The following is a 72,089-nucleotide window of genomic DNA, read 5'->3' on the forward strand; positions in this document are numbered from 1 at the left end:
AAAATTTTGTATATTATCATTAAAGCTATATTTAAGTTATACCTAGTTTCTAAGATTAATTTCTGTTCAGTTTGGTGAAATGGATCTGATATATATTAATTTTAGCAATTTTTCCATTGACTTTAGAAAGAAAATCTTGGTTAATTAAATTTTTAAATGAAATACTTTGTATATACTTAAATATATTAAATCTGAGAAAGAAATTCAACAAATATTTTGTATCTATCTTTTAACAAATGCATTACTACATTGGATGAATTTTACACAATTTCAAATATTTGTCTTTTTTCCATCTTGAATATATACATTGCTTGAGCGGGCCCAGTAACGTCTCCATTGGAGACTTTGTTGTTACTGTGTTTGGCATATCGAATACTCTCGGTAGCTTGCTGGGCTCTCCGAGAGGGGCGGAGGAATCGAACTTGGGTCGGCCATGTTGGCCACTTGTAAGGCGAACGCCCTACCCGCTGTGCTATATATACATGTACTTGAATATATTCATGTATATATACATGTATACATGAATATATACATGTATACATATATACTACCTTTCATTTTAAGCCAAATATGTGCTAACCAACTAAGAGTCACCCAAAGGGAGAGATTACTAAATTCAAAATGATTTACTATTTCTATTGGCATTCTAATAAATGGAAAAGGGACAAAATCAACATATGATTCAATGCATGTCAAATACAGAAAAATACAATTGATGAAGTACATTTAAAAACTTTTTCAATTAGTAAGTTCAATTACTAATTTCCACAGGCAAATAGGAAGATACAAGAATAGTGTAGAATAGAATTAGATTTTCATTAGTGGCCAATATCAAATTTTAATGATCCATTTCAAAGTAGTGTATAAGTTATAATGTATTTCTACTTAAATAGAAAATAATTTTACTCTTTGCTAATAAAAATACACTTGTTGATTTTACTTGATAATAGGGAAGGTCTGGGGTTCTTTTTTAAGTTAATTAGCTAGACTTGCATCAAGGAATACACTGTGTGTTTCTTCCACCTTATATAATTTAATCAAGTGATAAGTAGAACATTGACTTTGTAACAAAATAGCTACAAAGTCATTTTTCTATAAATTTAAAAGTAAGAGAATGGATTCTACATATATAAGGGTACTGTGTTTACGTACATCAGTTCTCAGCTTGTGAAATATTTATTAATCTTACAGAACATCAGGATTTTCAGTTAATTAACACAAAGTATTTGAAAAAAAAAAGTGTGTTTAGCAGTCATTAGTTAGGAAACGTTAGCTTGGAAGTACTTAATTTTTTTTAATTAAGGAAAAAGGGAAAGCAATATTCTGCTTCCCAAATTTCCTTTGAAATAAGCTATTAATTTGAAATATTAAAAATGTGTTTAATAAATGAAGAATAAGAGTTCATAAAGTTAATTTATTGGAAATAAGTCTGCCTTTCATCAAAGTTCAGTGTTAGAGCATTTAATTAAGTATGTAAAACATTTGAAAAGACCATTTAAATAGCATGCATTTGTAGTAATATTAAAACATCATTATATTCTCAGACTTATAGTAAAGCAGTTTTTCTTCCTGAAATTCATGTCAAATTTAATCTGCAGTGTTGCCTTGTGTGTTATAATATCATAATGCCTGTGGCAATTGGGCTCTTGCATAACAATGCCTTTTTTATTTCAGCACCTTATTTCACTTTTTTCCTATAGCTCGCCACACTTTTTTTTTAAATACATATACGGAAGATGCTCTGAGGACAGAGAGGTGTTTTATGACATTTGTGAGGTGATCTGAGATTATCAATGTTGTTTGAGTGAATGGAGACGTATTAAGACTTTCTTGGGCCATCTTCAAAACATTAAAAGTTGTATTTTATAAGCAGTCATTATCATAGTGAATATAACATCCAATATTTATTATTGCATTTATATAATAAATTATCATACAGTCTGTATGATTGTATTCTCAGTTTAATCATCATACTTTCTTTTTATTTAAATATAAGTATTTGCAGTCACCCTTGTAAGTACTTGGGTCCTTGACACTACAGTCTGTGTCTAGAGTAAGCCCATCAGTCTTGATTGAAGACTCTCCCGTAACTGTAGCTGCTTTTAGCATCTCAACACATCTATTTTCATATGATCCAGAGCCCCAGTATCTGTAAGACAATTCTATAATGTTGAATTATAGAATTCAATGTTAAATCTTTCCTATAATGCAAAATCTTTCCTATAACGTTGTTCAAAGGTCCTTAGTCATTTGGAAGTCTGTGACATATAAAACTCAGTTGTAAGCTTGGCATCTGTAGTAGCCCATTTGACCCCCATAACAAACTATTTTAAAGAAATAGCTTAAGCAAGCAACTGAGAGTATCTCACCCTCCCGGCAAAGCCTGGCAAGCTACCCATGACATATTCTATATGCCAAACACAGTAACAGCAAGCCTCACAATAGAGACGTTACTAGGCCCGCTTGAGCAAATCGATGAACAATGGGAGGACAGTGCTACAGTGCTACAGCTTAAGCAATGTAATTTTATTTCTCATGGGTTTAGAGACTGGACATTCCAAGACTGTTTGAGCACTGTCTTTTTGACTTGTAGAGAACTTACTTATACTATGTCCTCAGATTGTGTACACACAAAGACACAGATACATATACACATACACATAATAAGATCTCCTTTTCTTCCTCTTCTTATAAGACAAACACTAAATCTCTCTTGAGGGTCTTTATGACCTCATCTAACTAATTTCAACTCAAAAGTGCCATCTCTAATAACATTACTTAGGGATCAAGGAATAAACATGTGAATTTTGGGTGGTCACCCATGGTCCATAACAGATGATCTGAACTGTCTGCATAACATTTTTTTGCGTTATGCAAGAGATATTTCCATGATATTTTAAACATTATTTAGGTCAATAAGCAGTGTAGTGAACTGGAATAGAAATGAATTTTGATATTAACTCTTAACCCAAGTAAATTTATTTAAGCTCATTCCATGCTCTTTGACTTGGAGTAGTCATTACTATCCCTAATTCCTGGTATGTCCTTAATGAACATAGGATTAGCATCTTAGAGTGTCTTTCATGTTGTTTGTGTCCAAAAATTGGATATTGTTATAATGTGTATAAGTACACTAATTTTAAAATAATAATCAACATGCTTCAGAATCAAAGTTGAACTAAAAATGATTCTCTATCACTACTAGTAGAGTGCTTTCTTTCAGTCCCTAGTATTTTATCATCTTCTTTATAGCAATGGGACAATACCACTTTTAATTCATTGTATGAATTGGGGGCTTCATTTGGTATTGATCTGGAACAATTTCTAACTCTGTGCTCAGCAGTAACCCCTTTCCATGATTTAGAGAACATATGTTGTGTCAGGGATTAAACTGAGTCAACCACATACAAGGCAAGTCCTTTACCTCCTGCACCATCTTGTTACGTCTCAATATTTTGAATAAGCTAATTGTGAAGTTGTCATAATAGCTGTGAACACTTTGGGATTATCAACTCTCATGTTATTGATATGAAATTTGTCTAATGTTGCTATTACAATACAGGTGTAAAAAAGATTATCTGATGAAGTTTTTACTCATCACTTCTAGCATATTTTCCAAAATTCAAGTAAATATACCACTAGAAAGTAGTTTTGATAAAAAATAGTTTTGATGAAAAGATATTAACGATAATTCAGCAATAAGTTGGATAATGAAAAATTTTTTTATCTTTTTTTTTTATTAGTGAAACACCATGAGGTACAGTTATAGACTTATAAATTTTTGTGCTTGGGTTTCAGTTATACAATGATCAAGTACCCATCCCTCCACCAGTGCCCATCCCCCCCCACCACGGGTTCCAGCATCCCTCCCACCCCCATCCCCCCATCCCACCCTGCCGCTGTGGCAGGGCATTCCCTCTTGTTCTCTCTCTCTTCTTTTGGGTACTGTGTTTTGCAAGAGAGGCACTGAGTGGCAATCATGTTTGGTCTATAGACTATTTTTAGCATGTCTCTCCCACCCTGGGAGGGTCCTGACAGCACCCTTTATTTGGTGCTCTCTTCTCTATCTGAGCTTCCTTTTCACCTAGCACATGTGGCTGGCCTTCAAGTCATGGAGCAAAATTCCTGGTACTAATCTCAGCCATTCCTGGGTGTTAGTCTCCCGTTTTGTTGCTTTATGTTCCCCAGATGAATGCAATCTTTCTGTGTCTATCCCGCTCTTTCTGACTCATTTCGCTTAACATAATACTTTCCATGTAGTACCACTTGTAGCACAGCGGGTAGGGCGTCTGCCTTGCACGCAGCCAACATGGCCGACCCGAGTTCGATTCCTCCGCCCCTCTCGGAGAGCCCGGCAAGCTACCGAGAGTATTCGATATGCCAGACACAGTAACAACAAAGTCTCCAACGGAGACGTTACTGGGCCCGCTCGAGCAAATCGACGATCAACGGGAGGGCCTTTACTTTACTTTACATCTTTTCTAACAGCTACGTAGTACTCCATTGTGTAAATGTACCAAAGTTTCTTTAACCAGTCATCTGTTCTCGGGCACTCAGGATTTTTCCAGATTCTGGCTATTGTAAAGAGTGCTGCAACGAACAAACAATTGCAGATGTCACTTCGACTATACCTTTTTGCCTCTCTGGGATATATTCCCAGGAGTGGTATAGCTGGGTCAAATGGGAGATCAAATTCTAATTTTTTGAGAATTATCCATACTGTTTTCCAAAAGGGTTGGACCAACCGGCATTCCCACCAGCAGTGAAGAAGGGTCCCTTTCTCGCGACATCCGCGCCAGCACCTGTTGCTTTTTTTCTTGTGGATGTGGGCCAGTCTCTGTGTTGTGAAATGATATCTCATTGTTGTTTTGATCTGCATCTCTCTGATGATTAGTGATGTAGAGCATTTTCTCATGTGCCTTTTAGCCATTCGGATTTCTTCTTTGCGAAAGTTTCTGTTCATTTCCTCGCCCCATTTTTTTATGGGGTTGGGTGATTTCTTCTTGTGTAGTTTAACCAGTACCTTGTATATCCTTATATCAACCCCTTGTCGGATGTGTATTTGGTGAATATTCTTTCCCATTCTGTAGGCTGTCTTTGTATTTTGGTCACTGTTTCTTTTGAGGTGCAGAAGCTTCTTAGTTTAAGATAGTCCCAGGATAATGAAAAATTTTTAACATTGAAAATTTTTTATAATAATAAGCTGCATGTCTTTAATTAAATAACAAATAAATCCAAACTAAATCAAATTTTGACCCCTCAAGGTGTCTAAGAACATGGAAAGTCACTAATACTGCAAATCTGTTTCTCCTTCCACACAGAGCATAATCAAAGAATAACTATTTCATGTGATAAATATAATATTAATATGACTTAAGTGTTGTTGCTAATTGTATTATCAATACTTTGTTTTTTTTTTAGTTATCCTAGCATTAATAAGTTCTGATAACCCACTACCATTGGACCAGCCATAGTACAGCATATCAGCACAGCGATAGCACAGCAGTAGGGCATTTGCCTTGCGCACAGCCTGCCCCGCGAGCCGGATTCGATTCCTCTGCCCCTCTCGGAGAGCCCTGCAAGCTACTGAGAGTATCTCGCCCACACGGCAAAGCTTGGCAAGCTACCCGTGAAGTATTCGATATGCCAAACACAGTAACAACAAGTCTCAAAATGGAGGCGTTACTGGGCCCGCTCAAGCTAATTGATGAACAATGGGAGGACAGTGTTTGTTTGCAGTGTTACCAATGCAAGCAATGGTATTTTCTGTGTATTTCTAGGGAGATTTAAAGGATAGAAAAAATTATTGTAGTCGAGGATGAATCACCAGGTAGCATACAAGTGAACTTGACCCTAGCAAAGGAGGACTTTAGATATGAAGTTTTCCTTAGACAGGAAGCAGAAAAGAAAACCATATAGACCAGACTGACATACCATTCCATTTGAGAATGGAAGGTAATAAGATAAGATAAGATAAATTTTGATGTCATTCAGAAGGTGAAAGGGGTTTCTGGAAATAGCCAAAGAGGAACTCAGTCTTATAATAAGGGGTGAATTCTTTCAACAAGTTAATAAATCTGAAAGTGGATTATTTTACATTGTCCCTTTCTTCTACAGAAATCTTAGAAATTTTTTAACATTTCAGTCTTATATGAGCAGAGAACCTAATTGATTCAATAAAGGATTGTGATTTATGTATCTGATTAGCTAATAAATGCCAGTTGTTTAAGCTATCAATTTTGTGACAGTATTTGTCAGTCACCAAGAGAAAACTAAAGTAGAATTAAATTATTCAAGTCTGATTCACATAATGTAGTTATAATGGAGTGTAACTTAAAAAGCGTGATAGAACCTTTAGTTTTTTAATACTACTGGATGATAGTAAATAACTTAGAAAAGTTGTTTTAAGATTTTTATTTTATTAAAGCTATACATATTATTACCAAATCGGTGATTAGTTTTCCTCCACATGTCTTAGGAAAATAAGTATACACCTTTTATTATCAAAGGCATGTTAAAGGCTAGGATGTAGCTCAATGTTAGAGCACATGCTTTGCATGTATGGTACCCTAGGTTTGTTGGAAAACACACACACACACTACTAGTGTTTATGTTTATGTATCAAAAATGAAACAAACCTGAGTAATTTTCTTTAATTGGTAAGCTTTGGAAATTCTGGTTTTAGCCATAATGTCTACACATAGTGACAGATGATATATAATGGGGAGTAATGAGAGAAAAAGAAACTATTTAAAGAAATGCAGCGTCCTGAAAGAGATAGCTGAAAATAAAAAAAAAAAACATGTCTTTTGTTTTGAAGAGATATATTTCCAATTGCCTTATTTTTAACCTAAATTATCATTTCATAGATTAAAGGTAAAGGTAAAGGTAAAGGCCCTCCCGTTGATCGTCGATTTGCTCGAGCGGGCCCAGTAACGTCTCCATTGGAGACTTTGTTGTTACTGTGTCTGGCATATCGAATACTCTCGGTAGCTTGCCGGGCTCTCCAAGAGGGGCGGAGGAATTGAACTCGGGTCTGCCATGTTGGCCGCCTGTAAGGCGAACGCCCTACCCGCTATGCTATCACTGCACAGCGGGTAGGGCATTTACCTTGCACGCAGCCAACATGGCCGACCCGAGTTTGATTCCTCCGCCTCTCTCGGAGAGCCCGGCAAGCTACCGAGAGTATTCGATATGCCAGACACAGTAACAACAAAGTCTCCAATGGAGATGTTACTGGGCCCACTCGAGCAAATCATTTCATAGATTAATAATAAAATAAATAGAAAACTGCACACTTTCACAAGGATGATGTGAGTGTAAGTGGGAATAATATCTTTGTGAAATGGTTAAGTTACATTTATTGTATCACTGTAGCACTGTCCTCCCATTGTTCATTGATTTCCTTGAGCGGGAACCAGTAATGTCACCATTGTGAAACTTGTTGTTACTGTTTTTGGTATATTGAATATGCCATGGGGAGCCTGCCAGGCTCTGCTATATGGGCAGGATACTCTCAATAGCTTGCTGGGCTCTCTGAGAGGGATGGAGGAATCAAAAATAGGTCGGCCGCATGCAAGGCAAACACCCTACCTGCTGTGCTATTGCTCCATCCCAACTTCACTATAAATACAAAAAAATAAAATAAATATCCATAAAATTATCTGATTGTGGTTTTTGGAATCAGTCAAATTGTATGTGCTGACTAGTAAGTACTTTCAGTTAAAAGATGTTCTCATAGGCATTTTGAATGTTGAATCATAAGGTTATTATATTACAGACATAATTTGCTGTGAGCTTCAGATTATCTTTATACTTAATAATCTATATTACTAGGCACAAATATATACTTAACAGTTACATGCATGTACATGGAGAGCATGCGCTTTTATATATAAAAGCATAAATAATTTATGTGCAACTATGTTATTGAAAATGTCATAAAATATGCAAGAAATCATTGACCAGTTACTTCTAACGAGTGTAAATGTGAGGCATCGAGAAAATTTAGACAATGAAAATCAAATTTTTTTTTGTGCTTTCATGTTTGATCATGTACCTGTAATATGATCATAGACTTAATAGAGGCTTATTAATTATAGGATTCCTTAAGTTTTCTATTGTGGTTATCATATTATCTGTATTTTCCATATATATATATTTTTTTTTTTTCACAGTATTGGAATCCTGCTGGCACTGTTCCCCAGTCTCCTGGTCAGTGCCATCCCTAGAGCAGTCCTCTGGGGATACTCCTTGAGGCAAGAAAGCTTTAGAGAAGGGGCTCCAGAGATGGAGAAGGACAGCACTTTAAGGGGTGCCATCTCCCCATAATTTGTAATTGCTATAGTTCAATTATCAGAATTTCCTGAATTATTGTTCCTCCATTGTTAGGATCAGCTCAGGGGTGAGACTTGGAGTGATTTTTTTTCTCCCTCAACTAGAGTTTATGTTAATTAAATGATTTATTCCCCTTGCAACCATTGTTTCCACCCTTTGCAGGGCCCCTGAGTCACTCCCAATTCCCCATTGAACTTCTCCTTTGTACCTTTCCTGTCTGATAGTAGAGATAAGAGCCAGGAGGATCTCTCCATGGCTTGGAAGCTGGCTTCACTTGCTGGGGGAAAAGGAGGCTGGGATACAAAGGGACCACCAACTAAATAATGCTTGGAGAAGCTCACTCAGGATGGGAGATGTGTGCTGAAAGTAAACTATGGATCAAATATCATGGGCACTTACTAGCTGTATTGCAAACCATTAACACCCAAATGGAGAGAGAGAGAAAGTGAAAGGGAATTGCTTGCCACACGGAGGGCAGAGGGTGCAATGAGGTGGCGGGAGGGAAGGGTACTGGGAACATTGGTGGATTGGTGGAAGAGAATAGACACTAGTGGAGAAATAGGTACTTGATCATTGTATAACTGAAACATAATCACCAAAGTTTGCAAGTCTGTAACTGGATATCTCACAGTCAGTCATTTAAAAAAAAAAGTTTATTGCATTTTTTCTTTTTTCTTTTTGGGTCAAACCCGGTGATGTTCAGCGGTGACTCCTGTTTTTACATTCAGGAATTATTCCTGGCGGTGCTCTGGGGACCATATGGGATGCTGGGAATCGAACGTGGGTTGGCTGCTTGCAGGCAAAAACCCTACCCACTATACTATCCCTCCAGCACCAAAAGTTTTATTGCATTGTTGTTTGCCATTCTATTCCTTACCCCTCACCCTGCACCTACCTAGCACAGTTTATCTTTCCCTATATTAGCTTTATTTGCTCTCAATAAAGTGGTCATTGGCCATCAGCCTGTCAACTTATTCTTCCATCCATCTGCCAGGGGAATGACTTGCAGTCCCAAACTCACCCAAAGGACAGGGCCACTGTAGATCAATGACAATACAGAAATATTCCAAGAGCCAATCAGTCAAACAAAGAATAAATGTGAGTTGTAAGGGCTTTAAGATGATAAAGTAATTAATATTTTAAAAAATGTGGTTTAGTATGTGATTGTTGAGTATGATTATTTGCATGCTGTAAATGATGAAAATCATTGGTCATTATAATTTTTGAATATTTTAATTTTTATTAGAATTTCAATAAATTTGGAAACACATGTTTAGTAAAAAAGATTTAGTTAATATAGGTAAATATTTTCAAAACTATTCATTTGAATTATTTATTTTATATTCAGTTTGAAGTTGTATAGTCTATGAACCCCTAAACTTCCTAGCTACATAAAATATATGGATGTGAAAATTTTTCGATTACTTCTTTTTTTCTGTACATATTTTGACTTATTTCTAACACACTTTATGTTATATAAGTTGCCACTTCTTAAAATTTGTAGTCACGTTTTGCATGATTATGTCATTCAGAACACAATTTGACACTATGCTGGGTTTTGTTTTTGAAAGCAGCAACAAGATTTATCTTGCTATGGTAACCAGCATTAGGTTTAGCAATATTTAAAATCAGACAAGACTTCCAATAGGCAAACGTGGTAGGCACATGTATGCTTGAGGAGTTTTACTAAGATTAATAGGATTTCCATCCAGTCGAATGTCCTCTAGAGCCTTGCGAATATAGGTCAAATTTTTTACATTGCAGAATGTATCTTCATGCATCTCCAGGATGTTGTTGTTCTAAACGAGGTGAAAACAAAAGATAGTAAAGACATGTCTTAGTATGGCTTTAGATTGTATGTTTTCATTCTCATCCAAAATTGCATGCTAAGTTATTATTGAACAAACATTTTATTATACACCAAACAATTTCTAGTCAATAGGAAAAAATTAATAGAATCTACATGTTCTTATTCTTCTAGAATTCATGTCTCAGCAGTGAAAAGATAAGACAAGAAGTTTAAAGAAAAAACTTTTTTTTTCAAAAATAATTAGTACTATGAAGAAAGGATTGATGACAGAAAATGCAATCTTGACAGTAAAAAGTCTCCTTGAAGAAGAATAGCAACAACACATGAACTTGTAAGGAGTCAAAGTAGAATAGCCCAAAAATAGACTGTCAGTCTCAAATTCTGAGTGATTAGTATTTTCAAGAATGTAATACAAGTCGAAACTGGTCAACTGGTCAAGGATAGGACTCAGTGGTAAAGTGGTAAAATGGATGTGGATGTCTTACTTGTGAGACCCTCAATTGAAGGGTTTTTGCACATAAATATTTGCATGCACACACATAATAATAGTAAAGTAAAGTAAAGTAAAGGCCCTCCCGTTGATCATCGATTTGCTCGAGCGGGCCCAGTAACGTCTCCATTGGAGACTTTGTTGTTACTGTGTCTGGCATATCGAATACTCTCGGTAGCTTGCCGGGCTCTCCGAGAGGGGCGGAGGAATCGAACTCGGGTTGGCCATGTTGGCTGCGTGCAAGGCGAACGCCCTACCGCTGTGCTATACAAAAATCACACACATGTAATCAACATCGTAGAAGTGAGTAAAGGTAGAAAGTGAGCCTATGGTAGAAAGACACACAAGGTTCAAAACTAGATTTTAAAGAATTTATTGACTATATCTTATAAATAATAAAATTCACCCATTTTAGGTATACCCTTCAGTAGTTTTTTAAATGGACTTTGAGTTATGCTGTTCCCAAAGTTTAAGTGTTTTTAATATTGAAAAACATTATAGTTATTTATTGCAATTATTTTCATTTCCCTGCCTGTAAACTCTTAGAAACTCCTATTCTACTTACATTTTTATAGTACTGAGTATTCCAGACAGTTTATAGAAATGACACTATATATCAGCTTTTGTGAATCCCATTCAGGGTCTTCTACTTAAAATTATAATTTCAAGATTCCTATGTACTGTATCAATTCTTTCATAGTGCTTAATGATTATCCATAGTAGGATATGGTTTGTTTTGTTTGTGCTTTCAGTAGTTAATGGGAACTTGAGTTGTTTCTACTTTTAGGTCCTCAATAATCATAATAATTCTCATAGAAAATTTATTTTCAAATCTCTTGGGAATACCATATACCTAGAGGTTGAATTGATGAGTCATATAGTAACTACATTTAATGTTTTTCATAATTATAAAGCTATTTTCCAAAGCACCTGAACAATTGTATACTGATACCAGAAATTTTTGAAGCTTTTAGTTTGTTCTACATTCTAACCAACATTTTAAATTATCAGTCTTCTTTATTTTCGCCATCCAAGCTCTTTTACTTTGTTATTTGTATTTAAAAGTACACTGATTTTTGTGTACCGAATTTGTAGCCTGTCACTGTATGGTGTTTGAGTTCTTCCTGGCATGGATCCCTGACCAGCTAAGTTGCTGGCCTGGTGCAGGAAGGCCAAGGCTGAGTTCCAGCCTTGACAGGGGTGAGATGTTCCCAGGGGAACTGGCATTCCCCTGAAGATTAGCATAGCTTGATGGCCCTACAACTGCCAGCAGCCTGGGCTTGAGGCAGGGGGAGCCAACACCTGTGGTAACTTAGGAGCTTACTGTTCTTCCTCTGCAGTAGCTCGTAGAAACCTCGTGACACTCCATTCCATCTAGCCCATGTATGGATGGAGTTCACCTTCCTCTTCCTGTCTCATGTTCCTCACATCATGCATTCCTTTCTGCCCCCACATAACCATTGTTCTCCCCAGTAAACTTTGTCTTATGACCATCAGTCTGTGACCCGTATGGATGGTATCTCCCAGTGTATCCATTGTGTGCCTATCTTTGAACCATCAGCCCCTAGATCATATAAAAGTCTCATGTTCCCAGATCTCATACTGCACCGACAGCTACAATATGGTAAAAGCTTTTGTTGGTTTTTTTTAAAGTACAATACCATGTCAGAAAATATAATTTGATTTCTCCCTTTCCAATCTAGATCACTATAATATCTCATGTAATTGCAGAGGCAAGTATTTCCAATATTATAGTGAATAATCATGGTGAGTGTACATCAAACTAACAAATTAATGAAAGAATTAAAGTGTTATTTTCATTGTGTTTTTTTAATTTCCATTGTGAAGAATATAAATAATACTTTGTTTTTTTATATTCTATCACATCGCTGAACTATTTTATTAATTAAAAGAGTTTTGTGGGATTCTTATGATTTTATTTATAAGAGATTTATAGATCATTCTGGGGAGTATTTTCATCTGAATAGCACTGTCTGTGCACTGTCTTTCCATTGTTCATCGATTTGCTCGAGCAGGCCCAATAACGTCTCCATTGTGAGATTTATTGTTACTGTGTTTGGCATATCAAATACGTCACGGGTAGCTTGCCAGGTTTTGCCATGTGGGCTAGATACTCTCAGTCTCTTGCCAGGCTCTCCGAGAGGGGCGGAAGAATCAAACCTGGGCCGACTGGGTGGGCCACGTGCAAGGCAAACACCTACCACTGTGCTATCGCTCCAGCTCTTCATCTGAATACAGTCCAAATTATGAAAATGGAAGTATCTTTCTGTTTTAATTTTTCTTTTCCCTAATTTTATAGAAGTATAATTGTCAAATAAAGTGGCTTACATTTAAGTCATATATTGTTTTACATGTATATATCCTGTGATGCTATTATAAAATAATAAGCTAATTACCTTTTTATAAGCGATAGCACAGCGGTAGGGCGTTTGCCTTGCACGCAGCCAACATGGCCGACCCGAGTTCGATTCCTCTGCCCCTCTCGGAGAGCCCTGCAAGCTACCGAGAGTATCTCGCCCGCACGGCAGAGCCTGGCAAGCTACCCATGACGTATTCGATATGCCAAACACAGTAACAACAAGTCTCATGATGGAGACGTTACTGGGCCCGCTCGAGCAAATCAATGAACAACGGGAGGACTGTTTTTCTTATCGCACAACTTTTTCTTATTGCATAACTTTTATCTGTGTCTGACAAGAGGAGTTAAGATCTACCCTCAAATATTTTAACACATATAATATTATTAACTGTTGTCACAATGTTGTATATTAATTTTTCTGATCTTATATATCTTAACTAAACCATCGAATTGTCATTCCACATCTCAAACTCCAACAACAAACATTTTATACTCTGATTCTGTAAGTTCAACTTTTCTTAGGTTACTGATAAAAAATTATATTGTATTTATAAATGATTATGTTGTAATAATAGAGTATATTTTTTTCTGTGTCTCATTTCACTTAGTATGAAATTCTTTAGGTTTATCTCATGTTGTCATAAATGGCAAAACTCCCTTCTTCAGTATTGAGTAATATTCTACTGTAATATATGATACTTTTTACCACTTCTTATCGAGTACTCTTATTCCTTTGTGACTCTGATTTTATTTTCTCTGGATATATACTTAGAAGTAGGATAGATAGACCATGTGACAATTCTCTTTTTACATATTTTAACTATGTCCCTATTGTTTTTCATAATGATAATACTAATTTTATACCCTCTAACAGTTTACAAATACTCCCTTTATATTCCTATTGTAGACAAATGTTGCAGTAGGTATAAGTTAATATCTTAGCATTGCCCTAATTATTTGTGGTTTGGACTACATGTGCCTGTTTGAAATTTTAATATTATTTAATCTTTAATATTTTAATTTTAATATCCTAATGATTTGGACTACATATGCCTGTTTGAAATTTTAGTATTTTAAGAAATATCTATTCAAGTGTTTTGCCCATTTAAAAATTGGGTTACTTACATTCAAGTGGTACCACATGTAAAGTATCATGCTAAGTGAAATGAGTCAGAAAGAGAGGGATAGACATAAAAAGATTGCATTCATCTGGGGGACATAAAGTAAGAAAATAGAAGATTAATACCCAAAAATAGCCGAGATCAGTACCAGGAAGATTACTCCATGGCTTAGAGGCCAGCCGGGCACTCTAGGGGAAAGGGCAGCTCAGATAGAGAAGGGAGCACCAAATAAAGGGTGTTTGGAGGATCCTCCCAGGAGGGGAGATACATGTTGAAAGTAGACTATGGACTGAACATGATTGCCAGTCAATGCCTCTATTGCAGACCACAACACCCAAAAGTAGAGAGAGAACAAAAGGGAATGCCCTGCCACAGAGGCAGGGTGGGATGGGGGGGTGGGTGTGGGAGGGATACTGGGATCCATGATGGTGGAAAATGGGCACTGGTAGAGGGATGAGTACTTGATCATTGTATAATCGAAACCCAAGCACAAAAATTTATAAATCTACAACTGTACCTCATGGTGTTTCACTAATAAAAATTAAAAAAAATGGGTTACTTGATTTTTATCTACTTCCTTTAGATTTGAGTTTTGTAGACTCTCAGACATTCACTCTTCCAGATATTTATTTGCAAATGTTCTTCAGTTTGCTTTTCTATTATTTTTTTCACTATGCAGTTTTACATAGTTTTACTTCCATCCACAATATGTTGCAACTTGTACTGTACAAATCATTTGCATCTTTTGTCGCAATTATTTACTTGTTATTTTTGCAATGATTTAAATGGTTTTAGAAATTTTAAATTTAATTTTCCATATTTGTTTTGTATATATTTGCAAATAACACATATTAATTTTGAAAATTAGCACATGCTGAACTTATTAACTCAAATAATTTTCATAGGATTCCTTAGATTTTACTGTATAAGATATTATTTCACCTAAATGTGGGAATGTTACTCTTCATTTCCCTTTAAGGTACCATTTAATTAATTACTTAATGATTTCCTAATTGCCCTAATTGGAACTGCCAAATGCAATAATGACAAGATGTGGTGAGATGTGAGCCAAACATTCCTTGCTTCTGATATTAAGGAGAAAGATTTCTGTCATTTTCTATTTTCTATATATATGTTGTAGCTGAAAGGGTTTTATTTTTAATAAATTTTCTTTAATGGTTTGAAGAAGTTTCCATCCATTTCTAGCATTTTTAGTTATTTTTTTAACCCATCCTTCAAAAATCTTGCTGTAATTTGTCCAAAGCTATCTTCTGCTTGTAATGAATAGCCCATTTATAAATTATCATGTAATTTAAAAAATATATTATTTGGATGGACCAAGTCTGCTTGTGCTCAAGGTCCATTTTAGCTCTATGCCTAGGGACTACTCTTACAGTATTTATGTGACAAAACGTAGTGCTAGTGTTGAAACTGACATTAGCTGTATGCAAGACAGTCATGCCCCTGTATTATTTGAAGCCATTATTCTATTAATATGATAGAATTTCATTGGCTGACTTTTAAATATTAAACCATTTTGTGTTTCTAGGATAAAACCCACTAATTCCAAAGTAATTCTTTTAAATTGCTAATAGTTTCAATTTTCTTGTGTTTTGTTAAAGATATCTGCATTAATACATTAGAGACAATTGTTATTCTTCTCAGATGGTATCTCTGTATGGTTTTTTTTTTTTTGGAAATGGAGAGAATGTGCCAGTACTATTTGACAATGTCTCCTTTTGAAATTTGTTTGGTTGTTCAAGAACTAAATTAAACTGTTCTTGAAATATGCGATAAAATTGACTGTTAAATCAATTTGGGATTGGATTTTTACCCCTGATCATCGACAGCCTGGGTGTGCAGTCATAACCATTCAGTGTGCAGGCTCTGAGATGGTGCTGGGGCACAGGTCCAACAGTGCAGAGAGCCAGTGTACTCAGGGACCACTACAGCTTTGCCCTGCAATACCCAGATGGTCATGAGATGCCAGGGAATGGACTCAATGTCTTGTGTTTGCAAACTATGCACTCTAGTCCATTGAGCTCTCCTGTTTGCCCTTTCTTTCATTTTTGATTTTAATAATCTTTCCCCATTTTTTTCTTGCTAACAATTTTTCATTTTGCTAATGTTTAATTATTTATGTATATGGTGGGGAGTTGAGGATCAATCATATGCAGTAATTCTCAGGGCTTGTCTGGCTTAAGGGACCAAATGGGGCGTCAGGAATTGATTCAAGTCAATTGCCTGCAAAGCAAATGCCCTACCTGCTGTACTATTACAGTTGCCTGCAAAGCAAATGCCCAACCCGCTGTTCTGGAGCCCAGTAGGTGATTTGTTTGTTTGTTTGTTTGTTTGTGGGAAACACCCGACAATGCCTGGGGCTTCCTTCTATAGATCTGTGCTCAGGAATCATTCCTGGCAGGCTCCTGTGATCTTATAAGATGCCAGGGATCAAACCTTGGCCAGCTTCATGCAAGGCAACCACCCACCTGCTATCCTGTCGCTCAAGCCCCTCAGTTTGCTAATATTTAAAACACCTGATTTTGTTTCATTTTGTTCATTATGGTTTTATTTAGTTTTGTTTTGTTTTGAGAGCCTATTTGGCAGAACTCAGGGTTCACTCCTGACTTTGTGCTGTGGGCTCTTTTCTGGCAGTGTGTGGGTTACCATGTGCAGTTCTGAGGACTGAACAGGACTCCTATATGCAAAACATGTACTCATATCATTGAACGTCTCTCTCCATCCCAAAATGTGCTTTCACTTTTTCCTTCAATGTCAAAAAGTAGCTTAGTGGAAATTAAAGTAAGGCAAGTTTTCAATCACATTTTTTTTAAATCTTGCATTTTCTTAATCCTGAGTAATTTGAAGGCTGTCATCTTTCAGTACATGGGGACCTCTAGGAGAATAAACTTAATACAATACATAAAGCCTAAACTCAAAATCTAAAATAGATCACTTAACCCCTGAAAGTTTGAAATGAAATCATATGTCCTTTACCCCATTTTTTCTTACTTCTCTAACACCTGTTTTTTTCAGGTAGAACTTTCAAATTTTTTCAAATTGTATTGGAAAATCTTGCTGTTTGTAGCAAAAAAAAATGACATTGATGACTAAAGACTGAAGACATGTGAGTAGTTAGTGACTACTCAAAGAATGAAAATAAGTACATTTTAAGAAACAAACCAATGTAAATAGGGTGATAAATACACATATGTTTTATACTCAGACTAAGAAATAAACGAGAAGTTAGAAAAAGTCATATTGTGTTAATGTGACATAGCAAACAGCCCCCTACTTTCTCTTGCTTGCAGTTTCCCCCTACTAAAGCTCTTCAGCAAATCTCCCTACAAACCCTACCTGCAGGTGAAGGGCTCGTAGGTTTTCTGGGAGTGGCAGAGGAATGTGATCCAAGTTGTTATCGGTGAGGTAAAGATGATGGAGATCGTACATGTCCTACAAGCATTCCAGATGTAAAGAGTTAGTAGACATGGTGATTCAGTGTTATATTTTTCATTTTCTGTCCATGTGGCTATTTGTAAGCTATCTTATATTTGTAATCTATCTCTGCGCCAGGCTGTGGGGTGGGTGAGAGCCCTCCCCACCCCAAGAGACCCAGCCCCAGCAGTCGACCTCCGCTACCCAACTGCCGCCACACTCCAGGCTGCTTTCCAGAGCGACACATCATAAGACACTTCCTACCCATTTTCCACAATTACTACACCATATCTGATGGAGTTCAGACAATAGGCAACAAATCATAGAGGAAAAAATATATAAATATATGAATATTTGCCTCTCGGAGAGCCCGGCAATCTACCTAGAGTGTCCAGCTTGCACGGGCAGAGACTGGCAAGCTCCCCAGGGTGTATTTGATATGCCAAATACAGTTATGACAACAGGTCTCATTCCCCTGACTCTGAAAGAGCCTCTAATTGTTGGGAAAAGACGAGTAAGAAGAGGCTGTTAGAATCTCAGGGCTGGGAGGCTCCAGATGTTACTGGAGCCTGCTCAAGTAATTCAACAATCAACGGGATGGCAGTAATACAGTGATTCAGTGATCTTATATATATAGACTTCCCAAACTCTAGGTAGAATCTTTTGTTGTCTGCTCTAACTTTTATTTAAAAAAATTAATATAAAGGGAATTGCTTCCCATGAAAGATATTCTTTAGAGGTGTAAGAAGTTGGTGAGCAAATCAGAATTGTTTCGTGTTACAGTATAGAGAAATAATCACTTCTTTCCAATGAAAGACCAAGCTCTGTCTCCGGAAACCAGGAAAAGAATAGTCTAGCAACTCAGAAAACATTCATAGAGATGCACAGAGATCCTGTGATCAAACATGACAGAGCAAACTGATTTAGCATTCCTTTGAGTGTCAACAATGGTGCAGAAGTGAACTCTTGACTCTTACCCAGGAGACTCACAGAAGTGACCTGACTTCTTGGCCCACCCCAAGGTAGTGTCAGCAGAAGGTCAGAGGAGAGATCAGACTCCCATCATTGCCTAATGTCAGTGGATCCGTTTTCTCTCTGGGAGTGACATGGGGTCTCTTCAACTAGTATTTTACATGTATTTGTTCCAGCATATGTTACAAGGAATTGCAAAAATGCAGTAAGAATGTATAAGAAATCTGGTGGCGAATGCTCATAGACTTGCGTTATTATTCTAGCAGGTTATTTGAGCCTCATCTCAATTCCTTCATAGAGAAAGTAACATTCCTATGATTAAATGAATCAATCCTCCTACAAAGTAATTTAGAAACCACCCACAACCCGCACAAGAAGTTATTCCTTTTAACCACGTAGAATATTCTCCTTGAGTGGAGTTATTAGGAAATAAATGTTCTCTTATATCATTTCCAGTGACACTTATGTATTTAGATGATTTAGGCAGCTGCTTTGGGGAATTTCCCCACTTTCTGTTATGGGAACTGAGCAGTTACAGAACAAAATACTGCCACCCCCCAAAAAAAATCCATGGTAAATCGTTTTGCAAGGCTTATATTAGGTGCTAAAAGTTTCATCAAATTGAATCCCTTTATAGAAATAAAAAGACTAGTCACTGACAGCAAATGGAATGGGAAGATTAAAGTCTTTCATATCCAAACTTAAAACTTACTTTAAAAGCTTCTTGTTTGATTCCTTTCCTCCCGAGCCTATTGTTGCTGATATCAATGAATGTCAAAGTGGTTGGCAATTCTGGGAGCTGTCTTATTTTGTTGTCACGCAAGACAAGCTCTTGAAGCTGGGGCAGCCTTCTGAATGCATCCTCATCAATCTCAGATATTAAATTCGATGTCAAATCAATTCGTCTTAAATCATCTAGAAGAAAAAATGGAGAAAGCAGGTCAATCGCATGTAATATTTTTGATCACATAGAAATATGATCATGATTGGTCTCACATGCAAAAAAAACTTAATTATGAATTGAGCCATTAGCAGGTGCATAAATGATTATTTCTAAATTATAAAACATTATTGTTTCTACTGAATACTATTCATATTTGTAAAAAAGACCAAACTTTAGTGATAGACTTGAGATGTTATCTGTAAAATTATTGTTGTTTTCCTTATACTCCAAACATTTTATAGATTTTACCAATCAAGACATCTTCCTTTGTGATATTATACTGTACTTTTCCAAGACACAAACTTCCACTAGCGTTAAAATATAAAGTCATTGGGCTTAGGAAAGTGCTCAACAGACTGAACAAATACTTTGTGTATATAGTTTTTCACACAAAGCATGGTCCAGTTTCTGGTACTCCAGGGTCCCAGGCACTGTGGTAGTGACCCCCAAGCATAGATCCAGGAGTAACATTGAGTATCAGAAGTGTCTCTCAAAATCAAAATTATACAAAAACTTTATACAGAATTTTTCATAGAATTAATTTCACTATGGAAACTACTACCAAAATTACGTATAGCAATAATTATTTATTAAAATCTAACTTGGCAATAATTATTTAGAATTAGATTAGCATTTGTCAATCAAGAAGAACTATTTGATGGAATCCAATTTAAACAAATAAAATATTTAGTAAGTTTATGGCCATGACATTTTTTCAATCAATATCATAATATCTAATGTTGAAAAAGCATGCAAAATAAAATTGCTTCAATGATATATTATTGGAATATATTTTTAAAAATTCAACAAATATGTAGTGTCTATGAACCTTTAATTGTTTATTATATCATGACCAAATTCTTGAATACTTTAATATGGGGAAAATTAATTTATGAGACAAATCTACTTGTATTCACTTTTCCCTTCTCAGTCCCAACATTTTACACTAAAACAGTTAAAGAAAAGGAGACAAATGCAGCCCTCCATACTTAGGTTTGCAAAGTCATTTTTGTTGATCTTCTTGATTCTGTTAAAGCGAGAATAGAAATACGCGGTGCTCCTGGGCAGTGGAGGGATCGCATCAAGTTCATGGTCATCACAGTATATGGTGGTACTTATACACGTACACAGAAGACAGGTTGGAAAGTCTGAAAGGTAGAGGAAAATAAGGCATAAATAACAAAAGCAAGTCTTAAGAAATGATTTAGTGTGTTTTAAAGAACATTGGAACCTCACTGAGCCCATCTGGTATATTTTATGTTTTCCCAATACAGCTCATGAAAATGGATATTTATGGCAACTACCCAAATAAACTGTCCTATCAATTAGCATATAATTTATCATTTAAAAAAGGTTAATTACTGAGTGGTTGCAACATGGCTGTGCTTTCCTACCTACTAGAAATTTTAAGTGTTCTATTTTCAAACATAAATATTATAATTGTGATTATGTTTATATCATTTTAATTAAGGATTATTCAGCTGTTTGGAAAAATGAAGTTATGAAATTTGCTTATAAATGGATGGACATGAAGAGTATCATGGTGAGTGAAATGAGTCAGAAGACATAGAATGATTGCACTCATTTGTGGGATAAAAAAACAACAACATAATATGAGACCAATACCCACTGACAGCAGAAACAAGGGACAGGAGGACTGGTCCACAGTAGGAACCCTGCCTCAAGGGCTGAAAAAAAGGCAATTGTGATACAGAAGGGACTGCTATGACAAATATAGTTGGAAATGATCACTCTGGATAAGAACTGCATTCTGAATACAGATACAGGAACAAATATGATAACCTCTAAGTATCCGTATTGCAAACCGTAATGCCCCAAAAGGGGGGGGGGGAGAGAGAGAGAGAGAGAGAGAGAGAGAGAGAGAGAGAGAGAGAGAGAGAGAGAAACAGTGACAGAGACAGACAGAAAGAAGGAGAGTGCCTGCCATAGATAGGGAGAGGCTGGGGGAGAGTGGCAGGGAATCTGGGGACACTGGTAATGGGAAATGTACACTGGTGGAGGGATGGGTGTTGGAATACTAATGACTGAAATCCATCATGATAAGCTTTGTAACTCTGTATCTCACGGTGACTCAAAAAATTAAAATAAAAAATTAAAATGGAGTATTATAGATAATGCCTTATTAGTTTTTGGTTCAATATTAATTACCTCACTAAAATAAATTCTGACTCAAGAAAAAGGATAATAATCATTAACAGTAATTAATGTTAATTTATTAAACATTAATTTACTAAAACATTTCACATATACAGTATGCTAGCAACTGAAATAGTAATAAGCAATGAGTAATGTTTTGTGATCTGCTATATGAGATCAGTGTCAATGACACAAATAAATGAAATGACTGTGATGGTAAGTTTCATGACATGTCATATGAGCAATATTCCCATTAACTACAGGATTTTGAACCAGTCTGAGATTCACAGTTTTCTGAGAAGAAAATATAGAATTGGCTTTTCAGAGGGTAGGGTAAAATATGCTAACAGAGGAGGATATACCAAGGACATGCCATGTCCGTTCTCTTTGAAAAGGCAGAAAGACATCAATCTGGTTATAACAGAGTGAGCTTCAGAATGTGTTGTACAGGTCTTACTGGAAAGTTCTAGATGGAATCACAGGTTTGGCCTCTTATGTTTATATGCCAAAACAAACAAAGCAGAAATTGAACCATAGAGATGATAGTACAGCAGGTAAGGTGCTTTCCTTGTTTGTGGCCAACCTAGTTCAAACCCTGGCATCCCACCTGATCCCCTGAGCACCTCCAGGAGTGATTCCTGAATGCAGAGCCAGAAGTAACTCCTGAGCATTGCCAAATGATACCCCCAAACACCAAACAAACAAAAAAGCAGGAGTCATCTGTGATTAGGAAGACACTTTGCCGTTTGAAGGTGACTGAAAAGGGAAGGATGAGGTAAGTCGGATAAAAGTAATTTACCTGGCTATCTTATAATAATTGGACAAAAGGGTGGTGAGCACAACCATGAGCAGTGGCCACAAACCGCAAATAAATAAATGAAAAGACTAAAGTTCCATGAAAAAGTAGTGATGTCTTGGATAATGATAGAATAGGCAAAAAAAAAAGTTTTTATGAAAGTTAAATTATCTTTTAATTTACTAAAGTATTTATCTCTGTCCAACACACATACACACACACAGAGGCACATATTTCATACAAATCTTACTCCTCCTACACTTTTTGCTCATGGACAAAGACTTTTTTAAAAACACAATAATCAGAAAGAAAGGAGGTAAACAGGATGAAACAAGTTTCTGGAGTCCAAGTGGAGAGAGAATTTAAGGAAAAGGCAACAGGAAACAATCTGAGGGTGTTGAGAGTTCATGTAATTTAAGGACTGAAAAATCAACAACGAATAAAACCTCTTGGCTTAGCCATGCCATCCCGAGACCAGGTTATAATCAATTATAGAGTGAGTTTTAGGAGAGGAAAATTCTAAGCAAGCATCAACAATGCTATGAGATGTGTAATAGTGAAGGAGAAAAGAAAGATTGTTATCACGATAGAAGATAAATGTGTGGTTTGTAAAATGAGAGATGATTACTAAAGTGGGAGAGAGGTAAAGAAAAGAATACCAAAAAAAATGTCAAGTGCTCGCTTTGGCAGCACATATACTAAAATTGGAATGATACAGAGAAGATTAGCATGGCCCCTGCGCAAGGACGACACGCAAATTCGTGAAGCATTCCATATTTTTTAGATTACATGAAGTCATGAAATTTATATACAAGTGGTACTACATGAAAAGTATCATGCTAAGCGAAATGAGTCAGAAAGAGAGGGACATACATAGAAAGATTGCATTCATCTGGGGGAATATAAAGTAACAAATTGGGAGACTAACACCCAAGAATAGCCGAGATAAGTACCAGGAGGTTCACTCCATGGCTTGGAGGCCAGCCACACATGCTGGGGGAGAAGGCAGTTCAGATAGAGAGGAGAACACCAAGTAAAGGGTGTTGGGAGGATCCTCCCAGGATGAGAGACGCATGCTGAAAGTAGACTATTGACCGAACATGATTGCCACTCAATGCCTCTTCTGCAAACCACAGCACCCAAAAGGAGAGAGAGAACAAAAGGGAATGCCCTGCCACAGTGGTGGGGTGGAATGGGGGTTGGGTGGGAAGGATACTAGGAGCACTGGAGGTGGGGATTGAGCACTGGTGGAGGGATAGGTACTCAATCATTGTATAACTGAAACCCAAGCACAAAAATTTGTAAGTTTACAACTGTATCTTATGGTGTTTCACTAAAAGAAGTTATAAATAAACAAAAAATTAAAAAAGAAAATGTCAAATATAAGCACCCTGCTTCTTTCAGGGCTCACTCCTAAATCTGTGCTCCTGGATCACACCTGGTGGGCTCCGGGGACTAGAAGGGTTCCTGGGGATCCAAATGGGGGTCAGCAGTGTGTGAGGCAAATATTCTATTTGCTGTGAAAAATGCTCTGTCCTTCGGATTACTTTAGAGACAAAAATTGTGTCATATACTCTTAGTATTAGTAAGAACATAGTTAAAATATTATTTTTAAACTAACATTTTTTAAACCATAATATTGACTGAAGGTTATTAAAATATAGACATTATGAATTTCTGTTTTTCTTGGCTGAATTGAAAAGGTTCCTGGAACTGGTGATGTTACTAGATAAGTCAACCTTTGATGGATATGAATTTACTTAAAAGTAAGTAATGTTCTAGGGCTATTTAATTTCCTTATCTTGAGGGCTTCCTACTGGGTACTTTATATTTCCTTTCCATTGAATGTTGTCTTCCCAATTCTCTTTGCAGAATGCTCACATTAACCAGTGGAAAGAATATGAGATATTCATCAAGATTTAATGGTCTTGGGTGGGAGAGAGCACTGTAGGTAAGGTGCTTGCCTTGCACACCTTAAGTGGGATTTAATCTTCACACCGCATGTGCACCCCTGGGCATCTCCAGAAGTGACACTTCAGTGCAGAGACAGGAGCAAACCTTGAGCACCAAAGGGTGTGATTCAATCCCCACTACCTCAAAAGTGTAGTGATCACTGGATTCCAACACCACTACTTATAATGTTGGAAAGTTTTGTTGTATTGTTGTAGCTTCAGATTTTATCTTAATAAAATGGAGATAAGAGAATAATTCATAGCATTGAAGTAACTAATGAATTGATGTCCAGAAAACCTCGTTAGCCACTTTAAAATAAAATACTTTGGAAAAGATCCCTTCTTACATTACTTATTTCTAATCAATTAAAAGCTCCAATACGCTCTTTGATATCATCCTGTTGTGGTAACTTTGTATCCCTAATATGTTAAACTATTTACACTCCCATAAACCAATTCTTTCCTTATAAAAAACAAATTTCCAAAAACTCATGGAAATAGGAGCTCGTGGAGGGGAAAATGTAGAGGTGTTCAGTTTTCTAAGATTTTTAGTGATGCTAGTTGACTTAGTTTTAGTTATCTGTAGTACAACAGAGGCCTGTAGCTAAAAATATTCCATTACACACAAATTGTGAAATTAGAAACCAGAAGATACTCTTCCCTCAATAATAGTACAATGATCATAGTGAATATTTTTATGTTCACGGTGGACCAGGCACTTAATCCTTCAATGACTCACTTAATTCTTACAATGAGTTTACTCATTTACTTAATCCTCACAATGACTTCGTTTGATGATCACTGTCACTGTCACTGTCCTCCCGTTGTTCATCGATTTGCTCAAGCGGACCCAGTAACGTCTCCATCATGAGACTTGTTACTGTGTTTGGCATATTGAATACATCACTTGTATTCAATATGCCAGGCTTTGCCGTGCGGGCGAGATACTCTCGGTAGCTTGCCGGGCTCTCCAAGAGGGGCAGAAGAATCGAACTCAGGTCGGCCATGTTGGCTGCATGCAAGGCAAACGCCCTACCCGCTGAGCTATCCCTCCAGCCCCGTTTGATGATATATACTGTTTATTACCATATTTATATGAGAAAATAAAAGCAAAATATGTTGAATGCCTTGTTCGATATGGCTACCAAGCAAGTACCAAAGCCAACAAATAAATGATTTCCCTCATTTTCTCTCTCAGTATGATCTGAATTTGCTCATATTAGCTGCTATTGACACAATAACGTCTCTAAATATCTGTGAGGGGTTGGAGAGATAGTACAGGAGTTAATGCGTTTGCCTTGCAAAGTTCCGCCTGTGGTGGTTCAAATCCTTAGCATCAGGTATTGTAACCCGAGCTCTGCTAGGAGTTGCTCCTGAGTGGAGAGTCTGGACTAGGCCCTGAGCACCTCTGGGTGGGTTGTGCCCTCCACCCCAACACATATACATAGTCTGTGAGAATAGTCATTTTAAGGTAAGTTTTGTAGCTCCAAAATTAAGGGCAAAGACATCACTATCATAATCATGATCTTGCAACCTTGAGTTGCTCTGGGCAGATAACTCACAGATTCTGATCCTGCCAAAAGAGCATCCTTTGTTCTAGAAATACACTTGGCGGCACAAATTTGAGCAATAATGATAGACAATTTTTTTCCCATTCCAAATCTGAAACTAATGGATCATTCCCATCAAGCCAAAGCTGAATTATCCCAAAGAGCTTCATATTTGAATACAAAATACAGTTATATCTTCTATTTTGCCCTGGTCTCTCCTAAAATTTGCTATTTCCTAAAATCCCTGAGTTTGGAAGTTTGGGGGAGTCACCACGTCAGATTTTATCATAAATTCAGCTTTGATGGACCCGACCTTCGCTCGTGTGTGGGCCGAGAACCCCAGTGAATTCAGGTTCTTGGGGTGAAGAGCCATCGATCAGCCTCGGGGTGGACTCCTCCTCCTCATCTTCTGCCTCCTCTGACTGTGGGGGCGGGGTGAGAAGCGCTCTGTTCCCAGAAGGCATCACCGTAGCTATTTCAATCTGAAAAAGAAGCGGAAATTGATTCGACAGTCCAGCACCTGGTGGGGCTGTGATACGGATTTATAAGGTATATTTTTCGGCCACCAGAGGGCACCCGTGCTCTGAAGTTCAACACCGGCCTAGCTTGCCTGAAAGGGCAGCGTATTCTGGATGGAATTAACCTGTTGCTGTTTCCAGTTGTTCCCAAAGCCTTCGTAATCGTTTCCAGTGCCTTTTAAATATCATTTTTCTCATTTAAATACCATATTTTAAAATTTTCAATGTTCAAAAAACTGGCTGTTTCCTAAAGACTAGGATTTATTATTGCGAAAGATTAGAATTAGTTCTAAGATGTACTGAGTAAAATCCAAAAGGTCCTGGAGCGGTGAGAAACGTGTCAATTCCAATCCTTTTAATCTGGATTCAATGTTGGTCTTTATTTTAAAACAATTTATACTTCCTCCAATAAAGCATAATTATTTAAATAATGAATATTATGAAAAGTTTCTACTAAAATAAATTATGTAAATCCTCAAAACTATGTACTTTTGTTATGGCAGCATGACATTACTCATTTATTTTCAATTTATTTATTGCTCATTTATTTAATTTGAATATTTGACTAAAATCATTATGACTTGAGTCGGATAGAATTTAAATATTGTTTTTTTATAAGCCTTCTTTTGAAGTAAAATCGTTTTATTTAAAGACGAAACTTAGAGAAATGTTAGGGGAGGGAGACATTTTTGGGGGGTGAGAGAGGGACAAAAGAACAGGGAAAGAGGGAGAGAGAAGAAAAAGGGAGAATTAAGTCTTCACACGAGAACATAGGCTGAACAAGGTTTTGACAGTTAAGGAATAGTCCCTAAGCACCACTGGGTGTTTGCCAAATCCCGTACTAAATAACTGATAAACAATGTTTCTTCAAATTTTGTACTTTAAATTATGCTTGCTATTTTTCTTTAGCAGCTACCTTTTTTTGCAATTTTTATATATTTTATTTTCATACAGTAGTTCACAATAGTTCATTACAGACAATATTCAAACGCCAATCCTACCACGGAGCACTTTCCCAACATCGTAAAAGGAAAGTGTGTGAAGGTTGTTGTATTTCATTCCGGAGCCATTTAAGCCCTTGTATAAGACATTACAAACATGTTTGATAAACCCAATCAAATGCTGTGTGCTACTCTTGGTAAGTAAGTGGGCTAGAGTATAAGAGGTCACATGGCCGCAAATGCTTTCTTCCCAGAGCTTTAGTTTATAGTCTCTGGGTCTTGGCCATTGGTGAGATTACATGGCATTTGGGGGTAATTTGTGGGTGTGACTGCCAAGCTACTGGAAAACTGGGGACCTGGGGGGAGGAGGCCCAGTCCCGTTCAAGTGGGCTTGGAGATCTCAGTCACAGGTCCCACACCTAGCAGCTACTTCTAAGAATGCTTTGCATGAATGAGCTCACACACACGTGAGCAACCAAGCACGCGCACGCGTGCACGCACACACACACACACACACACACGGGAATGTCTTATGAGACTCTTCATTCTCAACTCCCTTCCCTGATTTTATTGTTGATTTCTTTTGTACATAGCAAGTATATACTTTCCTCATGATGCAGCGACCTGGAACAGGAATTATGATCCAGATATTCGATAGGATTTGCTCTTCCAGCCTGCGTTCTACCTTGAACACATAATCTCATTTGCTTGTCTGGATTATTTTGCTGGCTTTTTTTCCTCTTTAGAGAAACTTGGTCTCTCTTGAACAAATATTTCCTCTCTTTCTTTTCTTTCACATCTAAATAAGTTTTATTCAAGAAAACCTATTTTGCTTCAGTAAAGTTTTTTTTTTTTAAAGCACGCTTGGTTTGACAAAATGCAGGTCCCTGTCTCCAGAGAACATGTTTGTCCTGACATTCTCAGAAATCCAGATTCTCTTATGAATTTCCTGTTATGAACTTTTGTCCTTTGTACCCTCTTTTTTTGATCAAAAGATAAACTACCCCACACACTTGACTTTCTAAATTTTAATGCCAAAATGATATAAGAGTTATTGCTTTTATGTGTCAGATATGTCCACATCAGGACATATAATTTGCATAATTATAAATATAATTTAAATTAACAATGAAATTTTGATTTTGGGCCACCTGTGCATGGCTGTGGCCTACTCCTAGTTCTGTACTTAGGGCATAACTCTTCTGGGGGCCCCAAATGACCATCTGCTGTGTCTGTGATGGTATCGTTCACATGCAAAGCTGAGGCCTAAACTCCTTTACTTTCTCTTCGGCTCGAATTTTACTAAGTTTTATTATTTTGGAGGACTTTTATAGCAGTGCTTGAGACTCTATAGGTTGTCCTTGGATGGAGCAAGAAGTTCGGGAAGTAGCTTAGGGCCTCATAGAAAAAAGTCTTGAGTTCTGCCACTTGAACTCCCCACAGCCCAATCATAACTTTTTAAAGATATGATATAAGGTAATTTTTGTTGATTTTAATTCATCACTTCAAAGAAAAAAAATATTTCTCTCCCTGGCTCCTATCATAGTAAGAGTGAATTAACACGTACTACTGATAAAATATAAGGTATCTGACATGTTCTTTAAATGCATTTATAAATTGTCAAACAACATCCACTAGGGTTTTACCTACCCTGTTTATCTCCTCACCTAGTTTTTATATTTTATCAATTTAAAAATGGCAATAATTTATAAAGTTCAGGGGAAAAATGTATTATAATGGGAAACACTTTTAGTTCCTAAAATATCAACATGCATATTTGATATAGCAACCAAGAGGAAGCATCTTGTCATTTGCTCCTTATGTTCATACAGTCCTTAGAGAGCCCCTGCAATAGCTTCTAATAACTCTCTCTAGCCCATCTCTTTTCCATTTTCCAAGGGGGCCACAAAAACCTCCCAAATAGGACCAAGCAGAAGATTACACAATAAAATTATTTTTTGTTCTGTTTTGAGCAAGGGTCACCTCTGGAGACACATGGCCTGATGGTGCCAAGTCTAATGATTGGGTACTCAGACCTGAACATTCCTCAACTGTTTGGTACTGGAAGCCAGCAGGATTGGTGTGGTGATGCTGAAGGATGTGTGTGTGTGTGTGTGTGTGTGTGTGTGTGTGTGTGTGTGTGTGTGTGTGTGTAGGTGGGCAGATCAATGCCAGGATTCCAACACAAGACCTTGAAAACGTAAGGCATGAACTTCTCTTCCTTGAGTTATCTCCCTGACTCACAAAACAGCTTAACTTGAAAAAAAATAATTAGTGCTTGGTACTGGAGAGAGTATGACAGGTAAGATAATTTTCTTGCAGGCAGCCACTTCAGCTGACTCTATTTGATACCTGGTACCTCTTCTGGTCCCCTGAGCACAGAGCTAACAATAGTCCCTAATAATAGCCAGGTCTGCCCTGAACACCTCCTAAATGATTTTTTGATTTAAAAAAATTAAGTACAATATTGTTTTATACTTATAGCACTAAACTCCAAGCTCAGTCACAGGGTGCCGGGATACTGCCAGCATTATCCTAGGTCCTTTTCCTCCCTAGTTAAGTGAGTCAGAAAGAAAATGACAAATACCAGATGATCTCACTCATGTCCTGTAGAGAGAAACAAAGCAAGGGATTAGTCAATCCCCAGTGGAAACAAATCCAGAGAAAATGTCTTGAACTGTGATCTGAAGATACTGTTTCTTTCTTGTGGTATAAACATTTAGAATGCACTCTTTTGACAGTATTCAATATATGATATAATATGATTTATATTCACCATGCTGTACATTAACTGCCTAAACTTCTTCATCTAATAATTTAAAGATTTTGCTCTGATAGATTTCTCAATAATATTCTCCACTTTCCGTTCCAGCAACAAATATAATCAATGTGTGAATGCCAACTTTCATACATTTATGACCTGAAATTTAGTCAAAAGCAAATCATACTGTACATCAGGAGCCATCCATGAGTACATTGTGAATAAATTTCTTCTTTAAATAGACATACGGTTTCCATCTGAAGAGTCAGAATGAGGCAGAGCAGAAGGAATGGATTTTCAGAGAGCAAAAGTAGGCTTCAGGAAGAGAGGAAATGAAGACAGATGTTTCATGGAACAGAGGCAGTCTAAAGGGAGAAATGCATTCCACACACATTGCCTTGAATCTCCAGCTTTGTAGGAAAAAAATGTTTGCACATACTTTTTATAGATAATTGCTTTTGCGCTGATTTGATGGGAGCTGTAAGATTTCACTTGTCTTCCAACATAATGCGGCAAAGCAGCTTTTCTGTTTAACAAAAACTTTTGTTCAAGTGTGCTTGCTAATAAAACACAAAAAAATGACCAACTTTTGAAATAAAGAGCAAGAAATGGTTTTAAGTTCAGTAAAGTTATAGAACTGAAACCTCACAGTAATGTATCTGGAGAGCCTTTTGTACCACAGATGCAGTTATTCTCAGTATTGAATGGGAGTGATTTAGTGTTCCATTATTTTTCTATTCGTTATTAAAACAATTTTTATGCAGTGACATAAAGTTATGAAACAATGAATGCAATGGAAGGAGACCATGAAAACGCATGAACCTGACCCTTTCTCTAGACTTCCATGCTTATACTGAAGATATAAATTGGGCAGAAATAGAAATGGCCAGGCCCAGCTCAGCATGAGCCCCTTAATTCCTCCAAAAGAGCTCAAATTGCTCTCATCCCACTGCTGTTTCCTGCAACATGATATAGGTGAGATGGGTACCAATTTGTCCCTGCATCCTGGAAGATGTGTCTAGGCCAAAATGTGTCCTGTCCAACTCTATGCCTACAGAGGATCAACTAATGTTCCCATCACAATACTTTTTCTCCTGAACCTGATATAAATGAGCAACATTGTCCTTCCACTTGGCCTCACCTCACTTCTCTCTCAAACCTAAGTCCTGCAGAAAAATAGGGTCACCCTTCTGGTTTTCCAAAAGGAGAGAGCCTTTATTCAGAACTCATGGAAAAAAATTGGGACTTCTGTGCAGTGAACCCCACACTCTAGAGAGGATCATCTGCTCCCAATACTGCTAGTAATAATTCAATTCTATTTCTAATCACCTATTCCCACGAACAGTCACAAAAGTAGCCACAGTAGGAAGAAATCAGAAACCACTAAGTTATAATCAGATGTGAGGCAGGGCCAGTGATAGTGTAAGTCACGTTGGGACCCTCATATGCAACTCCACACAGAAACAACATGAATTTGGATAGCTTTGGTGGGGAAGGAAGAAAACAACTCTCACGTGAATTTCTCAGAATGGTTTCTGGTGGTGGTGAGGGGGGGGCATGGTTGGTGAATCAGAAAGACCACACACACAGCAACAGACTCAATGGGGTAATGACATAGAACCTTACTAAGTTTAGTGAGTGAAGTTAGTAGCCTGGAAGACTTCACCAGTCCTAACCAGCTCTAGAACTTCCCAGATAATGATGTTAGAAGCAAACCTGTTGAGGATATTTAATAAACTCAAGAAAAAATACAAGAAAGAAATAAAGTACAAGAAAGCATTAAGTTGGAAATGAAAAAACAAATAAAAAACTACAATCAAAAGTGACAGAAATTGGTAGGTGAAATTTTTAAAACTCAGTGGAAGGCCTTTGCAGTAACTGACAAAATCAATGAGCTGCAAGATCAGATCCAGTAAACCTCTAGAGGAAAAAAATAATAAAGCACAATATGGAAAAAGTACCTCAAAATAAGTGAATATCACATGAGAAAATTATGGGATCAGTTGAAGAAGAACCACATAAAACCATCAGAGACACAGGGTGGGAAGGTGATGTTGATGAAACTATATTAGTCAAATAATCATAGCTGAGAAGTTCCCAGAGTCGAAGACTCCATGTACTCAGATTCAAGAATCCTAAAGGGTCAAAGCCAAAGAAGACCCAAATAAAAGTATTATGTTACATCATAATCAGCTGATAAAAGCAAAGACAGACACAGAGACAGAATATTGGAAGCAGCAATATTAAAAGAGAGAATTATATACAAATGATCTGCTTTACAATGCACAGCAGATTTGGGAACAAGAGAGATTGTACAGCAAGTATGGCACCACATATAGTCCCCAGAGACCCACCCAGAGAGATTCCTGAGCACAGATCCAAGAGTAAGCCCTTCACATGGCTGGGCAACCCCACTATCAAAGAAAAAAAAGAAATCAAAACTGATTCACAACAGTTTTCTCAAATGAGAGACTCGATAAACCAGAAGAGAAAGGTACGGTATTATAAAAAGTCTCAATAGTATGAGCATCTCACCAAGAATACTCACTCCAATGAGACTTTCATTCATGTTTAAAGGAATGATGTAGAGCTCTACAGAGAAGGGAAAACTCAGTAACTTCATAGCCTTGAAACCAACTTTGTGAGACACATGGAAAGGGCTTACTTAAGACAAGACAAACTTAAAAAACACATAATGATATAAAAAAAGAAAACATTTTTCATGCCAGTAATTTCAGTCAATATCAAATGGACTTAATGTACCAATAAAGAAACAACAGTAGGGTGAATCACACAACTGAACCCAACTTTCTGCTTTCCACAAGAGATACATTTCAATAGTAAGGGCAAGCACAGGCTCAGATTCAAAGACTGGGAAACAATATTTCAAGCAAATAATTTCCTTTAATAAGGCCAGGTTGACCACATTTATATTAGACAATACAGACTTTTGAAGTTAAAAAAAAGTTTTAAAGGAGAGAGGAATGAAGAATGCACTCTCCTAAACATCATGCACCTCATTAGGGACCATCAAAATATTCAAACAACTGACAAAAGGCCTCAAAGAAGATATTGACAGCGGTTAATAGTAGCTGGAGTCATCAACACTACTTTGTCACCTCTGGGTCTGTCAACCAGTCTGAACAAGGCTTTGAAAGAAGAAATGAGACATGGGCCTAATATATAAATATATGAGTCTACATCCCTAAAGTTAAAAATCACATTCTTTTCCAGGGAAAATGTTTTATTTTCCAGCAGAGACTACACTCTGTTCACAAAACATGCTTCCATAAAATCAAGAAGATAAAAATTACATCAACTATCCTTTTAGACCATGATCCATTGAAAATGGAAGTTAATCAAAAACAGAAAGAAGAGGAAATGACCAAATACTTGGAAATTAAATAACTCACCACTGAACAAACAGTGGGTCAAGAAGAATATCATAAAGGAAATCAAAAGCTTTCTGGAAACAGAAGAGAATGAAGAAATGAGCTGCAAAATATAAGGAACACAAAAAGCGGAGTTAAAAGTAAAGTTCATAGCAATGTAATCATTCATGAGAAAGCAGGTAAAAGTCTACATAAATAAACCAAATGCATAGTTTAAGCAGCTAGAAAAGACAAAAGGAACCAAAAGCAAATAGAGGGACTGAGTTACTAAGACCTAGAGATGAAATTAATGAAATGGAAACTTAAGAAACTTGAATTGCTCAGTTGATTCAAAAGATTAACTAAAATAAGAGTTATTTCATTGAATAAATAGACAACATTGACAAATCATTAGCAATACTTGCAAAAAAAATAAAATTATAGAAAACTAATCAATAATGAAAGGGGAGATGGCACAGTAGATACCATAGAAATTCAAAGGATTAACAGAATTGCTTAGAAAATCTTTTTGTCGTAAAACCAGAAATCTTACAAATTTTCAACGCCCATAACCTTTCAAGGTTAAATGGAGAGGAAACAGAGCACCTGGTCACACCAATTTTTATCATGGAAATAAAAAGTAAATCAAAAATCTCCCCCAAGACAAAGCCCAGGTGGATTATAAATGTATTCATCCAAACATTTAAAGAAGACCTATTCCCAATATTCTTCAGGCTCTTTTGGAAAGCCAAAGAAACAGGGACACTTCCTGCACACTGCTCCCCAATATATATATATATATATATATATATATATATGTATATGTATTTTTATTTATTTTTTTTCTTTTTGGGTCACGCCCAGAAATGCAAAGGGGTTACTCCTGTCTCATACACTCAGGAATTACTCCTGGCGGTGCTCGCGAGACCATATGGGATGCTGGGAATGGAACCTGGGTTGGCTGCGTGCAAGGCAAATGCCCTACCTGCTGTGCTATCGCTCCAGCCCCCTGTATTTTTAATATGTATATTTCCCTAGGTTGATTTACCTTGCATATATCACTGACATCAGCAAAAAATGCATGATTTTGGTTATTATATCCTTGATTTCTTTATTATAGACAAGTGTTCTTTGAGTCTGGCTAATTTTTTTAGTATTTACTAAAATTCTCTATCCTCAAATTTAGAGGTAAATTTACTATTTATTTTTGAAAACTCAGTTTATTTATTTATTTATTTATTTATTGAAAACCTCAGTATTTTTAAAGTTAAGTAAAATAAAATCTGTATTATTAATAACTGTAAGTTATATATCAAAAATAATGGCTTTTTGACATCAAAATAACAATCATGGTCATGGTCCTCTTGTTACTCATCGATTTGCTTGAGTGGGCCCAGTAACATCTTCATCGTAAGACTTGTTGTTACTGTGTTTGGCATATTGAATGCATCGCGGGGAGCTTGCTAGGCTTTGTTGCGTGGGCGAGATGCTCTCGGTAGCTTGCCGGGCTCTCCGAGAGAGGCAGAGGAATCGAACTTGGGTTGGCCATATTGGCCACTTGCAAGGCAAACGCCTTACCCACTGTGCTATCACTCCAGCCCCAAAATAACAATAATTTTAACATTTTTAATGTTACTCACACCTATAAGAACTTCAAATGATTTATTATTTTAATGTATTCTAAGTGGTAATTCTTTGTACATTTATAATTCTATGTAATAAAGATGTTTGGTCAATGTCATATTTAAATGGAAACTTTTGTACCAAAGAAAAAAGCTGATGATTTGAAGATTTTGTTTAATTGTCTCTTTCTAATCTGTTTTTCTTCTGAAACCTTGGCTGTTTTTATTCCTGTTCAGATGTTTATTTTCTTATTCCCTTTTCTTATGTCAGAAAATGGTCACATTCCAGTTTCTGCTGCCAGAAAGATGTTTCAATTAAATGTTATCCCAATTTATTCAGGACTCCAATTCACCATCATCCTCATAGGCCCTTGGAACTCAGTGGTTTTTGTTATCTTAGTTTTCACTAGCCGTATCATCTACTTCTAATTGAATGTTTTCAAATAATATTGTTAGGGAACTTTAGAAAAGGCTTTAAAAACATTATCTAATTGCAAAGTCAGTTCATGTTCCCTTTCTCCTTTCTGCCCTGTTCCCCAAGTAAGGATGCCAGAGGGGGGAAAAATAATGTAGGCTGAGCTGAAATCAGTAGTCTCCTGAGGATAGTGGTAGGGAGACAGAGTCAATCACAATAATTTAAAACAAAGGCACTGAACAGAAAACCAAGTGATTTGAAACCTTTAAAACTTTACTTTTAATGTTGAAATACTTTAGCGTTTTAAAAAGTTTTAGTCTTTTTTTATCCTAAGACACAGCACACTGTTCTTTCTAATATAGACTTTATTGAAGCACAGAGTATCATAACTTATGCTATTTAGTTATAACTTCTCTGCAATAAAACTACTGTTCACTGATGAAGATAAAATGTCATTATGATCACAGGGTAATTATAGAAATTTTGAATAAGAAAAACTGCACATATATAAAACTTCCCAGGAAGATAATGATTATTGTATATATTTTTATATTATCCCATATCAGGGTCCAAACTTTGCACAATTCTACATATTTGAAAGCCTTAATTTATTTCCTAGGATTAAAACTACTTTAGGCAGTTTTAAAAAATGTGTTAACAAGAATGTCAACCTCTTATTGCTGTCAATATATTATTTTCAAGTAGTGCCACTTGGGATTGTCAATATTTATAACACCAGTAAAAAGAACTTTAGATAAATCAGCTCTGTAATACTATCAGTCAAAAGAACATTTGTTTTCCAAGGGTTCAAAAATTTTAAATTTGTCAAATACTATAATTTCGAAGTCATTTATGTGAAAAATATTTTTGTGATTAGAAGCCTACTAAGTGTCACTGAAATGAATTTGATAGTGTTTCAGTAACTGATTTTTGTTTTGCTCTCAGAACCACAATGTACAAATCCTCTAATCTCATTACCTTTGAATATGCCACAGACTAAATATAGTGAAAGAAGTTTATAATGTCCTGAGTCTGATTTTTTTCATACTAACTCTTCAAGAACTTTAGATATATATTTTTAAGGAACTTTCTATATTATAGCTCAAAAGATAATATATTTTACAAAGAAACTTGATCCAATCCCAATATATATTATATGTATTTTCTATATCCTAATATTAAAAAATGGAAGATGTAGGGCAAGAGAGATAGCACAGAAGTAAAGCCTTTCCCTGGCATGTAGCAGACCCCAGTTTGACCTGGGCACTCACAAATGGTCCACTGAGCATCATTGGGAGCGATCTCTGAATATACAGCCAGGAGTAATCCTGAACAGCAAAGGGTGTGAGGCCAAAATGAAAGTAAACAAGCAAGCAAGGAAGAAAGAAATTAAGGAAGGAAAAATAAAGAGAGAAAGAGTAGGAGGGAGAAGGGAAGAGAGGGAGGGAAGGGAGCGGCAGAGGGAGGGAAGGAGGGAGGACGGGAGAGGGAGGGGAGATTTACATTAATATAGATAACACATATCTTTTTAAAGCCTTTGGTAAATATTAGCAGAATTTTCACAATGTCATTTTGATGGTCTTTTAGGGAACACATATCTGCATTATATTGATTTGACATGAGCCAGAAATCATGCAACCTGGTTAAAGATGGCATGATGATGAAAGAATACTTGAATTCCTTTAATGTCAGTATGCCTGCACCTTAACAAGTATAAGGTAAGCCTTTCTGTGTCTAGCAATCTCAAGACAGAGTTTAGTAGAGCTGTTCTAAAATAAAGATATTTACAGCACCATAAGAGATCTAGTAAATTTTGAAATTGTGAAAATAGGGCTAGCAGAACAATAACAGGCCAAGTCAAACTATAGAAATTAGTATGATGGGAGAATTTTTCCAACATAGGATCATCTAATAACATATGAAGAACTCTAATATTTTTGAACATTACTTTTAACACATTTATAAATCAATGATCTTCTGTCACTATGGAAGATAAGATGAAACAAAATCTAGAGTATTAAATCCCCAGTGGTAGATTTCTCCAAACCATGGGCTCATCTCTCTTGGTTCTCTGAAACCACCATGCACTTGTTTGAATAATATACTTATTCTTAAAATAATTATTTTAAAGACTCAGGATTGGCTTGTTATTAAAATTTGACAAATATTAAGGTTGTGATAAAAGTTGTAACAATCATTCACATGCAATGAACATTCACTTAAACTGTTTCTTTTAAGATTGTTTAAGTCAGGAAAACTTGATAAAGAACTAGTAACTATATCTCTCTGAAGCAATGAACCATTTCTTTATCTGAAATATTTTACTTGTCTCTAAGAGTCGTATTTAATCCAAACCCTAAGAATCTATCTAGTTGACATGAAGTTAAAGGAACTGAGAAAGGAAAATTTGGGGTTACCTATAATTTGGATTTTTAACTTACAAGACAAAAAATTGAGATTTTGTAGTGTTATAACTTTAGATTAAAAACAAACAAACAGACTTGACTTGTAACGGACATTTTTTTTAATGTGTATAAAGAAGTATAGTGAGAAAATAATAGAAGGTCAAAAGCAATAGAATCTAAGAATTGGTCTACAGAACTGACAGAAATTAGTATGGCAATAGCAGGTGGAGATGTATGGGGTCTGGAGTGAGGTTTGAATGTGGGAGGGGGCAGGGAGACCCTAAAACAATGGTGGAAGGAAATAGACACTGTCCTGGGGATGTAGTGTAGGAATATTATATTCATGAAAGTCTACCATTGTCAATTCTGTAAAATTATAAATCATGGTGACTTAAAATTATATTTTGCCTTTTTTTCCTCCAATACTTCATATAGGTAGGAAAATGTATATGAATCTGCATCATCTTTATTACATGTCTTTAATTGTATGAGTGGAATATATTTGCTTTACATTAATTTCACTATAGACTTAAAATTTGATTGTCTCATCTCATTATGATTGGATAATGAGGCTTGATACAATTCAGGCAGAACATATAATTAAAAGTAATTTGGAGGAAGTTTGAGAGGTTCACCCAAATATGCTTAGGGATTACTCATGACTCTGCTTTAAGGAAACATTCCTGGCCATGCTGGGGAAACACACGAGGTGCCAGGGACCAAACCTGAGTCAGCCATTGCAAAACAAGCCCCTGCCTGTGGTACTATTCCTCCAGTCCCAAGAGAGAAACTTTAATTTCATATACAGAGAGAACTTTAAATTAAATTTTGAGATAAATTAAATTTTGTCTTCCTCAGTAATAAGAGGCATGTTTCTTACTCTGTGTTCCATTTCTTTTCACCGATTGTGTATTTCAGTCTCAAATAGGAGGAGCACTTGCAGAATTCTACTTAATGTTTAGAAAAAATAGTATTGTTTATATGATATAATAGTGTGTGTTTATATGATATGGAAAAGTATGAGTTTTGAGGTATTGACTTCAAATTACACAACTAGATCTTATTTTTCCTGCGCACTATAGCATAAGAAGAGTAATACAAAATACAACAAATTATGTTGTGGAGACTATAATATATTGTACTCTAAATAAATTATTTTGAGTAAGTAGTATTATGTAAGATAATGATACTTCTAACTATAGATTTGTATTTTTCTAATTTCTAACTATAGATTTGTAAGATAATGATATTTCTAACTATAGTTTGTATTTTTCTATTTCTGTACAGAGTATAACTTGCATTTATGTAAGACATTTTAAGTGTTCTTCAAGAAAAAAATGTGATGGATACATACAAATAAAATACTTGATATCTTAGATTTGCTTTCTGAACTGTGACTGATGACAGATTTCTTTTATTTTGAGGCTGTGGTTGCTTAGGGGTTACTCTTGGCTCTGACTCTGCACTTAAGAACTACCCTGGCAATGTTCAGGAACTATATGGATGATACCGGGGACTGAGCCTGGGTTGGCTGCATGCAAGGCAAACACCCTACTACATGTACTATCTCTCTGGTCCCTGGGGGAAACATAATTTTATCATGAATATTTTTGTCTGTGCTAAAGAAAAACCCCATCTCTAAATATATAAATATAAATATTTATGTGTATCTATTTTTACTTTCTGAAGTGTGTCAAACTGTGTTTCTACATTACCTATACTGGAACGTGCAGAGGGTTATGAAGGTACTTGGCATACCTCTAACCTAGCAGTTCTTATTCCTGGTTCTCAGAAAAAGGCTACTAATGGATCTAGAGTAAACCCAGTGATGTTAGTTTTCATTCCAGCTACGTGAGGACAACTTTGATCACCAGTTCTTAATCTTTAGTGGCTATTGAGTGAATGAGTGATTGGGTGGAAAAGCTACTAACAGTATTTGAATCTCTGCCATGCACCAAACTCTAAAATAAATGGCTAACAGTTGAATTGATCATTACAAGTCCTCTTATAAATTTGACATTGACTGGCACTCAGAAGGGAGAGATAACTACCCAGAACCATGTAGTGGGTGATATAGTGGGGACTTGCACATAGGAAGTATGTTGGTTCCATATTCCATGTTACTCCACACAGCAACATGACAATCCCAAGGTTGAAGCAAGGTGCAATCATAAAATCAAAGATTTCCCCTACTGTTGTTTTTGTGTATATTAGTGATTTAAGAGTATATGATAAGTCAGTTTGGAGGGCAAATATTCTAATTAACTTATTTAGGATTTGAAAGGGTCATAACCAGTGGTTCTCAAGAGCTACTCCTGGTTCTATGTTCAGGAAAGATGCCTGGAAGTGCCCAAGGAATGATATTTGGAGCTGAGAATCTAGTAGGGTAGGATGCATATGAGTCAAGAAAGTGGCCTATCTCCTATAATGTTTTTTGGACCTTCACCTCTTTATTTGCTAATTGGAGAACTCCCACTGTGACAGTCAAATCCTAACCTCAAAGCTCATTTTTTAAAAAAAACAAATAACATTCAAATTACTAGTCTCATCACATTTTCACATTTTCTTAAGTATTTTAAATCTAGAGTGCACTTTGGATTTTTACTCTAGCATAAGGTAAAGGTAAAGGTAAAGGTAAAGGTAAAGGTAAAGGTAAAGGTAAAGGTAAAGGTAAAGGCCCTCCCGTTGATCGTCTATTTGCTCGAGCGGGCCCAGTAACGTCTCCATTGGAGACTTTGTTGTTACTGTGTCTGGCATATCGAATACTCTCGGTAGCTTGCTGGGCTCTCCGAGAGGGGCGGAGGAATCGAACTCGGGTCGGCCATGTTGGCCGCTTGTAAGGCGAACGCCCTACCGCTGTGCAGTAGGCACATTAATTAAGAAATTAAGAAATTAATGTAAAGCTCATAAGGTAAGGTTTTTTTTTTTCAAGAGGACAGAACTGTACATTTACCTTTGCTTTCCAAAGGTGTAAAAGGACCATGAACTCTTCAACAAAGTTACTAAAAACAGCACTCCTGAGTTTCATATACTGACTTGAAGATATTTTAGTTGCAGTGGAATTGTGCTTTTAACATGAGTCTGGTATTCCAATTGATTTAAGAGACCCGTATTAATTATATAAAAGAATGTGACCATGAACGCTGGCAATGGAAGCTGTATCTTTTCTATTTTATCTTGAAAATGGATGAGAAAGAAATATATTTGGCAAAAATTGCTCAGTCCTCCTATTTCTGACAAAACAGATTTCAGTACAGAGGATCATCTTACCTTTGCTCCCTTAAATAATTTGACATCTATGATAGATGCTGAGTTATTGTGAAAACTATAATCACTTGGAAATTCTTGCTCCTTTCATTCCTAATAATCAAATTACTGAATTTCAGAGGAATGAAAACTCAAAACTGGACATGGTTAAAAGAAATAAAGATTAAAGAGGAACAGTAGAAAATTAATGCAGGCTTTTAGTGCCAAAGACTTTCTGGTTTGGCATTAACAGAATCGAATTTAAATTTGACACTGAAACATCTGAGCTGAATAACCTTGGACAAAATGCTGATCCTTGGTTGTTATTTTATTATTAATAGCAACAATGGCAATTGAATAATATTTTATTTCTAGAAATATTTGTGATATTTCACTTCTGGTTTTGGCTTCATTATAATTAAAATTCAGACAAATCATTCTGAGACAAAAAAATCTCAGAATTTTTACTTTTTCCTAATGACCAAACACAATTATTTTGTGTTACTTTTCCTTTTGTGTTTGAGCATCTTTAGTGAAGAGAAAAGATGAAGAGGATAAAAAAATCCCCTATATCCTGAAAATAAGATTAACTGAATTTCCTTCTCCTCCTCAGTTCTCCTCCTCCTCCTCTTCCTACTCCACCACCACCACCACCACCACCACCACCACCACCACGACCACCATCACCACCTCCACCTCCACCACCTTCTTCTTTTTCTTCTTCTTCTTCTTCTTCTTCTTCTTCTTCTTCTTCTTCTTCTTCTTCTTCTTCTTCTTCTTCTTCTTCTTCTTCTTCTTCTTCTTCTTCTTCTTCTTCTTCCTCCTCCTCCTCCTCCTCTTCCTCCTCCTCCTCCTCCTCCTCCTCTTTTGCCACTTCCTCCTCCTCTTCCTCTTCTCTTCCTTCTCCTCTTCCTCCTTCTCTTCCTCCTCCTTCTTCCTTCATCTTTCTTCTTTGTGTTTGGGTGACATCCTGCTTTGCTTATAGCTTATGCTTGGCTCTTAAATCAAGGATAAATTCTGGTGGGACTGGGGACCAATGGAATGCTGGGGCTTAAACTTAGGTTGGTTGGATGCAAGGCCACGGTCCTACCCACTGCACTATCTCTCCAGTCAGCAGATTTACTGAAGTAAAACTATTTACTTACCCTCCAAATTTTTTGTATCTAAATCATATTTTTAATTTTGAAAATTTGTTGTATCCAGACTAAAGACAGTTTAGCCAGTAGGGCACTGTCTTGCACCTCGTTCATTCCCCTATTTCCCACATGGTCCCTCAACTAGCCAGAAAATATTACTGTGTACAGAGTCAGGAGTAAGCCTTGAGCATTCCTAAATGTAGTGCAACAATAACCCTCCCCCCCAAAAAAGTATAAATTTGACAGTGAAGCATAATTCAAGTGTATAAAAATAATATTCCACATATCTTTGTAGGATAAAATGAATAGTATTATAATTAACTTTATTTTTTTCCTTTTATTCTCAGGGCTTATTTCTGGTTCTGCAATCAGGAGTAAGTTCTAGCTAGTCATTACTGATGGGGCTCAAGGGACCATATTGTGTCCTGGGGATCAAACCTGGGCTGGCCACCTGCAAGGCAAACGCTTCTCCAGGACTATAGATACCATTAGTAGTCCCAACTTAATAATTTTTGTACAGAAAATTTATAGTTTGAAACAAGTTATCCTTCAGCATTAATAAAATTCCTTACCAATTAATTTAATATAAAATCTAATTTTACATTTTCTTCTTATTTCTTTAACTAACATGGATATATAAGTCAAAAAGTAGTCAAAATTATAATTAAAATTTTATTCTATTTAAGCAATTATGGTGTAGTAATACATTTTCTTAACTTATATTTTTATAATTATATTATAATAGAAAACATATAGGCTTAATTTATCCTCAACACAAACACCATCATGATTTTCTCCCAGTTTCACATTTTTAATACATTTCATTCTTACTCCTTTGGTGAATATTAGACCTTTTTTCATCTAAGTATAATTTTGCAATTGAACTTATTTAATTTAATGAGAATTTTATTTAGAGAAAGATTTTTAAGAATATAGCTGAAATGTTCCATGGAAGAGGAAAAAGTTGCCTAATTTCCAAAATTAATGGAGAGCAATGATTTGAAAAGTAGCCCTTATTCAGGAATTTCTATTAGTTAATTATTACAGTATTCTGTGGTTAGTTATTGGTGCTATTTTCATATAAACACACATGCTATCTAATTTCAGATAAGATAGTATGTGAGACTGTTTTGGGAGAATATCTACTGGTGAGATTAGGATGACGGGAAATTAAGATAGGAAACTAATACCAAAGAATGAGGCATGTTTGCGTCTCCAAATTTCTGAGCAAAATGGAGAACATTGTTTGAAGATGCAGAGTTTATAAAATATATGAATTTCTTTTTTAAATTTATAACCCATTCTGGCACTGGAGCCTGAGAATTTGATTTTTTATAACCTCATGAAAACCATTGTGTGTTGTCTATCAGTATGAATTCCCTCGCAGCATCCAACAGTAAATCTAATCAAGTGTTCCATAGAATCACAGAGTATCAAATCCGCTATATTTGTGAAGATGCAGAAACAGCACATTGTACTTAAGTAAAATTATATAGACTAAAGTAGTATATGTAGGGTAAACGTCACTATCTGAATGGAGCCAAACATTTTTTACTGAAGGAATAGAAGTTCTTAACTTCTGGCAGTCTCTATAAATATTAACATAGTCATTTAGTTTTTCTCTAGAAAAAAACATTTATTCACGGTGGTGGGTAAACAGGTTTAGGCCTGAGCAAATTAAAATTCAGACTACAGTCTTAAAATTAAAAAATAAAGAACCTTATCTTGGTCAAAAATACAATTTCAACTTGAGCCATCCTAGGAATACTAAAATTTAAATGATTTTATATTCATGATAAAACATTTAAGGCAAACAGAAGATTATTTTTCCTTATCCTAGATATAACAAATATGTGAGATAATGTGAAGAAAGCTTATCAACAATTATAATTTGAAATTTTCAGTCTTAAGCCATTCTTTCTTATATAGAATTTTAATAACAATTGTCTATAAGTTTAATAATAATTGTCTATAAGGTGACTTTTAGATCATATTATTCATGTAAGAATGCTTTATTTTTTTCTTTTAGAAGTCTTGGAGCTTTTAATATTCAGTCTAACTAGGTCCCCTATCAAATTAAAAGGATCATTTGGAAAATATTAGAAAATAGAAGAAGGGTAATACAACTTTTTATTAACTTGGGAACTATTTTCTAAAGAGAATATAACATTATTATAATATATCATTATATATGCCACTAAGATATCCATCCAATCTTAGTTGTTAACCAATAACTTAATATTCTCATCGATTCAAATTGTGCTGGAGTGATAGCACAGCGGCAGGGTCTTGCACGTGGCTGGTCCAGCGGAGCCGGATTCGATTACTCCTCCCCTCTCAGAGAGCCCGGCAAGCTACCAAGAGTATCTTGCCCGCATGGCAAAGCCTGGCAAGCTCCCCATGACGTATTCGATATGACAAATACAGTAACAACAAGTCTCACAATGGAGATGTTACTGGGCCCACTCCAGCAAATCGATGAATGGGAGGACAGTGCTACAGAAATTCAAATGGTAAAAATAATAGTACTTTGTAGCTTTCTTGTAAGGATTTGATATAAGAAATAATATGCCCAGAGTAGTACCAGAAGAATGATAGATGTTTTCAGGTTTAGATATTATTCATGGGGAAGCAAGTAATTTACATTTTGGAGTAATACTTATAACCAATTACTATTCATATAGTTAAAATAAAATCTTAAGTTAAAAAGCATCAATTATTTTGTTATAACAACAAAAAATATTTCCTAGGTAATATAGAAAACTATGGTAAAAGTAACACTGCACTGTCCTCCCGTTTTTCATCCATTTGCTCGAGCAGGCCAATAACATTCCCATTGTGAGACTTTGTTGTTACTGTGTTTGGCATATTGAATACGTCACGGGTAGCTTGCCAGGCTTTGCCATATGGGCGAGATACTCTCGGTAGCTTGCCAGGCTCTCTGAGAGGGATAGAGGAATCAAACTCCGGTCAGCCAGGTCGACTGCATGCAAGGCAAACACCCTACCCGCTGTGCTATTGCTCCAGCCCAATGGTAAAATATAATGGTAAAAGTGATCTCCTAACATCTGCTCTTTATGGAGATCTTTACTGAATACATTTTTTAAACAGGAACACTTCCATGAGTCTTTTCCAACTGCTAAAGACATACTAAATATATTACCACCAGTAGAAATTAATAAGGTTCTATTGATATTTTAACACTGGAAACCAGAGGTTGTATGTTTCAATGACTTGGTTAATCAATGGACTCACAAATGAAAATCTTGCAGCAGTGTATTTCAAATTAGGTGTCATAAAATTTAACAATATTTTATTTCCATTATACATAGAATGGGAAGATAAATTCAGTAATTGAAAGCTATACTGTTTATTTTTTCCCTCACATCCAGCTGTGCTCTGGGCTAATCTTGGCTCTATGCTTGGAGGTCTCTCCTGGAGGGGATGGGGGACCATTTTAACTGCTAGGGATGAAATCTGGGATGGCCGCATGCAAGGCGAGTACCTTATCCACTGTAGTGTCTCTCCCACCCCAGGACATTAAGTTTCTGACTCACAGTTTTTGTGATCCAGATATAATGTGCGTTCTCTGCTCAGGTTATCAAAAAATAAATATGAGGACAGTGGTTAGGCATGCAAATTTACATGAGCCTCAGATTCCTCTGTCTATAAGAATGAGGTCCTGAGGTGCTTATCGACAAATCTCAACTTCTTCAGGTTTCCTGCATTCATTTCTATATTTAACTAACATTAATTCTCACCAACCTTCAGATTTGTTCCTGATCTATAGACCCTGACATAAAGAACTCATAAGTTCAGGTGAGAGCAACTAAAATAATATTTCTTATATAATGTAGCATAGTCTACAAATTACACAACTGATGCTTCAATATATTTATTATGTTAAGATATGGGTATACTAGAGACGAAACTTCACAGAATTTTGCCAAGCACATACACAAAAGGCTAAATCAGTCTTAGAATTGTCTTTTGTTTTACTTTTTAAAGTAATATTTATGAAATTTGATGGGTGCTCAGCATGTGGTTGGGGCTTGGGGGACCTTAAGGGGTGCTAAGTATAGAATCCAGGTCATCCAGATGCAAGGCAAGCACCCAGCCCAGAGACCTTGGCATGTAATTTAGCACTTAAGCGCTGTCCTTCCGTTATTCATTGATTTGCTGGAGTGGACCCAGTAACATCTCCATTGTAAGACTTGTTGTTACTGTGTTTGGCATATCGAATACTTCACGGGGAGCTTTCCAGGCTTTGCCATGCAGGCGAGATACTCTTGGTAGCTTGCTAGGCTCTCTGAGAGGGGCGAAGGAATCGAACCCGGCTCAATCAAACTATCACTCCAGACCCATGTAATTTAGAAGCACTGGTTTTCCATATTATTAGTTTTATGATATATTATTTCCTCCCTACTAATGAAATACATTCTGGGTTAAATCAGACAGAACTAGGAGTGGTGGCACAGCTGGTAGGGCATTTGCCTTGCACGCAGCTAAACTGGGTTCGATCCTCAGCATCTCATATGGTGCTCAGAGCAACACCAGTAGTAATTCCTGAGTGTAGAGCCAGGAATAACCCTTGAGGATTGCCGAGTGTCACCCAAAAAGCCAAAACAAAACAAAACAAAAAAACAGAACTATACTATTGGCTTTTAGAATTAAAAAAAAATCTGAAGTAAATGGGAATGGAGAGATAGTACTGTGGATACAGATTCCAGCTGCTTCCATATCTGGTATCACATCTGAGCCTTTCCAGGAGTGGTTTCTCAGCACAGAGATAGACTCATGCTCAAAAATCCAAACCAAACAAACTGAACTATATATTTTCACTTATTCTTCTAGTTTCTTATTTGTTGTACATTTATTTGTCTCCTGCCAAAGTTCACTTAGAAAATGTGTGGGATCAATAAAATATGGAGCCACTGACCTTAACTCATATTATAAATATGAGGCAAATTTATACCAGGAACCATCATAGGCTAAATTTTCAATAATGTATTTACTAAATTCATTCTATGAATTTCTTCATTTATATCCTAGAATTTATTCACAAACCATAACGATTGATTTTATTGCATGTATCTCATAAAATTATACACTAGTCTTTGTTGACTAGTTTTTGATTTTGGGAAATCTTATAAATATTGATGACATATTTCATATTTTAACTGAGTTTTTAATTACAATTCATATACATGTGATTGTCAATATAGTACCTTAAAACAGATGTTATGAAGATGACCATCATTAAATACTGTTAAATCCATCCAACCCCATCAAAAAATGGGGCAATGAAATGAACAGAAACTTTCTCAAAGAAGAAATCCAAATGGCAAAAAAGCACATGAGAAAATGCTCTACATCATTAACCATCAGGGAGATGCAGATCAAAACCACAATGAGATACCATCTCACACCTCAGAGACTGGCCCACATTCAAAAGAACAAAAGCAACCAATGCTGGCGCAGATGTGGCGAGAAAGGGACACTCCTTCACTGCTGGTGGGAATGCCAACTGGTTCAGCCTTTTTGGAAAACAGTATGGACGATTCTCAAAAAATTAGAAATTGAGTTCCCATTTGGCTCAGCAATACCACTCCTGGGAATATATCCCAGAAAGGCAAAAAAGTATAGTCGAAGTGACATCTACACTTGTTTGTTCATTGCAACACTCTTTACAATAGCCAGAATCTGGAAAAAAACCTGAGTGCCCAAGAACAGATGACCGGTTAAAGAAACTTTGGTACATCTACACAATGGAGTACTATGTTGCTGTTAGAAAAGATAAAGTCATGAAATTTACATACAAGTGGTACTACATGGAAAGTATTATGCTAAACGAAATGAGTCAGAAAGAGAAGGATAGACATAGAAAGATTGCATTCATCTGGGGGACATAAAGTAACAAAATAGGGGATTAATACCCAAGAATAGCCAAAATCAGTACCAGGAGGATTACTCCATGGTTTAGAGGTCAGCCAGGCATTCTAGGGAAAAGGGAAGCCCAGATAGAGAAGGGAGCATCAAATAAAGGGTGTTTGGAGGATCCTCCCAGGATGGGAGATACATGTTGAAAGTAGACTATGGACTGAACATGATTGCCACTCAATGCCTCTTTTGCAGACCACAACACCCAAAAGGAGAGAGAAAACAAAGGAGAAAACCTTGCCACAGATGCAGGGTGCGATGGGGGGAAGGGGGTAAGGGGGATACTGGGATCCATGGTGGTGGAAAATGGGCACTGGTGGAGGTATGGGTATTTGATCATTGTATAATCGAAACCCAAGCACAAAAATTTGTAAGTCTACAACTGTACCTCATGGTGTTTTAAAAAAAAAATACTGTTAAGTCTTGGATAATACATATTTCTGTTAAACACAAAGATTTATTAGTGGTTCTATGAAGTCCTCCATTTTCAAAGACTCAGGTTAGTATTAAAGAATTACTTGAGAATATCTCCAGATATTTGATAAATTATGGATTAGGACTTGTAGGCTAATATTCCACACATTTGATGATTGATAGGAGGACTTTATTGTAGAGTATGTAAATCTCTTGGAGTTAGCTTATATCAGATAAAAGATAATATGCTACATAACATTTAAACATATGCTTTTTTCTACATGTTTTACTTTCCTATTTATCAAAAGTAGTTATTCTATGAAGATTTATATTGAAAAGATTACTCCAAACATGTAAAGGAGATGTAATTTCCCTTTTGTTTTATTTATACTTAGGGTTGTTTATTTTAAACTGTGGGGTGGGGCGGGGGTGGGGAGACGATATTGTACATAAATTATACTCCAGCATTTTGAGGCCTGTTTGTTTTCTGAGTCAGAAAATTAGTCTGTATCCTTTAGTTATTCAAAAGCCCTGGCATTTAATTAGAAAATGTCATATCAGATTTATGTAATGAGTTGTAACCTTGCCAAGGCCTACATTAGCTGAAAGATAATCAGTCATCCAGGAAAACACATTTTAGTTGTTGTTGGAATAGAGTAGAAGTCTAATTTTTTTTTGCTTTTTGTTTCATTTTCCTCTCTCTCTCTCTCTCTCTTTCTCTCTCTCTCTTCTCTCTCTCTTTCTCTCTCTCTCTCTTTCTACCTCCACCCCTCTCTGTGCTTAGGAGACTGTGTGAATCAGAGGATATGAACATGTGCTGTCTGTGTGGGTGAGGGGGATTCCCTAGATTACCCAGACAGGTGGTGTTTGAGGCCTCCCTGTCTGAACCTGGCAGTGCTGAGGGAACCCTACCCTGTGGTGCCAGGGATCAAACCAGTGTTCACTTGGTGCAAGGCACTCACCTTCATTCTTCTGTTCACCTTGTCCTCTCTTGCCCCCATTCTCAGCTTCCTTTTTAATTTCCCTATCTTCTTCTAATTTACTTTAATCAAGACTTTTCCTTTTCCAACAAACTTTGTTGTCATGTAGATTACATTAGCTCATCTTTTTGTTGATTGCTTTCCTTTATGTTTTTTCTTTTCTAACTTGATAGAAACTCATTTTTCTTTTCCAATTTGGAAAAGACAAATAAAGAAAATTCTGCAAAACTGTAAGAGTCAAAAGAACTCCCCACTGTTAACCTTTAAAAATCCAAACACATTTTGGAGAAGAGGATATTATGAAATGACTGGCAGATTATCTCTACTTATAAATAAATAGAGTCCTTTTTGAAGAGCACAAACCTTAACATTTCATTTCTAATTTTTTTAAAGTTGCAAGGGAGATGAATTACCTCAGTTTGGTAAATAGGTATGTTTCTATAATTGTATAAATTATCCATGTCTTCCATGGTGGCGTCGTAGGCTTCTGAGTCATAGTTGATGGGCTCCAGCGTTGGAGCCGTGACAGCAGCATCAAGGATGACAAGTCCCAGAATGAGTCTTGCTAACATTTTCAAGCGTTCCTAATCACAAAATATTAAAACTAATAAATATTTAATTGATAATGACTTGTGAGTAGCTTGCACTAAATAGAAAATGATTCATCAATGTTAGCCCTGAGGAACGCTAGCTGGTAGCTTTCCTTTAATGAATAGTTTATAAACATTGTACATACATTTCTATGACTTCTGAAGACCACGGATATAACTCCCCAATTCATAAACATCCATGCTTTATAGCATATGCTGCATTTACAGTGAAATCAGTTTTATTTTTATAGAGAATTATTTTTAAAAGATAGAGAGAGATTGCATAAACATACACACAATGTCTTTTTGTTATCTAAGGTTATTTTTTTTCTTAGTACTAAGACTTTTTTTTTATCAAATCAGGGATGCAAGAATATTATCATGATTATAATGGCGAAAGTTAAAACTGACACACCATTTTATAGATGGAAAATTAATTAGTAATACAATTAGGACTCAGTTTCATATGTTTAGTTAGAGGTCTTTTTTGAATAAAATCATATAGTTTTGTTTTATATTTACTTATTCATGGAAAATTAATACATAAAAATGATTCAATATTTTATGCAATAGTGGTTTAGAATGTTCTTAAATAAACTGTACTTAAAAGAAAATCCATTTGCTTTTGTACTACATTTTATTTGAATTTTTACAAATATCTAATGTTTAAATTCACAATTGCTGCAAATCTATATTTAAAAGGAACTATTTGGCAATATTCCTCTAGAGGAACATTCACATACTGTTTGGAGTAGTGCAATCTTTTGTTTCATAATTATTTAATGAGTACAATTCTAGTTTCTTATGATAATATGATTTTTGAAATTTAATCAAGATCTTAATTTGATTTTATGTGCATTCCTATGAGTATATTGTACGTTAGGCTAAAATGATTCTCCTGTTTTATTTTAAACATCTAAGTTAGATCTATCAGAAATGTGTCAGTCATTTACTTATGGCAGTGAAGTATGTCTAAACTTTTTATCAAGCATGTCTAATTTTAAAGATTTTGTATTTTGAATATATTTCTTTGGTTTATTTTAGAAACAGTATGTGTGGTGTTTATATCCATACACAAATAAAAGGGAATTCATAATATCATTACTTTTAAATTCTAATGCACTGGCATAAAAACGGAACATCAGTTACCTGAAAGAAAGTCTTTATGAAAAGTTTAGGCAGAAGGACATGAATTCATCTGGGAATAAGAAGGAGCACAAGGAGCTTATTTTATCCCTTCCTATGCTTTCTTCAAATAAATTTTTTATTCACACCAGATCAACTAAGCCTTTATTTACTTGCCTTTGCAGAGGTCTTTACTGGACTGCAGACTTGGAACTGTCCTACACTCTTACTAACAAAGTCTTACTTAATAGAAGTGTGATTTGCAAATCTTACAGTGACCATGCTCCATATTCAAGTGGGAAGCACTAAACATTGACTACTACTAACCCAACATTTTCCTTGTACATTTTTGATGACTTTCATTGTTTAGAGAAATTGGGCCCTTACTCATTATTTTTCTCACAGCATGTTTTACACTTGATTATAAATGTATACATATAATATGCTTTTACTTGGCATAACCCCTATAGACATCAGCAATAACATGGTGAAACTTAGAAATTTGAATATCTCTCAAAATAGTTAAAATGTATATTCATTTTTAAAAGTAATTATACTAATATCTATTGTTGAAACTTTGAATACATTATCTACTTAACACCATTTAAAAATATCTGCTACTTAAACTTTGAAATACATAGTTCAAAAATCATTATAAGTTCATATTATATGTTATCTTTAGCATATTTCAAAACTTAAATGACTCCATTTCTTCTTTTTTTATATTTTAATCATTATCAACCAATATTGCCTGACTGTCCTGGAAAAGAATGCAATCTGTGTCAAGGAAGTTGACTTAAGGAATATATTGGAAACTATTTTAATTTTATTGGCATCTGCCATGACTAGTAAGATCGACTGTTTTGCTGTATGTTATTCCAAAACTAGTAGAGAATTTTGATTTCCCAGTATAACATAAATATTAAAGTTGAAAAAGTAAAAGGAATCCATTGACTTTAAAGTTCACTATGATATATTTAAGCAAGATGAATTACTTTTAAAGGTTATTATAGCAAAAATGGAAGCCTCTAGCCCAAGAAGAAAGCAAGTGTAAAAACTTACCTTTGGCTCCCACTTGATGGAATGGCACGAAGAGACTGAGAATGCAGAGCCAGTGGTATTTGCCCCTGACCAATGGTTGTGAATTCTGGTCTGTGGGAGGTGGAATTTATAACACACAATTTTTGTTTGGAAAAGCTAACCTTGAAAAATGCTTCTCAGTCTTTAAAAACCCCAAATTACTTTATAATCATCCAACCTACGCAGTAGAATCCAAGTAACATAGTATATGAAGTTCTCAAAATTGTGGTAAAAGGAGATAGACTTGTCAGTATGTCATTATGAAACAAAATCAAAATGTTGGTGTAACATATCTTATCTAAAATATTCAAATTAATTAAATAAGATAACGTATATTGTTGGTGCTATAGTTATATAGTTCACAAATATTCTAATAAGAGGTACATGACTAGAATTCTCTCTTCACTTTTCACTAATATTAACTGATATTCAGTAAATGTAAAAGTCTTACCTCTTTAACATTGAGCAGTATTTTTTTAGATATGTATCCAAGTTATTTTGGTTGCTGAACTGCTTTGAAAGAAACAGAACAAAGAACTCTTTGCACAAAAAATGAGCAAAAAAATTGTGAGAAATAATGCATTCAAATGATCCAAACATTTTGTAAAAAGCTCCTTTTCTCTCTCTTTTATCTTTCAGAGGCAAACAAATCAAATTACATTAAACAAATTTCCCCTAGAACACAGGATTTGTTTTAGCCTCTGTGTGCCTGATATGGTTTGTGAAACCAGTTTTTATTACAGGTAAAGATAAATTTCCATTCTTTTCTTTCATTCACTCAGTAGAAAATTCTAGAGAAAGATGAAATATATGCCTTGTATTCTGATATGCATTACATAAATCCAGGAGTCTGGCACTAATCTATGCATTAAGAAGTGCTCCTCTTTGACCAGAAGTGAATAGCTATACTGGGTGTTGAAAGCAGGTTTTTATCTTGGCAAATTTGAAAAAAAGTTTCTTTGTTCATGACTATCACTTTTTGTTTAAAGCTTCCTTTCTTTTCTTTCCTACTCTCAGAAAGATTCTGGTCCATTTTGTCATGTCACTCTCTTTCATTACTTCCATCTTACAACCTTGTTTCCAAACAATTTTCTTCACTGTGCATTATTTTTCTTGACACTGGTTTTCTTTTTGTTTGTTTCTGCTTTTGAGTCACACCCAGTGATGATCAGGGATTACTCCTGACTCTGCACTCAGGGCTCACTAGTGGTGGTGCTCAAGGGATGATATAGGCTACCAGGGATTGAACTCTGGTCAGATGCATGCACAACAAAAGCCCTTTCCACTGTGCAATTACCCTGATGCTGGTTTTCTTTTTTTAATGGAAGCAGTAATGGTAAAATATACTAAGCAGGAAGAACACTATCATGAAAATAGGCATTTCTTTACAGTTTCCTTCCATTTTACTACGTCATATAGAAGACACTTTAGAAACACTTCTGGTAACTGACTTGTACCTGAACTGCTATACTAATGTACTTAACAGAAATAATTCACACCATGTTAAATTATTTCATATTTTATCCGAACACACTCAGAATTGAAGTGGCTATCACTCTTCACAGATAAGTAAATGTATGTTGAGTCATTACATTGCTCAGTGCCATGGTTGACACAAAAGAATAAACAAAATTGAGTCAAGTTTCAAATATTAGAGTTCCTGTCTGAGCAATCTAGGTGGATATAAAAACATAGGGGTATTGTTTAGTTACTTGGTTTTATGTTTCAAGACCATTTACCTATCATTCGTTTCCAGGCTCTTTTAAGATTCTTAAAACAATCAATTTATTGTCCATGGAATATTTAACCTTTCCTTCTCTTCCTGTATATTTTATCTAGCGCTCAGTAGAATGGAAGGTGGTTAAGTCTACCTATTTTTTTGTTTTCTGGATGACTCTAAATTAACTTTTTATATTCTATTTCCAGAAGTACCATTTTTAAACAACTTTTATTAATTATTGTTGATGAAATGATGCCTTCCTTAAGCTTCAGATCACTCTCATTAAATTCTTTGTGATAACTGAATACTCAATATTTGGCTTACTTATTGAAAATAGAAATGGCTATTCCTTAAGCTTTCTTACTTCAAAATAAGTAAGACTTTTATCTCTTCCAAATAGACTAAATAATTTTTCATTTGCTTTTTTTTTCATAATATTTGGATCCCGTCCAATATTTCAAAATCCAGTTTGAACTGTGGGAAATCAAATTTGTAACTGTATCTTATAGGCCTAATCTACATTGAACAGTAGCAAACGATTAATTATTATTTCTGGTGTTTCTTTTCTTATCAATTATAAATATGCTAGTGTTTCATTATAATTTTCTTAATAGGGTCTATGCTTGGCAGTTTTCAGAAATCTTCACGGGATTAGTCACAGTGTGTCATTGCATATCTAGTAAATTTTCAAACATTTTAAAAATTCTTGGTCTTACAACTCTTTTAGAAAATTAAGTAAATAACATCCTGCTGCTTTAGTTATGAACAAAATGTTTTCTGTTATTGATTGCCTTCTCTCAGTTCTGTAGGACAGATATTCCACACTAACTGGTTATAAAAAATACACTTCTGTTTGCAGTAGTTATCTACCTTCTTATGATGAATTCCCAAATAGTCTCAGAATCCTTCTACTCTTCAGTATTAATTTCTAAATGAAAGTCTACCAGTATCACTATAAATCCTCATGCACTGCACTGTGCTGCATGTACTTCTGATCTTAGTCAATTTCATCTAAAATATTTAATCCCTGCTTTGCAATATTTAAACTTTCCTTTTTTGCTTAGAACAAAAATTTCTCCTTTTGTCCCAGTTTGCTGTTTCAAATACCAATTGTTTTCTTTTTTAAATAGAATCCAGACTTTTAATAAAATCCAGATTCATAAATTTTTCTCCACAGTCCTTCTGCACTAACATAACTCAAAGTTAGAAAGATTCTGTGCTCTTTATTTTCTCTCCCAAATAATTTCTTCTCTTGTCTTTTTATAAAATATCATTCACTTTGAAGTCTATGACACCGCTTAATTATCCACAATGGTCTTCTCTGTCATCAGTTATTTGATTCATAGAATTTTCTTTTTGTGATGACTTTGGCTCCTGATTCATTCACATACCCTTCCCACAATTATATTATCATTCCTGATTTCTACTTCCATATGCTTAATCTTTCTATTATGTTAGCCTGGTAATTACTTTATCTACTCATGGATAGTAATTTTCCCTCTTCCTAGCCACCACCATTAACATATTTCTAGCTTATAGTAAAGCAACACAAAACCCTACTATGGAAATGCTGTTATTTTATTTTTTTGCCATTTGAGACTTTCATTATTTATACTCATTTTTAACTAATTATTAGTAACTCTATCTTCAAATTACTTCTTTCTTTTAGATTCAAGAGGCAAGAAATTTAATCAGGGAACTGGATAGATAGCACAGCAGGAAGGGTCTTACCTTGCAAGTGACTATCTCAATTTCAGTCCCAGGTACCCTGTTTGGTCACTGGAACCCTACCAGGAGTGATCCCTGTGCACAGAGCCAAGAGTGTTCCCTGAGCATTCTGGGTATGGCCCCCAAACAAAATAAACTGAAACAAATATTATAAGTAAGTGATCTCTTCAAAAACTTTTAGCTATCTTAACACATTTACCTTCTATTAGATCTGCTGATAAAACCAGTTTTAGTTGAAAATAACTCCCCTCAGGCATAACGATAGTACATAAGAGAAGGTGCTTATCTTGCACTCAGCCAACTAGGGTTCTATGTCCAGCAACACATATGGTCCTCCTAGGTTGCCAGGAATGATCCCTGACTGTAGAGACAGGAGTAAGCCCTGAGATCACTGGGTGTAGCCGGAAACCAAAAAGGAAAGAAAGAAAGAAGGAAAGAAAGAAGGAAATAAAGAAGGAAAGAAAGAAAAAAAGAAGGAAAGAAAGAAAGAGAGAGAGAGAGAAAGAGAGAGAGAGAAAGAAAGAAAGAAAGAAAGAAAGAAAGAAAGAAAGAAAGAAAGAAAGAAAGAAAGAAAGAAGGGAAGGAGGAAGGAAAGAGAAAAAGGAAAGAAAGAAAGAAAGAAAGAAAGAAAGAAAGAAAGAAAGAAAGAAAGAAAGAAAGAAGGAAGGAAGGAAGGAAGGAAGGAAGGAAGGAAGGAAGGAAGGAAGGAAGGAAAGAAGGAAAGAAAGAAGAAAAATTCCCTTCATGTGCTCACCTCTTGCATCTGAGAAACTATACTTTTACAGTGAAATTCACACATTATGATCACAATATCACTCAAAATTTTCAAAGATAAGTTTTAGTCTGGGACATCATAACTATTGGTCATGGTCACGGTCCTCCGGTTGTTCATAGATTTGCTCGAGCGGGCCCAGTAACGTCTCCATTGTGAGACTTGTTGTTACTGTGTTTGGCATATCGAATACGTCACGGGGAGCTTGCCAGGCTCTGCCGTGCGGGCGAGATACTCTCGGTAGCTTGCCGGGCTCTCCGAGAGGGGCGGAGGAATTGAACTCACGTCGGCCATGTTGGCCGCTTGTAAGGCAAACGCCCTACCGCTGTGCTGTCATAACTATTAATGGTGTTTATTTTGTTTCAACATTCTAAGGTGACTATTTATATTCCCTCTGCAACATATTCACCTATATTTCTTTTTCTCCTCACTAAGCCAAAATACTAGAGTTGAATTCATAAGAGAAATTCATTTGACTTTCCACTATCAAAGTCACTCACTATTGCACACATGGTCTTTCTTTCTCTTCTGTAATGAAACTGAAAGAAAATTCCACACATGATGCTCAGGACCTTAGAGACTTTCTCTTCACAGTATCTTCAATTATCTCCTCTCTCTCTTTTTTTTAATTTTTATTAGCGAAATACTGTGAGGTACAGTTGTAGACTTACAGATTTTTGTGCTTGGGTTTCAGTTATACAATGATTGAGTACCCATCCCTCCACCAGTGCCCATTTCCCACCTCCAATGCTCCCAGCATCCCTCCCCCCCGACCCCCTTTGTATTTCTCTTTCCACTAGGTTAACTTCAGGAGAGATACATTCTTTGGCCAAGAATCAGGCAGTTATTCTGCAAAATACATGTGAAATAAAGGAAAGTCAACAAAACCAATGGGTACCTAAACAATATTCATGACATATGGTAATCCAGAAAAAATTGAAATCACTCATTTTAAAACATAAAATAAAAACATATATACATGTGTGTATAAGTAAAGTAAAGTAAAGGCCCTCCCGTTGATCATCGATTTGCTCGAGCGGGCCCAGTAACGTCTCCATTGGAGACTTTGTTGTTACTGTGACTGGCATATCGAATACTCTCGGTAGCTTGACGGGCTCTCCGAGAGGGGTGGAGGAATCGAACTCGGGTCGGCCATGTTGGCTGCGTGCAAGGCAGACGCCCTACCCGCTGTGCTATTGCTCCATATATAAATATATATGCAAACTTTATTAGTGCTACAAATCCTTCAATTTTGACTTCTAAAATTAATCCTCATTAAAAAAAGAACTCTTGGACTGCACATTTTGATCACATCACTGTCTAATTTCAATGGCTCCTTTTGTAGCTTCCCAAATATATGTTTCACATTAGCTGTTTACTCTTGCTCTGTGTTTCTATTCACTCTTTATTCCACTGCAGTCTATGCTCTGTATAGCATAAATGCACTACACTCTATGAAGCATTCGTCTTAATGTGTTATTTGCACATTAGCTTAAATTGAGGGGAGTTTTACTCTGACCCCATTAGTAGTGTCTTTAACAGACTCCTTCTTTTATGCCTTCCTTCCAAATTGTGGAGTTCCTCACTTTCACTCCAAAGATGCATCTTTCCTCACTGGCAGTAGACCTAATCTGTTTTCATTCTACAATTACAACAAAAGCAAGACTATCTTAACAATAACAAAGATCTTAAATGTTCACTTGTGCCTCAAATTGTTTATTATCTTTATTTTTTGGGAAAGGAAACTAAGGTCCTGGGAGGTCAGATGACTTCATTCAGTAAGATGCAGAGCCAAAATCAAGGCTGAAGCAGTCTTTGAAGACTTAGAATTTTTAACTACAACTCAGCTCTATCACCATATGTTTAAGTCTTCCTACGTTGTGTCTTCAATCTATAGAGTTCACTCTGAGCAACAAATTCATATATGTCATGTCTATATAGAACTTGCTATCATTAATTTGATGTCTAATATGCATTATGTATGAGCATAATATGCATATATAATGGATTTGTATCAAATGTTATCACAGGTCTCTAGTTGATTTCATAATTTTGTAAATATACTATAAATACTTTCTATTTTCCATGTCTTTCTCCCATCAAATTTATAAAACCATTCATTTCTATTTCAAATATGTCTAATTCTGCCATTATCTTGCCTGAACAACAGAAAAAAAATAAAAGAGAAAATAAACAAAGAGAAACATGCAATTGAGTCTCTGCTTTGTGGTTCTATTATTTACTCTTCAGACACTAGACAGAGGTCATTTCAGTGCGATTTGAGGGCCTGAAAGCTGCTTTGCATGTAGGAGCCCAAGATTTTCTTCCATATGTTTTCCCACATAGCTGCCAGCATATGTTTCCTACATAGTGGTTCTCTAAAAATTATAAGTGGGAGATGGAAATGTGTCTGAGGGAAGATCACTTGTCTGTAATGTGTGAAATTCTGGATTAGACTCCAGCTACTACCAAAAACAAATAAATATAAGTAAAAAAGAATCTTCATTATTTAGAGATTGAAAATATTCAGTAGCTTCATATCACTCTTTGTAAAAAGTTGTAACTCTTTAATTTTAATTTTTCTCTGAAAATCTTCCAATCAATTGATCTCAAACATGTATATGCAGGCACTCATTGCTGAGCTACATCCCCAACTGTTTAAGCAAGTTTTCATGATTATAGTTTATTATAGCATTCATACAAAATTAAATCTCAAACTTTGAAAACATATTAATCATTTTATCAGTATTATTGTATCAATGTGACTTACTACCTGTTTGATTTACTCTCTGCATAAACTTCTTTATTACTAGACATGGTGTTATACAGAGCTAAATAAAAATGCAACATATATAGTCAATTCTAATTTTAAATAAGGGGAAATTTTTAAAAGTATGGGTAAGTCTCAAGTAATACTTAGAATATATTTATAATAAATGAATCACTCATTATTTACCCAAAATTTAAAGTGAGAGTTCCTTTATTTCACAGTCAGCCCTAATTGTTTATAATTTGAACAGGCAAAAACATTCTTCAATCCCAACTAATTACTACAAGTCTTAAAGGTATATGCAATTTAAAATGCTAAAAAATTCTAATTCAATTTTAGAATCCTTATAGTGGCAGTAAAATTAAAGATAACTAAGAAAAGTTAAAGGTACAATAATTAAATACTTCTCATGGGATATTTAATTGAGGTTTTATTGAAAGCAACTCAATCTCTCAATCTAGAAGAATCAGTGGGCATGCATGTGAAAACTGTGCAATGTGAGTCATTAAGGGAGTTTTATTTTTCCTTTGAAATCTAAGGTGATATTTGAGAAGTTGCTTGAAATCATTGGTGGGGGAGGTGGTAGTGGTGGTGGTGGTGGTGTGTGTGTATGTGTGTGTGTGTGTGCAGGAGGCGGTATATGAACCTAGTACCTGACACTTGTGGGTAAGTACTCTATCCTCTACACAAAACGACATTTCTGATCCTTGTTTTCTGAAGTCTTAAAAGTACATGCAATTTAAAAGTAGATCTTATTATTTCTGAAAAAAAAATACATGAGTATATTATTTGTTTACTAGAAGCTAGAATGAGTTGGCCTGTGATATAATAAGACTTCATTTGTGGGTTATATTATAGTGGTCAACTTTCAGTAGGTTTGTAACCAACACCTTGTTGTTAAGCATATGTTTGTAAACATACTTATGAATGATCCTCATTTAATCATTTTTCTCCAGAGAAATAGAACCAACTGAAAAATATTGTTACATTTTATAGAGATGTATTTTAAGTAATTTGTGCTCACAATTTTGAGCATCTAGAAAGGTTAACAGTCCAATGGCAAGTCAAGAAACTTGAGAATTCAGGTAGTCAGTTGATATTAAACCTAAATCTATAGGTGGGAAAAGACGCGTTACTCAAGTTATATTTTAAAAAGAACTAGGGAAAGAACCAGCGGGTTGGGGGAAGGGAGGGTTCTTTATTGTCCTTTTTATTTTGTATCTGACTCTTGGACTGAGGCAAAATCAACAACATTATGGGAAGGAGGAGAATATCCTGTTGAAAAACTCAAAAGGTGTTATTTAATCTATTTTTATTCTGTGAGTCTTTTGCATAGCCGTTTTCTCTCAAGAATCTTAACTGAAGCAGAAAGTCAGATTGCTGTGGGGAGAGGGCTGGAAATGAGTTCTTGGAAAATAATAAAATCAAGATGTGATGTAAATAAGTTACTCAATTACTAACTACAGTGCAACCCAAAGGCATGAAGGTCACATCCACTATGTGTACACAGGAACTAAGACCTTTTGGACTCTATCTAATGCCCACATCAGCCCAAATCTGGTAGACTGCCTCTGGAAAGGAGAAATGCCACAAGAAAAGAAAAAAAAAGGCTGTGATAAGAAAAAAATGGCTGTGATAAGAACATAAAGGTATACCACCAAAAGTTCAAAGGTCTTCCCTTTGACAATGCCCTAGCAACAGACTCTTATCTGCATAGAAATCACCCAGTGGGGGAAGTTTGGGTAAAAACCTTTAACTCAAACTTTGCAAAGGAAAGTGACATGCTTCCCATTCTGAGAGTTGCCTGTATCTCAACATGGAGCATGTTGTAAAAGAGAACTCCTTTATTTAATTTTAGTTTTCTTTTGGCTCTCTTCCTCTTTGGGGGGAACATCTGGTTGTGACTAGGTCTTTCTCCTGACTATGATCTCAGGGATCACTTAAGACAGGGTTCCAGTGATCAGATGGAGTGCTGGGGACTAAACCCGTATTTGCCGTGTGTAAGGCAAGCATCTGACCTTCTGTAACCCCAGGTCCCTTTCTTCTGGAGAAGTTCATGTTTCCTTCTGAATGTTCTACATTCTCTCTTTCTTGTGTCAGAACCTCTAAGTAATACTGTTTTTCTTCACTATTTATCTCCACTATTTATCTTCACTATTCTTCTCTATGAGAAAAGTCAATGAACTTAAGCAGAGGTTAGGGATAATTTTACTCTTCCTGGAAAAAGCAATTATTTATTTTGCCTGAGTTCCATAGCTCTCTGAGAAATAAGGTGTTGGTGAATAATTCCCATATTATGTTGATCAAGTGGGACTCAGGTGCATCTGACTTGCCGAACTATAGGAAACAAGTTTCCGCACCATGTCAATGCATGTTATAGACTTTATCAGTTCTGACCATCCCACACCATTTTCAAGTGACTGAGATGCATAGAGAAAGGTGACAAATTCCTGTCTTAAGGCTCTACACCTTTTATCCTCACTTTAAGCAAGTTTAACAGAAACACAATCCCACACTCATAAATACTTCCTCTACTTAATAATTTCAGTTTGGTTTACATGCCTGATATTCTTGTTCTCTACATAAGGGCAAGCTGAATATCAATCTCTACATCGATCTTATAGCTAAATTTGTCAGCTCTTCTAAATCTGAAATTTGTCCTCTAAATGTCTTCAACTGGTAATATAAGGTCAATATACAACATTACAGGTATTTCTTTAAGTAAAACCCAAATGACTGTAGATCTTAATCACATCCACAAAATGCCTTTAAATTACATCATGACAAGTGTTTGGCCAACTAGACTCACTATATATAAAATTAACTATTACATTTTTTATAAGAATAATCACTTAGATGTTTTTTAAAAAATCCACACTTTAAAGCCAGATGGTGCCTGAGTTCAATTTTCACTGGCTAGCTAAATTTGAAAAATATATTTAATCTCTCTGTCTAGTTCACTTATTCTGTAAATCAGGAACGATGTCTCTATGGTTTAGGATGTTGATCAAGTGGGACTTGATAAATGTATATTTAAGTGATATATTGCTTGCAAAAACAGTATTACAATTTATACTAAACAAGAAATATTAAACAAATACAAATTTAATTTATAATGATTATCATTTTTGCTGCCCTTTGTGCTATTTGCTACATATTTAATAAATATAGAGTTATGCCTTAATAACTTCAAAATTGTTGGTAAATTTTTGAAGTAAGCCCTAGATAAGAAGAACATTAGTAAATACAAAACTAGGCACTACTTAATTATTAACCAACACATTTCCTAGAAAATTAAATTGAAACTGACTTTCTTAAGAAGTCTTTTGGATAATTCCAGTCACAATCCTAAAGTGAAATACAGATAAATACTGTATTCTCTGGAGATGAAGCAAGGAGAAAAGGAGAAAAGTATTAGGGAAGCTTTAAATAAGTGTTCTCAGAGGCCAGAGAAATAGATCAATTGGCCAAATGCATGCTTTGAATATAGGAGACCTGGGTTTGATCCCATGGTTCCACAGAGCATAGCCAGGAGCAAATGTCAAGAACAGACTAGGGAATAAATTCTTAGCAAAACTCGGGAGAAAAATCAAACAAAATTAATATTGACATATCAAATATATATTTTATAAAATATAGAAATATTTGTTATATTTCATCATGGGATAAAAGAATGTATACCTAAAGGAAAAGCATAACTGACACAGCAAAATAGAAGATGTTCAAATTCCAATAATCCCTTGTTATTTCTCTCTGGTCTGCTTTCCAGTAGAAGTAAACTAAAATAAACTAAACCCAATTAAAATAAATAAAGTGAACACCTACCAGTTTTCCTCTGACCCATTCGCTTTAGGTCAAAGACAAGGAACATTATAGGAGTCTAGTTGTTCCCGCTTTCATTTGGGAAATTGGATAGAGGCAATTATAGAGTCTCATTAAGGGTATTTGATAAAATGCTGGGCAGGTGAAAGTGTGTATGCGCGCACAGGCGTGTGCGCGAGCGCGCGCGCACACACACACACACACACACACACATACACACCGTAAATACTCTAACAAGAACCAACAGAGAAGAATAAATATAGCTTGAGTATCAATACATCTCCAAACCAAGGAAAGCTGTTTATTTACTAAAATGGTTTTATGAAAAACAGATTAGACAAACAAATGCTTCCTAGGGACGAATAGCTACTTCCTCCGTCCCTCAGGGATGAATCAAGTGATATTGTGACACTGTTGCTAAGAAAGCTCAAAAAAGAGCTTTCTGGTAGGAAGGTGAAGAACTCATGTCCTCAGAGTAATTATTGTGTCTGTATGGTGACAAGAAATCATTTTTAATAGACAAGGAAAGCAAATTTTTAGAAACTGTAGGTTCCAAGTTGGTGGTCTCCTGAATGATCAATAAATTCCCTTCTGAGCTTATCCTCTGAGGCGTATTTGATATCATTTTCAAACTTAAAACAATGATTTCCAAGTAAGATTTTGACCTTATTTTAGGCTTCTGGTAGAAGGTCAGAATAAGGATAACTGTTACCACCCAGAAAAGCTTCCTGATATATAATATTTAATTCACTTCTTAATTTATTTTGGTAACTTTCAGTAAGACTCAAGAATTGCATTGCGGTAAATGTAATTTACAAGCATAAAGAAAATTAAAAAAATATAAAAGTTCCTCAATAAGTTTTGATATATATTTTATTGGGCATCAAATGAGTGTGAATGGCATCTTCCATGCCTAGAAAATGTAGCGTGCGTGCGCACACACACATACACATACACACACACACACACACACACACACACACACACCACAAAAGGACTTAGTTTTGCCAAGGGAATTTTTTATTATGTCACCAGAGAACAAAAGAATAGACATAGGATGATAGGATAGGAATTATCTCTGCCATGGAATTAAATTACACAATACAAAACAGTTTTATTGATTTTGTAGAAATAGAAGATTAGAGAAACTGAAGAACAAGTGAAGAAGGGGGGAAAAGTGTGATAGAAAACTTTTTCATGAAGTTTAACTTTAATGAAACAAAAATTAGATTAACTAACGGTCCGTCTTGAAAATTTCTCTCCCTCTCTTTCCATATTTCTCTAAATAAAACTCTTGCCTCACTATTTCTTTTCTCTTGTATTTTCTGTGAGGGAAATGAAAAACTTGGAAAACCTGAGAAGATGTGAAAACTGACTTATTTTTTTCCAGCAACAATTCATCACACCATTCTTAGTACATGGCTCCCTAAGAGTCCTAGTGGCAGGAACCTCTTCCCTGTCATGATGATCAAGCGGACTTTAGGTATATTCTAATGATTGCCCATTGGGTTAGTGGGATGATAGTATCCCTGCCGAGCAGGTGCTATGCCAGAATTTACTGCCTAATCTTCTCAGGAATTCTATGCACTTAAGATGGGTCAAGCAGGAAGACAGTAGTACCTTTCTCTCAAGGTTATTACCTTCTTTGCTCTGAACTTCACCCAATTTATGTATATATATGGACAGATACCCAGGAAACAGGTAACCTGCAACATAATTCATGAGTCAGCCCAAAGAAAGAACTACAATATAACTGGCAAAACAACCCTTGAAACCTACTACTTTTGGAGGGATCCTCTTCTACCACTTATTTCAGTACTATATTTTTCATAATTAAAAATTTCAGATTTACTTGATAAAATTATAACTGAAGAATCAATTCTATGGCTATTTGAAAGCCAATTAATTGAGAAACTTGGTGATTGATCAGAAAGAAGCATTTTGGAATATGGCAGATAAGTGTTCTCAATGTAGTCATCTGGCATGCACACTTAGGACTGTTTTTTGTAGAGAAAAAGAACCCATAAGTGCATTTTTATAGATGGTAGATTTCAGACTAATAGGTAGGTGCCAAGAATAATCAATAAATTCTTTCGTTGGCTGATCTTCTGAGGTACACTCAAATTATTAACATAAATAAAACTTTCCAGTGAGAGTTCAGTCTGTCCTTATATTAAGCTTTTGGGGGAAGGACAAGATAAGACAGCTCTCCTGCCGAAGAGAGCTGATGGCTTTTAATTTTGAATTTAGCTCATAAGTCCTTTGGGTCAGTTTCAGAATGAGTCATGAATCTGAGAGTGAAAGTATTATAAAAAATCGTAAAAAAATAAAATAACTATGATTATTATTAGAACAAGGTTGATACATGAGTATTCGCAGGAGAAAAGAAAATTACTTTAGGCAAAAACCATCTTTCTTAGGAATAGAGAGAGAGTACAATTGGTGGGGTAAATCCTTCCAAAAGCTACTTTTTAAAATATTATTTATTTATTTATTTTACTTGCTTTTTGGGTCACACCCGGTGATGCACAAGGGTTACTCCTGGCTCATGCACTCAGGAATTACCCCTGGCACTGCTCGCAGGATCATATGGGATGCTGGGAATTGAACCTGAGTCGGCGCATGCCAGGCAAACTCCCTAGCCATTGTGCTACTGCTCCATGCCCACTACTTTTTTTTTTAAGGTAGGAAGTATTGTCATGCATATTATCATCAGTATAAAACCAGTTTTGTTTTTTTTTTTTTTTTTTTTTTTTTTTTGCTTTTTGGGTCACACCCAGCAATGCTCAGAGGTTACTCCTGGCTTTGCACTCAGGAATTACTCCTGGTGGTGCTTGGGGGACCATATGGGATGCCAGGGATTGAACCTGGGTTGGCCGCGTGCAAGGCAAACTCCCTACCCGCTGTGCTATCACTCCGACCCCCAGGTATTTTTTTTAATCCTGAAATATTTCTGGTGTTTTTATATTACTCTTTTAGCAGAGCATAAAATTGCAGTTATAGTAGGTATTGAATCTTTTTGGTTCCTGCATATCTGCATAAAAAACTCTTTAAAATGTTGGGTTTTTTTTTCATTTTTCCTGTTTTCTCCTTGGGTTTGGAACTACATCTAGTGGCACCAAGGGTTTACTCATGGTTCAGGAATCACTTCTGGGTGGGCTCAGGGGACCTATGTAGTGCTAGGGATTGAACCCAGACCAGTGGCATGCAAGGGAAACATTTTAGTCACTGTAGTATCACTCTAGTCCCACCCCCCCCATTTTTTAAAAATTTAAGACAAGTCTTTCCTCCTTTTAATCAAACTCTTAGTTTAATTGAAAGATATGATCACAATTTAAGGCATTAGCACCAATTACCAGTGGTCTGTTATCTGTGAAATTTTCTTTGATCTTCTATGTGTTATTCATAGGCGTCTTACATCACTACTTTAAATTCACTTTTTTCATAATTCTCTTGGTAATTTTTTGATGCTCCAGTATTAGAAATCTTTTGCTTGGTGGTTACTGCTTACACACATACATTTAAAACTTCTGAGTGAATATAATGTCCAAGGAGATTATGATGACTGAAAGCCTAGTTAAGACAATTTCCCATGCTTCAGAATCACAGACTCCAATACTCAAACCAACCAGAAAGAAACATCTTTGGAAAATCACTCATTAAAGGCATCTCAATGGTTTTATGTAATATTTTCACTTCTCTCTTAACTCAAGCGTGTGGTGGAGTTTCTTAACAAAAATTCTGCCTTGATTAGCTAATAGGGCTAACAACTTTTATCAAAGTCTGAGAACATTGACTGGAAACTACAGCTATCACAACAAATTCTACACTATCTTCAAGAGGTAAGAGATCATTTTACACTCGATATCAGAAAAATGTAACAGTCTGTAGCTTACACAGCAGTTTTATCCCACCTCTTTTTTTAAAGTTCCTTTATTTGTATAAAATTAGGACACAAGGTATTCTGAATTGGAAATTTCTGGGAAAGAGAAATACATGAGGGCTTATGAAAGAATTTGCCACAATTATTATACTGAAATGTTGTATGACTAACCCCCAATCATGAATAACTTTATGATTTCACAGTAACTAAATAAAAATGAAATAAAAATACACACAAACATGCACAAGAAAAGTTCATTAGGTGTAAGAAAGAATAGGTAAAGCACCTTGGAAGATAGGCTGGACAGTGAAGGAAAATTTCCCACTGTCTCTAGTTCCATTTGTGTAGATTCTGTAATTTCATCTTTTCTTTTAACCAAGCAATGTTCCATAACTTTACCACAGTTTCTTTATCCAGTCATCTGTTCATAGCTGTGGGTTATTTTCAGACTATTCTAAATAGTGTTGCAATGAATACAGGAGTATTCCAGTATTCATAATTTAAAGCATTAGCACCAATTACCAGTGGTGTCATTTTTTTTGTTATTTATTTATTTATTTATTTATTTTTATTAGTGAAAAGGCATCAGCACCAATTACCAGTGGTGTTATTTATTTATTTATTTATTTATTTATTTATTTATTTTATTAGTGAATCACCATGAGGTACAGTTATAGACTTACAAATTTTTGTTCTTGGGTTTCAGTTATACAATGATCAAGTACCCATCCCTTCAGCAGTGCCCATCCTCCACCACCATGGGTCCCAGCATCCCTCCCAGCCCCCGTGCCCCCATCCCACCCTGCCTCTGTGGCAGGGCATTCCCTTCTGTTCTCTCTCTCTCTCCTTATGGGTCCTGTGGTTTGCAAGAGAGACGTTGAGTGTCAACCATGTTTGGTCTCTAGTCTACTTTCAGCATGCTTCTCCCATCCTGGGAGGATCCTCCCAACACCCTTTATTTGGTGCTCCCTTCTCTATCTGAGGTCCTTTTCCCCTAGCATGTGTGGCTGGCCTCCAAGTCATGGAACAAAATTCCTGGTACTAATCTCAGCCACTCCTGGGTGTTAGTCTCCCATTTTATTACTTTATGTTCCCCAGATGAATGCAATCTTTCTGTGTCTATCCCGTTCTTTCTGACTCATTTCGCTTAACATGATACTTTTCACGTAATACCACTTGTATGTAAATTTCATGACTTCATCTTTTCTAATAGCTACATAGTACTCCATTGTGTAAATGTACCAGAGTTTCTTTAACCAGTCATCTGTTCTTGGGCACTCAGGTTTTTTCCAGATTCTGGCTATTGTAAAGAGTTCTGCAATGAACAAACAATTGCAGATGTCACTTCGACTATACTTTTTTGCCTCTCTGAGATATATTCCCAGGAGTGGTATTGCTGGGTCAAATGGGAGATCAAATTCTAATTTTTTGAGAATCGTCCATACTGTTTTCCAAAAGGGTTGGACCAGTCGGCATTCCCACTAGCAGTGAAGGAGGGTTCCTTTCTCGCCACATCTGCGCCAGCACTGGTTGCTTTTGTTCTTTTGGATGTGGGCCAGTCTCTGTGGTGTGAAATGATATCTCATTGTGGTTTTGATCTGCATCTCCCTGATGATTAGTGATGTAGAGCATTTTCTCATGTGCTGTTTAGCCATTCAGATTTCTTCTTTGTGAAAGTTTCTGTTCATTTCCTCGCCCCATTTTTTGATGGCAAATATCATTTTCTTGAAGTTTCAAAATTAATATATTTCTCATACACACATATATCTTGCCTCCAGCTTTCCAATATATTACATCTTATTAACCTTGGTATATTTGACAAAAGAAATAGATCTTGGTATGATGCTATTAATTAAAATATATACTGCATTTAGATTTCATTATATTGTTGTTGTCCCACCGCTGTCCTGCGTCTGAGCCAGGATCCTATCCAGAATTCTGCATTAGAGTTTGTTGTCAAGACTGCTTAATCTCCTCCAGCCTGATGAGGTTGGTCAGCCTTTCATTTTATTTATTTATTTATTTACTTATTTTATTACTGAAGCACCATGAGTTACAGTTGTAGATCCGCAAATCTTTGTGCTTGGGTTTCGGTCATACAATGATCAAATACCCATTCCTCCAACAGTGCCCATTTTCCACCAACATGGATAATATCCCCCCATTCCCCCCCACCCTGCCTCTGTTGCAGGGCATTCCCTTTTGTTCTCTCTCTCCTTTTGGGTGTTGTGGTCTGCAAAAGAGGCATTGAGTGGCAAACATGTTCAGTTCATAGTCTACTTCCAACATGCCTCTCCCCTCCTGGGAGGATCCTCCAAACACCCTTTATTTGGTGCTCCCTTCTCTATCTGAACTGCCCTTTCCTCTAGGATACCCGGCTGGCCTCTAAGTTATGGAGTAATCGTCCTGGTGCTGATCTCAGCTATTCTTGGGTATTAATCTCATACTTTGTTACTTTATATCCCCCAGATGAATGCAATACTTCTATGTCTATCCCTCTCTTTCTGACTCATTTCGCTTAGCATGATACTTTCCATATTGTACCACTTGTATGTAAATTTCACGACTTCATCTTTTCTAACAGCTACTTAGTACTCCATTGTGTAGATGTACCAAAGTTTCTTTAACCAGTCATCTGTTCTTGGGCATTCAGGTTTCTTCCAATTTCTGGCTATTGTAAAGAGTGCTACAATGAACAAACAAGTGCAGATGTCACTTCGACTATACATTTTTGCCTCTCTGGGATATATTCCCAGGAGTGGTATTGCTGGGTCAAATGGGAGCTCAATTTCTAATTTTTTGAGAATCGTCCATACTGTTTTCCAGAAGGGCTGAACCAGTCGACATTCCCACCAACAGTGAAGGAGTGTTCCTTTCTCGCCACATCTGTGCCAGCATTGGTTGCTTTTGTTCTTTTGAATGTGGGCCAGTCTCTGAGGTGTGAGATGGTATCTCATTGTGGATTTGATCTACATCTCCCTGATGATTAATGATGTAGAGCATTTTCTCATGTGCTTTTTTGCCATTCGGATTTCTTCTTTGAGAAAGTTTCTGTTCATTTCATTGCCCCATTTTTGGATGGGGTTGGATGTTTTCTTCTTGTGGAGTTCAACCAGTACTTTGTATATCCTGGATATCAACCCCTTGTCAGATGTCTATTCGGCGAATATCCTTTCCCATTCTGTAGACTGTCTTTGTATTTTGGTCACTGTTTCTTTGGAGGTGCAGAAGCTTCTTAGTTTAAGATAGTCCCATTTATGTATCTCTGTTTTCACTGGCTCGGCCAGTGGCATGGCATCTATGAAAATACCGTTAGCCTCAATGTCATGGAGGGTTTTGCCAACTTTGTCTTATGGTCTGATGTTGAGGTCTTTAATCCATTTTGATCTTACTTTTGTACATGGTGTTAGGCAGAGTTCTGAGCCCATTTTTTTGCATGTAGCCGTCCAGTGATGCCAGCACAATTTGTTAAAGAGTCTTTCCTTACTCCAATTCACAGTTCTTGCACCTTTATCAAAGATTAGATGATCATATGATTGAGGGGAGATGTCAGTGTATTCAACCCTGTTCAATTGGTCTGCAGTTCTGCCATTGTTCCAGTACCATGCTGTTTTAATTATTACTGCTATGTAGTAGAGTTTGAAGTTCGGAAGGTTGATTCCTCCCATTTTCTTTTTCCGAAGAATTGCTTTAGATATTCGCGGGGGCTTATTGTTCCATATAAATTTCAGGAGTGATTTGCTGATTTTTTTGAAGAATGTCATGGGTATCCTTATAGGGATTGCATTGAATTTATACAATGATTTTGGTAGTATTGCCATTTTGACAATGTTAAGTCTCCCGACCCATGAGCAGGGGATATCTTTCCATTTCCTCATGTCCTCTTTTATTTCCTGTAGTAGCGTTTTGTAGTTTTCTTTGTACAGGTCCTTTACTTCCTTAGTTAAGCTGATTCCTAGGTACTTGATTTTCTGGGGCACAATTGTGAACGGGATTTTTTTTTTCATGTAGATTTCTTCTCTCTCACTGTTTGCGTATAGGAAAGCCATGGACTTTTGGGTATTGATTTTATAGCCAGCAACTTTACTATACGAGTCTATTGTTTCTAGGAGTTTTTTGGTGGAGGTTATTGGGTTCTCTAAGTATAGTATCATATCTTCTGCGAATAGTGAGAGCTTGATTTCTACCTTTCCTACCTGAATGCCCTTAATATCTTTTTCTTGCCTAATCGCTATTGCAAGTACTTCCAGTACTATATTGAACAGCAGTGGAGAGAGTGGGCATCCTTGTCTCATCCCTGATCTTAGAGGGAAGGCTCTCAGTTTTTCCCCATTGAGGATGATGCTTGCTGTAGGCTTGTGGTAGATGGATTTAACTATGTTGAGGAAAGTCCCCTCTATACCCATTTTGGCTAGGGTTTTCATCATAAAGAGGTGCTGGATCTTGTCAAATGCTTTCTTTGCATCTATTGATATGATCATATGCTTTTTATCTTTTCTTTTGTTGATATGATGGATTATGTTGATTGATTTCCGAATGTTGAACCATCCTTGCATCCCTGGGATGAATTCTACTTGGTCATGGTGTATGAACTTTTTGATGAGTAGTTGGATTCTATTTGCTAGTAGTTTGTTGAGGATCTTTGCATCTGTGTTCATCAGGGATATCGGCCTGTAATTCTCTTTCTTTGTGGTATCTCTGTCTGCTTTTGGTATCAGTGTGATATTTACATTGTAGAAACTATTCGGAAGTGTTTTTGATATTTCAATTTCGTGGAAAAGCTTAAAGAGGATTGGGAGTAAGTCCTCTTTAAAGATTTGGAAGAATTCACTAGTGAATCCATCCGGGCCAGGACTTTTGTGCTTGGGGAGACTTTTTATTGCCATTTCAATTTCCTTGATGGTGAT

General features: G+C 36.0%; 1 protein-coding gene and 1 non-coding gene across 2 annotated transcripts; one reads left to right on the plus strand and one right to left on the minus strand.

Annotated features, from left to right (window-relative positions):
* Window positions 1-9,572: 9,572 nt before the first annotated feature.
* EPYC (epiphycan) lies at window positions 9,573-52,567 on the minus strand. The gene is made up of 7 exons (XM_056117882.1): window positions 52,470-52,567; window positions 50,106-50,276; window positions 26,257-26,425; window positions 20,478-20,636; window positions 19,258-19,460; window positions 17,496-17,591; window positions 9,573-10,136 (listed from the first exon to the last, which is right to left on the minus strand). Exons 2-7 carry the CDS (start codon window positions 50,262-50,264, stop codon window positions 9,966-9,968), a joined length of 957 nt encoding a protein of 318 aa, XP_055973857.1. The 5' UTR covers window positions 50,265-50,276; window positions 52,470-52,567; the 3' UTR covers window positions 9,573-9,965.
* On the plus strand, window positions 23,116-23,222 carry LOC130029597 (U6 spliceosomal RNA). The gene has a single exon (XR_008793376.1). It is a non-coding gene; the product is annotated as a U6 spliceosomal RNA (small nuclear RNA).
* Window positions 52,568-72,089: the final 19,522 nt, after the last annotated feature.

Source organism: Sorex fumeus, unplaced genomic scaffold (assembly GCF_029834395.1).
Source record: "Sorex fumeus unplaced genomic scaffold, SorFum_2.1 ptg000003l, whole genome shotgun sequence".
Taxonomy (NCBI): Eukaryota; Metazoa; Chordata; class Mammalia; order Eulipotyphla; family Soricidae; genus Sorex; species Sorex fumeus.

What these genes read in the sequence shown, in the direction of transcription:
- EPYC (XM_056117882.1), bottom strand. Translation starts at nt 50,264, where the DNA reads ATGTTAGCAAGACTCATTCTGGGACTTGTCATCCTTGATGCTGCTGTC. An exon ending in AAATGACTTTGCAAACCTAA is followed by an intron (nt 19,461 to 20,477) that starts GTATGGAGGGCT and finishes TTTTTCTTCTAG; the next exon opens with ATGATTTAAGACGAATTGAT. An exon ending in TCAAACAAGAAGCTTTTAAA is followed by an intron (nt 17,592 to 19,257) that starts GTAAGTTTTAAG and finishes GAATGCTTGTAG; the next exon opens with GACATGTACGATCTCCATCA.